At 47.6% G+C, this 72089-nt stretch overlaps 2 protein-coding genes across 2 annotated transcripts; one reads left to right on the forward strand and one right to left on the reverse strand.

The window, feature by feature from the left end:
• Positions 1-23584: 23584 nt before the first annotated feature.
• On the reverse strand, positions 23585-53721 carry DCTD (dCMP deaminase). The gene is made up of 6 exons (XM_068134145.2): positions 53531-53721; positions 53217-53328; positions 32692-32827; positions 26545-26661; positions 26359-26455; positions 23585-24078 (listed from the first exon to the last, which is right to left on the reverse strand). The coding sequence occupies exons 1-6, from the start codon at positions 53611-53613 to the stop codon at positions 23925-23927; spliced, it is 699 nt and encodes a 232-aa protein (XP_067990246.1). The 5' UTR covers positions 53614-53721; the 3' UTR covers positions 23585-23924.
• Positions 53722-69827: 16106 nt separating this feature from the next.
• SPMIP1 (sperm microtubule inner protein 1) lies at positions 69828-70390 on the forward strand. Its single transcript, XM_078766996.1, has 2 exons — positions 69828-70016; positions 70118-70390. Exons 1-2 carry the CDS (start codon positions 69828-69830, stop codon positions 70388-70390), a joined length of 462 nt encoding a protein of 153 aa, XP_078623122.1.
• The last annotated feature ends 1699 nt before the right edge of the window (positions 70391-72089 follow it).

Consider the following 72089-nt stretch of genomic DNA (forward strand, 5'->3'; position numbering starts at 1 on the left):
CTCTGTATTCCCAGTCTTTTCACCCATAGCCTACTTCCTTGTGTAAATCTCAACTCAAAAAAACAAAACAAAACAAAAAAAAACATTTCCTTCTCTGTTCTCATTCGTTTATTCATTCTTATTCGTTCGTTCGTTCTTCGACCACGTGTTTCTCCCCCATTTCCCCAGATAGTTTTCACTCATTAACCTTCAATGTTTACACTTTCCCCTCAAGTTATGTATTCCGTCATATTTTATAACACCTTTTTCTTCTTCTTCTTTAAAAGGCTGCTTTCGACTTGCTCACCAAATCAATTCATCCCCAAAAAAATATCCATCTCCTATAGTGCCTTTTTTCTACATTCCCTAAACTCTCCTGCACTCCATCCTCCATCCAGCGTCCTTAAACGTATTTTTAACTCGAAGGTCACAAGAAACTCATTTTGCAATAAATGTTCGTTTCCCATAAATCGTACACTTTCAAAAATCCAATCTCACCCCTCCCCTCCAAATCTTCCCCATAACCCCTCCCCTCCAAATCTTCCCCATCACCCCTCCCCTCCAAATCTTCCCCATCACCCATCCCTTTCAAATCTCCCCCCTTGCCCCCTCCCTCCTAAACTACCCCTCACCCCTCCCCGCCAAGACACCCCCTCGCCCCTCCCCTCCTAGACTCCTGCCTCACCCCTCCCCTCCAAATCTCCCCCATATCCCATCCCTTTCAAATCCCTCCCCTTGTCCCTTCCCTCCCAAACTCCCCCCTCACCCCTCCCCTTCAAATCTCCCCACCCTCATTGCTTCTCAATTTCCCCCCTCTCACTCCCCCTCCTCAAAGCATCCTCCCCACTTCTTCCCCCTTCAAACTCTCACCTCCATCTCCCCCAACCTTCTGCCTCGCTCTTCCCCCTCCTCAAATAACACCTCATTGTGGCTCAACCAATCACCATCAAACCTTTTGTCCGCCCCATCCTTCCCTTTCTCCGAGCTATTCTGAAATCTCTGACACACCTTCAACAGCTCTCCCTACCTCTTCCACCTCTTCCACATCTTACCCTACCCCTCCTCCCCCCTGTTCTGTATCTGATGCTCCCCCTTCCTCTTCATTAACGGTATGGACCTCAAACATCCGGGGCCTTCGTTCAAACTTAACTGATCTCTCCATACAGGTTGCTTCTGTCAAACCAGACGTGATCTGCTTAACAGAAACTTTCCTCCTTTATGATGTCTCTGATTCCATAGTATCTCTCCCGGGCTACTCCCTCCTCCGGTATGATAGACCTGAGCCTCGTCCTGGAGGCGGGGTTGCTATCTTTATCAAAAACTCTCTTCCTCACTCGCCCTGCACTGCACTCTCTCCACCTCACCCCCAGGAATACCTCTGGCTACGGCTTCCCCTTCGCTCCCACCTCTTGTTCATATGTGTGTTGTACCGTCCACCAAACAGTGATGACTCCATCTACATCTCGCTGTCTGATGATATGGACCAACTTCTATCTACTCATCCCAACTCTCTCTTCCTCATATGTGGTGATTTCAACTGTCATCATGCCAGTTGGCTGGGTGTGGGTACCTCTCTCACCAGCCATGGCTCCTCAGCAAAGGACTTCTGCGACTCACTGGGACTGACACAATCTGTCAATTTCCCGACCCGGATCTCAGTCAACGGAACATCTTCTCTTCTGGACTTGGTTATGACTAACTTCCCTGAAAATGTCTGCTGCTCTTCTTCTGCTCCGATCGGATCATCTGATCATGTCCTTGTTAAAGTGGACATCTCTCTGACCATCCTCAGGGAGCCTGCTCAGCGTCGACGAGTCTGGCATTTCACTCAGGCCAACTGGCACGGTCTTCAAGCAGCCATCAATCATCTGGACTGGTCTCCCATCTCTACCACCTCTGACATCAACTCATCCTGGGAATTCTTCCAAAGTAAATTGCTCTCTCTCATGCACAGATTTATCCCATCTCGTCTTCAGTTGTCATACCCTTCCTCCCGTCCATGGTACACGGAATCTTGTGGTGAGGCTGTTGCCCAGAAACAACTTGCCTTCGTCTCCTGGAAAGCAAATCCAACGGAAGGAAATCTCATTTCCTTTCACAAAGCCCGAAACAAGTGTGTGTCCACCCTCAGGAGAGCCAGGAAACAATATCTCTCCGTTCTCAAGACCGAACTCTCTTATCTGTCTCCCTCTTCCAAATCCTGGTGGCGTCTGGTCAAATCCGTTTCTGGTGTTTGTTCCCCCTCCATCCCCTCCCTTACCTCAAACGGCTACACAGCTGACTCCGCACGTGAAAAAGCTGAATGCCTCAACTCTGTGTTTGCCTCTAAATCTTGTGTCCCAAACCCATCCCTCTCTGTACCCACCATACCCAGTCGTACCCTGCTGCTCCTGGACTCCGTGTCCTTTCCTCCTGACAAGGTGGAAAAGTTTCTGTCAACCCTCGACTCTGATTCTGCAACTGGACCCGACGGCATCAGCCCACGGGTCCTAAAATCCTGCTCTGCTGCTCTATCTCACCCTCTCTCTGTTCTCTTCACCCTCTCTTTTGCTCAAGGTCAACTGCCATCTGCTTGGAAATCAGCCAACATCACCGCTTTGCACAAAAAAGGTGCAAAAACAGATCCTAGCAACTACAGACCAATCAGCCTTCTCCCAATTATCAGCAAAGTCATGGAATCCATCATTGCTTCGGATATGAAATCTTTCCTCTTCTCCAATGGCTTGATCTCTGATCATCAATTTGGTTTCAGACCAGGTCACTCTACTCTGGACATGCTGCTTCTGCTGTCTCAACAATGGATGGAGGTCCTCAATGCCAAACAGGAAATTAGAGCTGTCTCCCTCGACATATCACGTGCCTTCGACACGGTCTGGCACCCCGCTCTGCTCACCAAACTCTCCTCCTTTGGTATCCATGGAAATCTCCACGCATGGCTGGCGGACTTCCTCTCTAGTCGTCGTCAACGTGTGGCCCTGAATGGGTTTCTCTCATCTCCTCTTCCTGTTCAGGCTGGAGTTCCCCAAGGCAGTGTTCTGGGCCCCGTGCTTTTTCTGGTCTTCATCAATGATCTCTCTGACTCTCTCGAAAATCCTCTCTATCTCTTTGCTGATGACTCCACTCTCTGCCGCTCCATTCCTCTTCCCTCAGATCGGCAGTCTGCTGCCTCCTCACTCTCTGAAGACCTGGACAAAATCACAGACTGGTCAAACAAGTGGAACATGTCTTTCAATCCTGACAAATCTCACACTCTTACTATGTCTCTCCGAAAAGATCGACTGGACAACCCTCCCATCTACTTTCTCAACAATCCTCTCCAAGAAGTTCTGTCGCTCAAGATTTTGGGTCTCACTATCTGCCATGATCTTTCTTGGGAAAACCACATTTCCAAGCTGGCCTCCAAAGCCAGTCGCCGACTGGGCATCCTCCGTCGTGCGAAGTCCTTCCTCGGCACACCTGAGCTCCTCACCACATACAAGGCTTTCATCCGCAGCTCAATGGAATACCGTTCTCCCCTATGGGCCGGTGCTCCTGCCTCACACCTAGCTCGGCTTCACGCTGTTGAAACCAAAGCTTTCAGAATTATTGGAATCTCCCGCGATGAAGCTATCTCTGAGGGCCTTTCACTCACTCACCGCAGGCAGGTAGGTGGTCTTTCTGTCTTCTACCGACTCCTCTCCGGCCTTGCACCCCCAGCTCTCTCTGTGCTCTGTCCCCCAAATATTCCTACAGGTCGCACAAGATCTGCCAGCAACCCTCTGATGGTTAAACTGCCGAAATCTCGGCTCTCTGCTCACCTTCACTCTTTCATTCCTCTTTTCTCCCGCCTCTGGAACAAACTCCCTCACTCCCTTCAATCCCACTCCTCCCTCCAGGTCTTTAAAACAGCTGTTCACCACCATCTCTTATCTTCCCCCATCCAAAACCTTGATCTTTTCTACCCCCGCTAATTCACCCCAGATCCACCTTGTTTGAAATTCCAACTTCTTTCCTGGAAGTCCTGGCAGTGTCCATATGTTTTATACCTCTCCCACCGCCCCCTTCCCATGCCCCCCCCCAAAGCCCTCGCCCTCTCTCAGATCTCTCGATGTCTCCATGTCTCTCGGTCCCTGCTCTCAAATGTTGTGTTTGTGTCCTTCCCCCTCTCTCCCCATCTTGTCTACCGCTCCCGATGTTATATGTTTTATGTGTCGGTTTGTCTTTCTGTGTGATTAATGTTCGCTCTTTCACGAGCCTCGATCTTGTATACAAAAAAAAAAAACAAAAAAAAAAAAAAAAAATCGAATCATTTAATCTTTACATCATTATACATACCTGTACCAAGTTTTAATTTAAATCCCTTCAGCTGTTCACAAGTTATCACATTTTTACGTGACATGACATCTGACCTTTGACCTTGAGATCCCAAAATATAATCATTTAATCTTTACATCATTATATATACCTGTACCAAGTTTGAATCAAATCAATTCAGCCGTTCTCATGTTACAGACCTATTGAGGACTTTGACCTTTGACCTCTTGATCCCAAAATATAATCACTTCATCTTTACCTCATTATACATACCTGCACCAAGTTTGTCTAAGATCCCTTCAGCAGTTCTCAACTTATCGCGGTAACGAAAACCTATCACGGACGGACGGACGGACAACCTGAAAACATAATACCTTTGGCGACTTTGTCCACGGAGGCTTAATGACATAAAAGTGTTGGCATTGTTTCTTATTGACCGATTGACCGACCGATGATTGACTGAGATTAATACAATTACAAGAAGAATGTCTCCCTCTTGTGTAGCCGCCATCCATAACCGTTTGGTTTCTCTCATTAACACGATCATCAAAGATAACGAGGTTCTTTTTTGATTTATCTAAATCTTGGGGTGAAGGTATATCATCCATATTATCACTGAGAATACAAGTTATGGGTTTTGATTTATTTTTATATTTCTGTGTATCACAAAATAGTTGTATTATATCTTCAATGTTGTAATCATTTCGTTTGTTTTGAAGTTTAAATAAACCGATTATATCTTCTTTTTGAAGACCCGCATTAAAACCTTGTGAGAGTCGTTGATAATCAGGTTGAAAACTAGATTTTATGAAAATTATTAAATTATCATAATCTAAAAAGTTGGGAGTAAGGAGCATCTTTAAAAGCAAAGAGGTTTTCCCACATCCGCTTGAACCAACGCGATTAGACATCTTAATGAATTGGGAAGATTGTTATGGTTGGTAAATTTTATCTTATTTTCCCAAATGGGTAAAAAAATAATTCATTTATATATTTAGAAAAGAAGTCATCTAATTTTTTACAGGCTTTTTTAGAAACGCTATGTTTCATCTGAATGTCAGGTTTAATTTCACATTGACATTCTTGATATTCATTCCTCTTATTAATCTTGAAAAGTCATCCCTTTTTGGTGTCATTTTGAAACAGTTATGTTCCTTTATATATTTTTTATCATCATTAATTAGAAGATAATCACAATATACATTTTACAGGCTTTTGTCTCTGTGTTTAATCCCACTCTGTCACATCCAGGACAATTCTCAAATTTGTCGTAAGGGGTATCAGGGAATTCAAGAGGTTCAACATCTGGTATATCGTTTAGATTTATCATATTTATATTGTATATCTTTACTTCAAATAAAATTCATCTTCACTATAATCAGTGCTTTCATAATCATCATAATCTATAAAACTACTTTCATAACTATCATTTGAACACAAACTCTCAATATTATAAATACCTTCTGTTTCAATGGAGATATTATAATTACTTAGGAAAAAATCTTGAACGACTCTAATCAAAGATACTGCATCATAATTTCTTGAAACACCATCTGTATGTATTTATTTATTTGTGTTAACAGACTCAACTATTTTTATTTTTTAACAGTAAAGGTTATTTTAAAATGAGTTTTGACGACGATTGAATGAAAACCCATTTCTCCTGATATATTAACGTCATTCAATTATCCTATCTCAATTTCATGAAGATTATATTTATACAAATTTCCTTCAAGATTACGAACCCATTATGCCACATCTTTTAGATTATCAATATAAATACAAATTCCATCTCGATTATTCCCAACAGTTCTATCTTCTCTTTCCAATGCTTCATAAATAAGAGTTTTTCATCTTGCCATTTCAATTTGTCTCATTGCCTTCTCCAGTTTTGGATATATTGCTGGAAGGACTTTTGTTAAGATTATTTTTAATGAAGGAAAATAATAAAATGATGGTTTTGGAGAAAACAAAGCAGATTTCGCACAAAAGGAAATTGTTGTGTTAAAAATATTATTCATTATCGTTTTTATCCAATAATTATTATAATTGTCTTTCTTCAATTCTTCTTGGTTGATATCTTCTAAAGATAATGATATCTTCCATCAAGCTATTCTCTTCTGAAGAGATGGAATGAAATTCATCTTTTGTTTGTTCAAAAGTTTTAATATCTTGATCCATTTTCTCTATTTATTGAGTAATAAAAATTATGGAGGACCAATAGTTTAAATTTCATCAAGAACATTATGTTTTAAGTGGAAAAGTATCAATAAATTACCACAAAATTTTCATCAACTAAATTATATTTTAAGTGGAAAATTATCTCCAAACTAACACGAGATTTTCCTCAAGAAATTTTATTCGAAGTGAAGTTATGCTATATAAATATGGTGAACACAACGTATTGCGACGTTTCGAATCATGAATATAAATGTTATAACAAACACCTTCAAACCCACAAACACACATTGAATTTGCTTCAACTAATATCTCCATCAGAACGAGAAATAAAACATTGAGATGTCTTAAAAGAGAGTTATATAAGAAACACATCCGCAAATCCAATCAAGAAGGAGATGTGGGATACACTCCAATTACCCCTTTAATGGGGAGATTGAAAACGCTGATGAAGCATTTAAGGGACAAACAAAAATAAGATTGTTTTGCTTTAAAGAACCAGCACCAATATGAATCATTGAGGCAATTGATATGGTTAAACTGGCTATTGAAACTAATGAAAAACACATTGAGTGAAATGAAGAAATGATAAAAAAAATGCTTTCGATGGTCTGCTCTTGCTCACATACATCCTCCAAAATGGAATCCTGAAAGACTATCTTGTAGGAGTTGCGGGCAACGAGAGGTTAAAAACTTCTTGACTTGTTCAACGCTCCTTTATTTTCAAAGACTTATTTCCCGACCGGAACTCCTCTCTTTTTATATCCCCCATCACTTCCGCCCGATCCTCTTAAAGTGGCGTGGCTCCAACAACCGAGCGCCCGCCACGCCCATACCGTCAATAGTCCCACCGGTCCCGTGCTAGTGAATTACGAACACCTCGATGGGGTATCCTTCACATGCGCCCCCACAGAATTCACTCGCACTGGCAATATCCGTTGTTGGGGGGCCTTAACCACCCGGTCGAAATGACCCCTGATGACCCAAGCAGGGACTGTTAGAGGCTTGGTAGTAGGCGGGCCAACCGGGGGCTTACCCGACAGGGGACGGCCCTGCCATTGGGGTTAGGCCAACCGAGGGGGCTGGTCTCGGTCCAAGTGAGCTGGCTTGAGGTGGTCCACCGAAAGGTGGCCCGGTTTTCCACTGATGTCGACCACGAAGGACTTGTCCCCGGTCTCCAGAACATGGAAAGGCCCGTCATAAGGTGGCTGAAGCGCCTCCCGGTGTGCGTCATGGCGAACAAAGACGTACTCTGCTGTACGTAGATCCAGCGGGACGTGGGCCTGAGGCAAACTATGTTGAGATGTGGGCACTGGTGCAAACATCTTGGCACTCTCCCGGATCCGACCGCTGACGGGCGGCGGACCTTGGGCTTGTGGCGTCAGGAATGAAATCCCCGGGAACCCGCAGCGGCTGGCCATGGACAAGCTCAGTGGATGAGGACTGGAGGTCTTCCTTAGTGGCTGTCCTGAGGCCCAACATGACCCACGGGAGTCTGCCGGCCCAACTGTCACCCCCTAGGCTGGCCCTGAGAGCAGCTTTCATGGAGCGATAGAACCTCTCACACAATCAATTAGCCTGGGGATGATATGCAGTTGTGCGATGGAGCTTTACCCCAAACCCCTGGGCAACAGCACCCCAGAGCTCTGAATTGAACTGGGGCCCCCTGTCTGAAGAGATGTCCGAGGGGGCGCCAAAACGGGCAACCCAAGTGCCGATGAACGCCCGGGCCACATCGGCAGACGTCGTAGATGTAAGCGGGATGGCCTCTGGCCACCTGGTGGTCCTATCGACCATCGTGAGGACGTGGGTGAATCCCCGCGAGAGGGGAAGGGGCCCCACCAGGTCCACGTTAACATGGTCAAACCATCCCTCGGGCACTGGGAATGGCACCAACGGGGCCTAGGTATGGCGATGCACCTTCGAGCGTTGGCACTCGACGCAGGTGTTGGCCCAGTCGCGCATATCCTTCCTGAGCCCGTGCCAAAACGAACTTCGCCACCACCAACTTTTGCGATTCCTTCCTGCCCGGGTGAGAAAGACCGTGGACTGCAATGAACACCAGCCGTCTCCAGCTGGTGGGTACGATGGGGCGAGGCTGTCCCAAAGAAACGCCGCACAGTAGCATGGAGCCCCCGTGTCCCTGAACGGCACATCAGACAGTGAAGCCCCGTGACCGCCGCCCTTCAGGCCTGGACATCCGGGTCGGAGATCTGATCGGCTGCCATGCGGGCATAGTCGATGCCAAGGTGCACCGCGCCAGTTATGGACCGGGAGAGACAATCGGCGACCGTGTTATCCTTCCCAGCAACATGTTGGATGTCCGTCGTGAACTCGGAAATGAAGGAGAGATGGCGTTGTTAATGGGCAGACCACGGCTCCGAGACCTCGGCCATGGCAAAAACCAGGGGGCTTGTGGTCCACAAACGTCGTGAACGGACGGGCTTCCAACAGGTAACGGAAGTGTCGGACAGCTAGGTAGAGGCCTAGAAGCTCAGGATCGAAGGTACTGTACGTTCGTTCGTTAGGGCGGTGCTCCCGGCTAAAAAAGGCGAGCAGCTGCCAGGCCCCATTGACCCACTGCTCGTGCACGGCGCCCACAGCGTAGTCCAAAGTGTCCGTGGTAAGAGCAATCGGTGCATCGGGCGACGGATGCGCCAGCATGGCTGCGCTGGCGAGGGCCAGTTTAGTATCCGTGAAAGCCTTGGCCATCTCCTCGGTCCAGTCAATGGCGCATTTGGTAGGCTTGCCCTTGAGGGCCTCATAAAGGGGCCACATCAGCTGGGCCACACGGGGCAAGAAATGATGGTAAAAGTTCACCATTCCCAAAAACTCCTGCAGGGCCCTGACGGTGAGGGGGTGCGGAAAACCCTTCACAGCCTCTACTTTAGACGGCAGTGGAACAGCCCCCTCCCTCGTGATGAGGTGGCCAAGAAAGTCAATTGAGGTCACCCCGAACAAGCACTTGGCCGGGTTAATGATAAGTCCGTGCTGCCTGAGGCGCTCAAAGAGCGCTCAGAGGTGAAGCATGTGCTCCGTCCTGAAAGCGCTGGCGATGAGAATATCATCCAGATAGACAAACAGAAACGGCAAGTCCTGTAACACGCTGTCCATCAGGCGCTGGAAAGCCTGGGCCACGTTCTTGAGTTGTTCGTTTTTACAATAGTCTGCACTATATATTGCTTCTCTTTTATTGTTATTTTACTCCCTGCTGTCTCTGCTCGAAAAGCATCAAATAAATCAGGAAATTTATAATAATATATTTTCTTTATCGTTGTATCAACATTGTTACCCCGTGCACGTGAAGCGAAAAGCAGGGTTAATCAATTGGTTCACTTCTGTCTGTCTGTCTGTCCTTCTGTCTACAAACGTCAGTTCATGATTCAAGAACAACTTGATTTCAATTGAATGTTATATTTTGCACACAAATCAGAACATGAATCGGAAAACAAACCTGTAGTTTAGCAGGTCTTTGGCTTTCAATTAATCCCGATTGCGCATGCGCAGAGAGGAGTCCGTTTTATTACTCTGTCTACCTGTCTGGCAGTGAAAAACAATTGAAAATCATTCCAAACAGGAACATTCCTGTTTTTAAGGACGTCATAAAGGAAAAATGACAAAACAACCATTGGAATTAATCAGTGATATAGATATGCTTATGATGATAGAGAACGCTAAAAGAGACCGAATATCACAAGTTTGTTCTAAGAGATATGCCAAAGCAAACAACAAATATCTTCCTAACAATGATGCTTAAAAAGATAGTTCTTACTTGATGTATTATGATGCTAACAATTTTATGGATGGCTATGTCTCAATCTTTACTGTCTGGAAAACTCAAATGGGTAAAAGAGAAAGATTCTGAAAAAGTTATTTAAACATCATAATCTCTTCTCAAAAATAATTGGATAAAGCAGAAATTGGGTATTATTTTGAGGTTGTTTGAAATATCCAGAAGAACTCCACAACAAACATAAAGACCTGCCATATGCGCCTGAAAAAGTCTGAGAAAGGAATGGCTTTGCGGTTATCGACAATTTATTACTGCAAGGGAGATACCCGTGCTACGCACAGGTGGGAGGCCAGGAGCAAACAGGCAATGCAGATACAGCGAATGCTAAAGTATGAAACCAATAAATTCCACATTCCTGTAGCACCTTCAGTCGCACGTCAGACATGGACAGCACGTTTGTGAAGGACTTCCATGAAAAACCTACCCGTTCGCAAACAAACGGGTACGTTCATGGAGAGAAAAATCGATCGTGGGACCATGGCGAATCTGCATATGGCGATCCACGAAGTTCACGTTCAGAAAGTAGAAACCATCACGGCATGTGGTCATTCACTTGACCTCAATATCTCTTTTTTAATTCCAAACAACATATCTCCAATCACAAATTAATCACAAAATAAACTTTTAAAAACATTGTTAATGTTTCCTTCATTGGAAAAACTTCCAAATCAACAGTTAAAAGGATTTTGAGCCGATAGCTGTTCCGGCCTTGGTAAGATCGATGGAAACAACGATCTGTTAGCGTATTCACTGCCCAAATAGCTATGTGGAATTCTCTCATGTAGAGATTAAACGGCGTTTAAACTTTGGCAGTGGTCATTATTTACTTTTAATGATGTTTATATACGAATCAAAAAGAAGATAATTGGTTTTGGGTCGTCCTTTCCGCATATCTCGTGGGATTGTGAGTTGGAGAGACGGCCGTGATGGCGGGAGCGATTTGGAATTCTCTCAAGCAGGGATTCAACCCGTGTCCTTATAAAAGGTCTTTGTCCGAGGTCACCGAGTCTGATAGGGGCAGCCGTTTGTGTTTGTGCGGCACCCGGGAAAGCAACATCGTCATAATGAGAACAATGAACTCATGCTTACGCGAATGTTATGCGTGAGTCCAAACCTGAGAATGCTGGAGGCCAAAGCTGAAAATGGGAAAACTAAATAGCCTATTTTACTCCTGGAGATACCAGGATTATCCACCCAAAATATCGTTGAGATCGGTTCAGCAGTTTTTACGGTACCTTCGAACAGACAGACAGACAGACGGACGGACATTTGGTGAAAGTGAGATGAGCAGGAAACGAGCAGAAAAATTACTTACTGCATTTTATGATAAAAGGAATTATGTTTTCCATCAAAGGAATTTAAGACAATATTTATCTGCTGGGTTGAGAGTAAAAAAATTCATAGCATTTTAAAGTTTAAACAAAGTCATTGGTTAAAGACCAATATTGATTTTAATACAAAAAGGAGAACGGAAGCAAAAACAGATTTTGAGAAGGACTTTTTAAAATTGATGAATAATGCTGTATTTGGAAAAGAAAAAAAAACTATGGGTAATGTTACGAATAGACAAACATAAGACTTGCTACATCTTGGAAACATCAAACAAGCATCTAAATTAATTAATAAACCAAGTTTTCAAAGAGTGGAGGTGTTTTCAGAGAACCTTTGTGCTGTTCATGTGAATAAAGAGAGTATTGAAATAGATATACGTACTTTTAATATGGGAACATCAATTCTTGAGTTGTTAATGTATGACTACTTTTACAACACCTTAAAGAAGAAATATATGGATGGAGTTAATCTACTTTATCTGGATACAGACAGTTTTATTTTCAAAATCAATGTGGAAGATATTTATTAGAATATGTCTGAGGATGTTGATATTTATGATACAAGCAATTATAAATCAGATATCAAACTATTCTCCACAAAGAATAAAAAGGTTATTGCAAAGTTTAAAGATGAATTGGGTGGAAAGATAATGAATGAATTTGTGGGATTGAGAGCAAAGCCTTATGCTTATAAATATATTGATAATAATATTGAAAAGTGATAAAAATTTAAAGGGGGTAAAGAAAAATGTAATCAAAGAAACAATAAACTTTGAACATTATTACAGCTGTTTAACCTTTAAGAAAGAAGAGTATAGAAAATGAATACAATAAAAAGTTATAAACTTCAATTATATATAGAGGAGGTGAATAAGAAGGCATTTAGGGCTTTTGATGATGAGGTTTATTTTAGAAAATGGAATTGACAGCCTCCCTTATGGATATATAGATATTTAAAGGATAAGTTTTAATAAGGATTAATAAAAAAAAAATGGGTTGATGGGGTTTTACTGTGATATAAATGATAGAACCAAGCAATAACTAAACCAAAGAGTGCAGAAAATCACAGCCTTGGTATTAAAATGGAAACATAACGAATGTGGTAAATATCAAAAAATTATTATTGAAGAGATAACCAAAGCAAGCCTAAACAAGAAAGAGCAGTCAAAGACTGCAGACCCGTGCCAGGACGTGTTTTCAGTGTTCTTTTTAAGGCTTTTGTGTTAAAACAAACCAGGCGGCCGAACCACATGACCGATAACATCATCGTTATTTTTTCTCTTCACCAATTTATCCCTAGATGATGCTCAATAAATTTCATCTTGATCGGAAGAAGTTTCGTGCTTGTCGAATTATGACGTCATAATGGAGGCACTTATGACATCATCATTAACATATGTTATTCCACATGGAGATTTCATTTCAATGAGCCATGTCTCCATTTTTTCTATGCAGCGCTTTCGGAGATATAGAAGTGCAATTTTTTTCGGTTTTTCAAAGATGGCGGCCGAACCACGTGACCGATGACGTCGTAATTATCATTAAAAAATTAAATAGGTGGAGTTGCACCTATCGTAAAAATTTCCTGTCAATCGGACCAACGGTTGCAGAGAAAATCATATTTATTCTGTGCGGACAAACAAACAAACAGACAGACAAACAAACGCACTCAAATGCCACGCCCTCTCCTCTGGCGAGGGTAATAAAGCATGCAGGTTGAAGGGTTTAAAATATTTAATGGATGCAAGAGGTCAATGGAAAAATAATTTTCTACAATCTCAAAGTGATATGTGGCTCAGGAGGTTCTCAGAGAAGAACATTGAGAGAGGTTTATAATTTCACCTCTGCTCAGGAACGATATTTAAACCAAGAAACAAGTTTCACTTCATATTTTGTAAATATAATTGACGGTGACAGAAGCCAACAGAAAATTAAGCGATTCCCGAAAATAGAACAAAAACAAATATTCGTTGGTTCGCAGTTCGAGTCTAATGAAAATATTATAGGTGGGAATAATGTGAAACACCATCTGTAATAATCAACCCCCTCTGCTTTCCCTTTACCTTCCGTGACCCCTCCTGCCCCCCAGCCCCCCCACACCCACCCCCACAAACAAGTAGTATGAAAAGGGGGTTCAGAGATAAGATATCGAGCAGGTGAGTGAGCGATGGCGAGGGAAAACTAGTGGAACGAGCGAGAGCGTGTGGAACAAGTGTAAGCGAATGTACATGCGAGTGGTCCTGTGGAGATGTTTTGCTTCAGGACCCCCTTTTCATACTACTGCCCAGAGTAGTACCTTGAGTAACTCTAGCCTGGACAGGAAGAGGAAATCAGAGGATTCCATTTAGAGCAACACGTTGACGACGACAGGTTAGGAAGTCCGCCAGCCATAAGTGGAGATTTCCATGGATACCATAAGAGGAGACTTTGATGAGAAGAGCGGGGTGCCAGACAGTATCAATGGCATGAGATATGTCCAGGGAGACGGTCCTGATTTCCTGTCTGGCATTGAGGACCTCCATCCATCGTTTTCTCTCTCTTTCTTTCTCTCTTTCTCCAACTCTGTCGTGGCCCTCACTTTGTGAATGCGGGGGTACACCATCCTGGATGTGGGGGATCTCTGGGTCGCTCTTGCAAGATCTATCAGCTGTCTCCATGCCGTGGACTTGTTCGAGAGAACTGTCTGGCGGTATACAACAACAACATCTGACCACGAGTTTAGGAAAGTAGACAAGAATAAAGAAGCTTTTGCAGGGTTCATGCTTTATTTCCTGCAGACAGGCATCCATGCATATCAGTGACCAGGTCACACAAACACACCTATTCATTCAACATCTACAGCCTTCCTTGTCTCAGCATGCCATTTGATGTATCCAGGAAGGAACTTCATGAATGGATAGGCCAAGCGAAAGTCCAGAATTTCAAGCAGTTAAGGGGCTGCCTTCGAGTTTAGCAACATGGCTCTCAACCAGTGAAATGCATGGTCAGAGGACAATCACTTTGGAAACAGAATATTTTCACAAACGTGGGCGAAAGCTTATGGTGGACAGATGGTGGTGCAAGCATGCCTCAACTACGAAATAAACATGCCGTGACAAGTGCACAGCAACATATCACAAAATTCTAAAAGAACAGGACAGACTAACAAGTAAAACCTTTTCTCTACAGGTCCAGCACTCTTTCCCAGCCTGCTCACATTTGCATAGCTCAGGGAATACTCGAGGATGGTACGTGGACAGAGGTTGAAATACACTCCAGGACAAGCATAGGTGTACAATGAGCATGCTGGAAAACATGAAACAGGAGACATGCAGGAAGCCCGCAGAATTCTAAAATTGGCTTTTTCCACCACTTGTCGGACTTGTAACTCCTGAATTGGTGATGCAGCCCATTTTGGTCCGAAGTAACATGATGTGCTTACTGCCATGCTTAAAAGAAACGGGGTGCAAGTTACATGAGCAGGTGAGTAGACCATTGATGCCGAGTACCAACTCACATGGAGTTGTGAAACTCATTGAAAAATTGGGCGAGATCTGAGGTTATTCTCAGGTAAACAGATATGCATTTTGGGGTTAAAGCTGTAAGACCAGGCGTTGAGCTGAAGTTTTTTGGGGGTTGGGGGAGAGGGGAATGGGTGGAAGCAGCGTTATTGTGTTAAAATATTGAAATACGGGAATGTAAGGAAAGACAGAAAATGCTTCGGATGAAGCTTGCACTTAGGCCTCGGCAATGACCAGGACTTGGATGCCCATTGTGCCAAGTGAGGGGGAGGTTATGCTTGACTAGAGTCTGAAAAGCCAACTCGACTTCCTGGCCTAAAATCTGGGTGTCGAAGATCGGTTATCAGATCCTTGGGAGTCATCAAGTGGGTGGATCCTGATGAGGAGCATAGGGAGGGATACATGGATAAGAGAAATCAAGATCAGCATTACATTTCCCAGGAGGTGTATGAGGAAAGGCAAGGGGTGTGATGGTGAGATTAGTAATGAGAGTGCTATTTTATTGAAATAAAATGTAAAGGTTAAAAACCCACCCATAAGGACCTCCCAGTTTCCATTGGTTGCGGTGACCTCGTAAGCGCAACGCGTTTCTGCGTAGGTTGCTCCGCCGAGAACAAAGAGCAACAGTCGTGGACCGCTGCGGCCTTCATGCCAGCGGCCATACATTCTTCCACTGGAGGGGTCAAATAGGCGACATTTCAGAGGTCATAATAAATAAGGAAAATTGCCATAAAGTATGAATGCTCAAGAAAGATCCTCAAAGAAATTCTTAAAGGTCACGTGGGTTTGTGCGTGGGATCATTTAAATATTACTTTTACAAAATGGTGGAATTTTTCCCCCTCCACGCTTCCCTACTTCTTCTCAATGTTTTCATATACATTATTTACCTTTACTTCTTCACCCCACTGTCCGAGTTTTTCCTTTTCTAAATTTTGCAACCCCTTCTCCATTCCCTGGACCAAGCAATATCGATATCTATATTTCCTCTTGGAAGGCAAATCCAAATGAAAGCAATCTCAGTTCCTTCCACCAAGCTTAGAACAAGTGTTTGTCTACCCTCAGGAGTGCCAGGAAGCACCATCTCTCCACACTCAAGATTGAAATCTCAAACCTGTCTCCTACCTCCAAATCCTGGTGGCGTCTGGTCAAATCCGTTTCTGGTGTTTGTTCCCCCTCCATCCCCTCCCTTACCTCAAATGGCGACACAGTTGACACCGCACGTGACAAAGCCGAATGCCTCAACTCTGTGTTTGCGTCAAAATCTTGTGTCCCAAACCCATCTCTCTCTGTTCCCACCTTTCCCAGTCGAACCCAACTGCTCCTGGACTCTGTGTCCTTCTCTCCTGACAAGGTGGAGAAGTTTTTGTCAAACCTCGACTCTGATTCTGCAACTGGACCAGACGGCATCAGCCCACGGGTCCGAAAATCCTCCTCTGCCGCTCGATCTCACCCTCTCTCTGTTCTTTTCACCCTCTCTTTTGCTCAAGGTCATCTGCCAGCATCTTGGAAATCAGCAAACATTACCGCTTTACACAAAAAATGTGCAAAAACAGATCCTTGCAACTACAGACCAATCAGCCTGCTTATCAGCAAATTATCAGCAAAATCATGGAATCCATCATTGCTTCGGATATCAAATCCTTCATCTTTGGATTCAGACCAGGCCATTCTATTCTAGACATGCTGCTTCTGCTGTCTCAACAATGGATGGAGGTCCTCAATGCCAAACAGGAAATCAGAGCTGTCTCCCTTGACATATCACGTGCCTTCGATACGGTCTGGCACCCAGCTCTGCTCACCAAACTCTCCTCCTGTGGTATCCATGGAAATCTCCACTCATGGCTTGCGGACTTCCTCTCTGGTCGTAGGCAACGTGTGGCCCTGAATGGATTTCTCTCATCTCCTCTTCCTGTTCTGGTTGGAGTTCCCCAAGGCAGTGTTCTGTGCTCTGTGCTATTTCTGGTCTTCATCAATGATCTCTCTGACTCTCCGGAAAATCCTCTCCATCTCTTTGCTGATGACTCCACTCTCTGCCGCTCCATTCCTCATCCCTCAGATCGGCAGTCTGCAGCCTCCTCACTCTCTGCAGACCCGGACAAAATCACAGACTGGTCAAACAAGTGTAACATGTCTTTCAATCCTGACAAATCCCACACTCTTAGTATGCCTCTCCGAAAGGACGGACTGGAAAACCCTCCCATCTACTTTCTCAACAATCCTCTCCAAGAAGTTCTGTCGCTCAAGCTTTTGGGTCTCACTATCTGCCATGATCTTTCCTGGGATAACCACATTTCCAAGCTGGCCTCCAAAGCCAGTCGCCGACTGGGCATCCTCCGTTGTGCGAAGTCCTTCCTTGGCACACCTGAGCTCCTCACCACATACAAGGCTTTCATCGGCAGCTTGAAGGAATACTGTTCTCTCTTCTGGGCTGGTGCTCCTGCCTCACACCTAGCTTGGCTTCACACTTTTGAAACCAAAGCTTTCAGAATCATAGGAATCTCCGGCGATGAAGCTGATTGCGAGGGCCTTTCACTCACTCACCACAGGCAGGTTGGTGGTCTTTTTGTCTTCTACTGACTCCTCTCCGGCCTAGCTCCCCCAGCTCTGTCTGTGCTCTGTCCCTCAAATATTCCTTCAGGTCGCACAAGATCTGCCAGCAACCCTCTTATGGTGAAACTGCCAAAATCAAGACTCTCTGCTCACCTTCACTCCTTCATTCCTCTTTTCTCCTGCCTCTGGAATAAACTCCCCCACTCCCTTCAATCCCACTCCTCCCTCCTTGTCTTTAAAACAGCTGTTCTCCTGCCTCTGTCCTCTGCCTGAAGATCTCTTATCTTCCCCCATCCAAAACCTTGATCTTTTCTATCCCCGTTAATTCACCACAGATCCAATTTTTGACTTACCGACTTCTCTCCTGGAAGTCCTAGCAGTGTCCACGTGTTTTATACCTCCCCCCCCCCCCCCCTCTGCATGTTCTCTCCCCCCCCCCAAGCCCTCTCCCTCCCACAGATCTCCCGATGTCCCTGTTCCCCACTGTTGTACTTGTGTGCTGCCCTCTCTCTCCCCATCTTGTCTCCCGCTCCCTTTATTATATGTTTTATGTGTCCGTTTGTTTTTTTGTGATTGATGTTAGCTCTTTCATGAGCCTCGATCTTGTATACAACTTTTTTTTTTAAAATAAATAAAAAAAGATGAAAGAATTGTACACATGCGCAGTGCAGCCTATTTTACCAGTCCCTCTTGCACCATAATTGCACATTACGTGTTGACATTGCAGACATATTGGACAAACGTGATATGTACATGATGAATACCGATGATTGTTACGGATACGGGGTACGGCTCTCCCGTTAGCAAGGGGTGATTAGCCCCTTGTCCTGTTAAGCTGGCCATCTCCCCGGTCCTGGTACTTGTAACGCTTTCCCGCGGGATGGAACGGATCAGGGTTATGGGTCCAGGGTTTATCCCGAATACCTTTATCCATCCCTCCGCAGACTAGGGAGACAAGTACCGCTCGAACCCCGGTTTTAGATGGACTAGTTGCCGAGCGGTTTTAGCAACCCGAAGTTCGAGCCATTAGCAGTACTAAACCCGATCCTAAACGTTGGCCAAATCGTGCCACAGGTACTCAATGATGGAAACCTCTAAAGCGACCGAAATAGCATGAAGAAGTAGAAGACAAAGTAGGGAATAACAGGATTTATTATTATTTACACACAACTAAAGGAAGAATAGCAATCAAAGTAATATACAAGGAAATGGAAGAATCAGAAGACACAGTGCAATTATTAACTTATCTATGAACAGTCTTACTTATAACCCCAAGACAACATGAAAGACGGACAAACGGGCACACTTACACGGGGGAAATGGCCGATTGGATTGAATGCCAGTAGGACGGGGCACGGTCCAGGGAGGTCGCTTCGAGAAGGTGTCAGGGCCGGTGGCGTGATGCTGGTTTTTCTCGCATCGATTCCGCAGTCAGCAGGGCCCAAGACGACACGAGGCGGCGCAAGCTCCAGCGCAAGGGGCAGCACGTTGAGGCAGTCCGCGCACGTAACCATTCGTGTCCGCTTCTCCCCTATAAAAACCCCGCGCTTGCCCTTTTATGACGTGCTTTTTGGGATCAACCCGCGTGCATTGGATCCGCCCCTCGGTGAGCTCGCCTCAGCCTTGATTCGTGTGAGGGCTCACCGATCCCACCCCTCTTGATGAGGCGTTGGCAAAGCCACGCCTTGTTCCTCGCGCTTGGCTGACTCCTCCCCCCCGATGACGAGGTGGAGACACGCCTTTCTTCTCCGAGGTTACCTCGTGCGTAATGGAGTCAAATGCAGCAAAGTGGACGGGGGATGAAATGCAGCAAAGTGGCTAAAAGAGTCAAAATGCAGCAAAGTGGATAAACCTGGCACTTTGAAGATGCCATGTCGGAGGGATCTATCTTATTTAATTCGGTGCAACGTAATGAACTAGTGGATCACAGAACCTTCAACTACATTTACTAAGGACATAACTAATGAGGGAAATCATAGATTTGCTACGTGTGTGCGATGGCCTAACTACAGACGACCGTTGATCTTTGACACTACAATTGGAGGGTGATATTTACAGGGAATATTTACAGCATACAAAAGGGGAAAATTTACATCAAATTACACACACAATTCCCAAATCCCCAACAATATGTTTTATGTGTCCGTTTGTTTTTTTGTGATTGATGTTAGCTCTTACACGAGCCTCGATCTTGTATACAATTTTTTTTTTTTAATAAATAAAAAAAGATTAAAGAATTGTACACATGCGCTGTGCAGCCTATTTTACCAGTCCCTCTTGCACCATAATTGCACATTACGTGTTGACATTGCAGACATATTGGACAAACGTGATATGTACATGATGAATATCGATGATAATTAGAGATGATGGATGAATTGTATATGTACACCTACTTCTGCAATAGAATAGAAAACTAATATTATGTATGGCATTTAAATTTTTTACAGAAAAATGAAGGACCACGAAGAGGTCCCTTTCAAACCAAGAGACTGTAACTGCATTGAAAATACATTTATTCATTTAGCTGAATGAATCAAATTGGCACCCCTTTGTATGAACTTTTGTAGAGCATTACTTGGTTCCTCCTAAGAACACAAGGGTAGTCCAGCATGCACACAAGATTTATTTTTTTTGAATGTCCCTTCTTTTCTATACTTTGCCACGTAGCACATACCATATAAAGGGGTCCTTTTCTATGCCCCTGGCATTTTCCCCAAGAATGTAAAGCTTCATTATCTGTGTGCCAAGTTTGAACAAGATCAGTAAATACATGTCCGAGAAATGATTGAGGACGTTTTCAATATCCAGGTTTTTTTTACAACTAAAATGTGGCTGCCAGTCTACCATCTTTGATCAGATCACAAAATAAAGTGATTGCTGAACAAAATCGGACCATGCATGTCCGAGAAATTGTTGGGGACACGTTTAAGTAACAAAGTGACCGCCAGTCGGCCATCTTGGACTGATCTCAGAAAGAAAATGACGTGCATATGTAAGCAATCATTCATTCATTATCTGTGGGCCAAGATTGAACAACTTCCGTAAGTGCATGTCCAATAAATGGTTGAGGATGTGTTCAACATTGGGTTTTTTTTTTATTTGTTTTTTTTAATTTTTTTTAATTTTTTTTTTGTATACAAGATCGAGGCTCGTGAAAGAGCGAACATTAATCACACAGAAAGACAAACAGACACACAAAACAAATAACATCGGGAGCGGTAGACAAGATGGGGAGAGAGGGGGAAGGACACAAACACAACATTTGAGAGCAGGGACCGAGAGACATGGAGACATCGAGAGAACTGTGGGAGGGAGAGGGCTTTGGGGGGGAGGCATGGGAAGGGGGGGGGGGGGTGGGAGAGGTATAAAACATGGACACTGCCAAGACTTCCAGGAAAGAAGTTGGAATTTCAAACAAGGTGGATCTGGGGTGAATTGGTGGGGGTAGAAAAGATCAAGGTTTTGGATGGGGGAAGATAAGAGATGGTGGTGAACAGCTGTTTTGAAGACCTGGAGGGAGGAGTGTGATTGAAGTGAGTGTGGGAGTTTGTTCCAGAGGCGGGAGAAAAGAGGAATGAAAGAGTGAAGGTGAGCAGAGAGCCGAGATTTCGGCAGTTTAACCATCAGAGGGTGGCTGGCAGATCTTGTGCGACCTGTAGGAATATTTGGGGGACAGAGCACAGAGAGAGCTGGGGGAGCAAGGCCGGAGAGGAGTCGGTAGAAGACAGAAAGACCACCTACCTGCCTGCGGTGAGTGAGTGAAAGGCCCTCAGAGATAGCTTCATCGCGGGAGATTCCAATGATTCTGAAAGCTTTGGATTCAACAGCGTGAAGCCGAGCCAGGTGTGAGGCAGGAGCACCAGCCCATAGGGGAGAACAGTATTCCATTGAGCTGCGGATGAAAGCCTTGTATGTGGTGAGGAGCTCAGGTGTGCCTAGGAAGGACTTCGCACGACGGAGGATGCCCAGTCGGCGACTGGCTTTGGAGGCCAGCTTGGAAATGTGGTTTTCCCAAGAAAGATCATGGCAGATGGTGAGACCCAAAAGCTTGAGCGACAGAACTTCTTGGAGAGGATTGTTGAGAAAGTAGATGGGAGGGTTGTCCAGTTGATCTTTTCGGAGAGACATAGTAAGAGTGTGAGATTTGTCAGGATTGAAAGACATGTTTGACCAGTCTGTGATTTTGTCCAGGTCTTCAGAGAGTGAGGAGGCTGCAGACTGCCGATCTGAGGGAAGAGGAATGGAGCGGCAGAGAGTGGAGTCATCAGCAAAGAGATACAGAGGATTTTCCAGAGAGTCGGAGAGATCATTGATAAAGACCAGAAAAAGCACAGGGCCCAGCACCACTACCACTTTTTACCACTAAAACGGCCACCAGTCGGCCATCTTTGATCGCATCGCGAAACAAAATGATGTGCATATGTATATCATCATGTATCATCTTTGTGCCAAATATGAACAAAATTGGTCCATACATATTCAAGAAAAGGTTGGGGACACGTTTAAGTAACAAAATGGCTGCGAGTCGTGCCTATTGTACCTCACCGCTGACATGCCGGGTATGATAGAGATGAGAGATGGTGCAAGACTAATTTTCTCAAGCTCGAGTTGAAAAAAGCTTTAAAACAAATATAGCCCAAGCTAGTGTTTCTTCCTGGTAGCCTGGTGTTGGCTTAGCGGTTAGGGTGCCGGCTTGAGATCCTGGGTTTGAAACCCGGTCAATCGCTGAATTAACGCCAGGGGGGTTGACTCAGCCAGCCTGTCATCCTTCCGAGGTCGGCAAATTGAGTACCAGTTCACAGGTAATTCCCTGTGTGTTGCAAGAGGCGACTAACAGGGTTGGCATCAGGAAGGGCATCCGGCCATAAAACATTGCTTCAAAAAGGGGACCACGGTGCCCGAAAAAGGCCAACCCCTGCTCTGCGGGGAAAAATGGCCTCCAAAGGTGGTTCTCGTGTTTATTCCTGGTAAAGCTTTTCCTGGAAAATTGCAGGAAAATGATTCGGAGTTCCTGCCTCTTCCCGTTTTTTTCATTACTATGAAAGGTATGCAATGGTAAAAGCTAGTTTCATACAAAGTTACATGATCATTGGATAGAAAATGCAACCGGCGTTCAAAAAAAAAAATCAGTTTTTTGTTGCGACAGGTTGCAGGGTGTTTCACGCAGCAGGAATAAACGGCCTCGATCTCGCTTCGCTTCAATGCAGTGATCCTGTATTTAAGTAGTTTCACCAAAAGGGGATTGATAGTGTACCATATGAAACTTCAGAATCTTGGAGGGTGGGGGGAGGGCAAAGCACGGAAAGAGCAGATGGTGAAAGACCAGGAAGGAGTCGGCGAAACACAGAGACAGAGAGACCACAGACGACGTGTCTGTGAAAGCGAAGTGATAAGCCCATCGACTCGGCTTCATCGCGGGAGACTCCAATGATCTGGAAGGCCTTGGTTTCCATGGCATCAAGCTGAGCATGATGTGAGGCAGGGGCACCAGCCCAGAGAGGAGAGCAGTACTCCATCAAGCTGCAGATGAAGGCCTTGTAGGTGAATAGGGGTTAAGCATTTTTTTTTTTTTTTTTTTTTTTTTTGTATATAAGATCGAGGCTCGTGAAAGAGCGAAAGTGGTCCACTTCTGTCTACAAACATGTTTATGACAGAGGAATAACTTGATTTCAATTGAACGTTATATTTTGAACACAAATCGGAAAATGAACCTGTAGTCTATCAGTACTTTGGCTTTGAATTCGTCCCAATTATGCATGAACAGAGAGAAGTGACATAATTGTTGAAATTTAATTGTATTTGCATTTGCAGTTAATTGTATTTGCAGTCAAACAAATTAAAAAATCATTCCAAGCAGGAAACTTACTGTTTTTAAGGACATTGTGAAGGACACAAACAACAAGCACGAAGAACTCATGTAAAAAGTGTTAAATATAAGACAATGCATCAACAGCGGTAAACTTCCAGAATTTTTATTTCTACAACCTTTAAAACCTTTATTTTGTTTCAATTGAATTATACACCTGAACACTGAAGAACACAAATCGCCTTAAGCAGGCAGCCATCTGTATTTTAGGCCTTGCATAGAGGTAGCGTGGGATCCTATACTTCCGTACAATGCAAGCAGCCAGGAAAGTTTAGCATGACGTTTTCCTGATCCCATATTCTCAGAAATTAGAAACTCAGCTGATAATTAATGTTAACTGGAGATATACGCTCAGGACCAAAATCACCACAATTGAATGATTACCATGAACAGAAAAATAATAACTGATAAAAAATGAAGTTGTGTTGGATTAAACATTCTGCTCAACAATTTCTGGAGGAGCAACTGTCTCGACATCTGTCACGACAGATCCGTGAGAGGTCTTGGGGTCAGACTCCACCCCTGCAGAGCTGTTGATGGACTCAAAGTCAATGACAATGTGACGACGCTTTGGAACAAATTTCCTGCACCATGCACACAAACAGGATCGCTTGAATTGCACAGTGGGTACAAGACAACAAAACAATAGCTGACAAGAGAAACACTACATGCCCAAAAGTATGCGGACACCCCTTATAATTAGTGGATTCGGCTATTTCAGCCACACCCATTGCTGACAGGAATATCGATACATTACTAACATAATTGCCTTCGCCAATTTTCCTCGTCCACGAATGGACGCTGCTCCCACAACACATCGACACGACGCCGTAGTCCTGGATACCACTGTTCCAGGCTCCTCTGCCGATCACCCTCCGTAAATTTCGGGATTTACAGACATTGAAAGACGTGATGCCCGTAGAAAACCAACGTTTCTACGATGAACTCCCTCATACCGAGGCATAGACTTTATTCAAAAATAATGATTTTGATTTAAAATTTGCTCCAAACATTTCGTTGTTGTTTCAACTTGGTTGAAAATTAATTTACCTTCGCTTATTTTGAGACCGCTTGTGTGCTCAGCGCAATTTGTCAACTTGCCTTCGCCGATTGTGAGACTACTTTTGTGCATGAGGCAATTTGTCAAATTGCCTTCGCCGATTTCGAGACTACTTTTGTACATGAGGCAATTTGTCAAATTGCCTTCGCCGATTTCGAGACTACTTTTGTGCATAAGGCAATTTTTGCAAAAATAAAAATCGCGTTTTTGGATCGAAAATTAGTTTGATCGTCATGAAATTTTCTAGAGATGTTGGGCATAGTTAGGCATTCTAAATAGTGAAGACAAAAATTTTTGAAAACAACGATCGAAGGCAATTATGTTAGTAACGTATCGATATATAATCAAGCACACAGCCAATGCAATCTCCATAGACAAACATTGGCAGTAGAACAGTACTGAAAAGCTCAGTGACTTTCAACATGGCACGGTCATAGGATGCCACCTTTCCAACAAGTCGGTTCATCAAATTTCTGCCCTGCTAGAGCTGCCCCAGTCAACTGTAAGTGCGGTTATTGTGAAGTGGAAACGTCCAGGAGGAACAACAGCTCAGCCGCGAAGTGGTAGGCCACACAAGCTCACAGAACGGGACCACCGAGTGCTGAAGTACGTGGCGCGTAAAAATAGACCGTCCTCGCTTGCAACACTCACTGCCGAGTTCCAAACTGCCTCTGGAAGCAGCGTCAGCAAAACTGTAAGTCGGGAGCTTCATGAAATGGGTTTCCATGGCCGAGCAGCTGCACACAAGCCTAAGATCATGCACAATGCCAAGCATTGGCTGGAGTGGTGTAAAGCTCGCCGCCATTGGACTCTGGAGCAGTGGAAATGCGTTCTCTGGAGTGATGAATCATGCTTCACCATCTAACAGTCCAACGGACGAATCTGAGTTTGGCGGATGCCAGGAGAACGCCACCTGCCCAAATGCATAGTGCCAACTGTAAGGTTTGGTGGAGGAGGAATAATGGTCTAGGCTGTTTTTCATGGTTCGGGCTAGGCCCCTTAGTTCCAGTGAAGGGAAATCTTGACGCTACAGCATACAATGACATTCTAGACGATTGTGTGCTTCCAGTTTTGTGGCAACAGTTTGGGTAAGGCCCTTTCCTGTTTCAGCATGACACTGCCCCCGTGCACAAAGCGAGGTCCATACAGAAATGGTTTGTCAAGATCGGTGTGAAAGAACTTGACTGGCCTGCACAGAGCCCTGACCTCAAGCCCATCGAACACCTGTGGGATGAATTGGAACGCCGACTGCGAGCCAGGCCTAATCGCCCAACATCAGTGACAGACCTCACTAATGCTCTTGTGGCTGAATGGAAGCAAATCACCACAGCAATGTTCCAACATCTCGTGGAAAGCCTTCCCAGAAGAGTGGAGGCTGTTGTAGCAGCAAAGGGGGGACCAACTCCATACTAATGCCCATGATTTTGGAATGAGATGTGTGACGTTCGGGTGTCCACATACATTTGGTCATGCAGTGTAACTGTTAATGACAATTCACACAATGTTTCATTTCCCCCTCCCCCCACGCTAACGCCGCACCCTCCCCCGTACCTCCTCTCCTCCCCAACTTGGTTTGGAACATTTCGGCAACGCTGCCTTCTTTTAGTCAGTAATTTATTGGCAATCCCAAGTTACCCTGGATGCAATAATCCTCAATTGATGAACTTGGCCGATGTGTCTCCCTTTGCCATGAAGTCTGAAATCTGACGATAAAGTAGAATATGTTCAGATCAAATTAATAATTAACATGTTCCCCTAAAACATTACACGCAACGTGTCGTGATGCACCTCATCCGTCACGTACCTCAACTGCACACCTGCCTTGGAAAGCAATCTCCGAGAGGCCACAGATTCCGGTGAAGTAGCATACTTGTCTGACTTGTATATCACCTCATGGATACCTGTTTGAGGGTGGTAGAAGGTGAATGTTAAAAACGCAGGCAAAGGCCAAACCAGTACCAGCCTTTCTCAATATCAGCAAGCTACAAACCTGATTGGATGATAAGCTTGGCACACTCGTTGCATGGAAATAGCGCCACATAAAGCGAGCAACCTTTCAGGTCGGCACAGTTCTTGTTAAGAATGGCATTCATCTCGGCGTGACACACTGCACAAGACACGAGATGCTCAACTTAACTGTTATGATGACTTGTGACCCTCAAAACATGGAATGCTCAATCAAGTAGTTGGTACCAAATGCATTGTTCGACACGTGAAGCAAGACTGTACAGCAAATATTGGCCTGTTATGCATTCCCATTTGAGTACAGGACTCTTATTTATTTATTTTTCCATTTTTACAGGATCTAAGACTCATAGTGGAGCTGCCACACACACACACCTCACACACATGGACATACAGACGAAGAGATGAGACACAACACAGGACTGGTAGTTGAGACAAACACAGCCACTGAGGTTGGGGGAAGTGCCGTCACTTCATGGGGAAACTCTGGGTACCAGTGACGTCACAACAATGGCGCCGCTTTTCTCAATGCACTCCACGGGGCATTTCCTCAGTCAGAATTTCCTCCTCCCCATGGATACCAACCTATGGGGACTGGCTGCTCTATCCTTTTAAATGTATGACTCAGCTGTGGTGTGAACCACCGACTCTTCATGCTGCAATCCCAGGATTAAATACTATTTAAGGTTCATTTGTCCATTGTCTACAAAGGTCTATGGAATTCACATAAAAGTACAGCAAAGTCACCTAACGTGCTGGTTCCAGATGAAAATTTAACATACGTGTCATTATGGCAGGTCATAACATGAATTTCAAACCCAGATCGGCTGTGTGTTCTCTGCTTTTGCAGTTTTTGCAGTCGTAGAATTACGGATTGCAGGGATTGTCCATGGTGGTCAATAGAGATACCTTAGTCTTTCGCAAGAGTAGGCCACCCTGCGTCAACACTCGTGCCAATATGCCCGCCGGTGTCTAAAGAAATCTTACACAAACAATCGGTTATATACAGTGTATAGATTCCGTTTAACATAACAGGAGAATGCTGTCTTTCTGTCCCACCTCGAAACACGGAAACGTTCCCCGGCGAGAAGGAATTTTAAAGTAAAAGTTGCTTCAAATTAATTCAAATCATGAAAATTGTAATTTTTTTCAATCAGCCTAAATAAATTGAATTCAGGTGGTGTATAGGCAACAGAGAACTGTCTTTATATTTTCTGTTTAGAAATATATAACCTCTCATTTTTATAACCTCTGAATCCCCATTTCTTTATCTTTCTTTCCCTCTTCCTCGTACTATGTAGCCGCTGCTAACACAACTAGTTTGTTTGAGGAAATTGTCACAATAACTAAAGTAAAACTGAAAATGACAGCCTGACCAGGATTTGTTTGAGTTCCACGAAAGCATTTTTGACATGCAGACCACCATGATGTTAAGCATAGCCGAGCACTCTGTTCCGTTTGAGTGCTTGCTTGAGCACTTTTAGTCAAACAAGCCGCTTGGCAAGCGATAGCAATATGCTTGCCAACAGAACACACTAACCAATGCTTGTAATTCATTTTGAAGTCACAACACGAAGTTTTTTTTGGTCACAAAACGAGCCATCAACGTGGCATGCAACTTATTGGAATGGCTACCAGAATGACAACGATAGCCAGATGGTATTCTGAGAATACTTACTCTGTGCAGTCAACTTGGTGCGAGGCAACTCTTCTGTTTTTGAAGGGATGTTTTCTTTGATCAAATATGGCTGCCAGACCACGTGAGTGATAACATCATCAATTTACATTCTCTAATATAATTGTCGAGTAGATCACGCTCAATAAATTTAAAACTGATCGGACTAAGCGTTGGCCCTGTCAAATTATGACATCATAATTAAGGCACCAATGATGTCATGGTAAACAACACTTATTCCCCATGCAGAGTTCTTTACAATGAGCCACGTTTCAATTCTTTCCATGGAGCGGTTTCAGTAGCGGTGCAACATTTTTCGATTTTTTCCAAAATGGCACCTGTACCACGTGATCTATGACGTCATAATTATCATTTAAAAAATTATACCGGAGGCACTCCTATGGTCAAAATGTCGTGTCAATTGGACCAACAGTTGCCGAGAAAATGATTGTTTAAAATGCAGACACACACGTCACACATACAGTGCATTCAGAAAGTATTCAGACCCCTTCACTTTTTTCACATTTTGTTATGTTGCAGCCTTATGCTGAAATCGTTTAAATTCATTTTTTCCCTCATCAATCTACACTCAATACCCCATAATGACAAAGAGAAAACAGGATTTTAGAAAGTTTTGCAAATTTATTAAAAATAAAAAAACTGAAATATCACATTGACATAAGTATTGTTGCGGATTCGGGGTCGGCGCTCCCCTTGCCAAGGGGGGGGTTAATCCATGTCTTTTGAGCTGGCCGTCCCCCCGATCCTGGAAATTATAACGCTCCTTTCCGGTCGAGATTGGCCAGGGTGATTGGTCAATGGAGTCCCAAATACCTGAATGCCAATCCGACCGCAAAGCAGGGAGATAATTTCCGCTCGAACCACGGATATGATGGTAAATGCCGAGCGGTTAGCAATCCGCGGTTCAAGCCGTTATCAAGAAGACTAAACCCGATTAAAGCGGTTCCGAAATCGTGCCACAGGTACTCAATGGAGAGAAAGGATGAAGACGATCGAATAGAGGAAACCAAAGTAAAGGAAGAACAAATATGATTTATTAATTATGTACAAGAAACCCAAAGAGGAAACGAAAGGGAAAGAATATACAAGAAGAAGAAGAAGAAGCAGACACAGGGCAAGCTTACCTATACAGTCTTACTTAACCCCAGGACGAACAAACAGACTTACACGGGAGGGTAGTGGTAGGAGGAGAAGGTCCAGGCAGATGGTCGGGGAAGGAAGGTCCAGGCAGATGGTCGGCGTTGAGTTCCGGCTCCAGGTGTTAACTCGTACCGTGGCGAGAACCCGGGCAGCAGCGAGCGCGTACCGTTGGCGCGCGATCGGACGCAATTAATGGCTCGTGGCGCAGTCCGTTATGATGCAATCTGCTCGCTCGCCCAACCTCCGCGGTCTGTAATGATGATGCAATCGACAGTCCCCTGCGCAGTTCTCTCTCTCTTCTCTTCTATTGCGTGCCCTCTCTCTCTCTTCTCTTCTATTGCGTGCCCTCTCTCTCTTCTCTTCTATTGCGTGCCCTGTCTCTCTTTTCTTCTGTCTAAAGGCGCCGTGCTTGCGCTTATATCGGGCGCTTTGAAATCAAGCCGCGTATTCTCGCACTCCGCCCACCGGTGAGCTCACCTCAGCCCTGGTTGGTTAGCGAGGGCTCACCGGCTCCGCCCCTGACGGGTTGATGACAGGGTTACGCCTCGTTCTGGGCGCTCCGCCCCCTTCTTCTCTGGCTTGACCGTGTGCGTAATGGCGGACGGGGCGAGCGAACGCTGCTGGCAAGGCGCGTACCACAATTTGGAGAGAGTCAAGCCGCAAAATGAATGGAATTGAAAAGGACCTATCTTATTTAATTAATACAACGCAGATGCAACTATTGGGAACACAGCCTTACCTAAACACAGACTAAGGAAACAACTAAAGTCCTATGGTGTCCTACGTGTTGCTCGTGGACTAACTATGGGTGCGACCTTATTAAATGAGGAGAATTATTTACAAGAATTATTTACAAGTGAGGGGTTCTAAAACCGCAACAGTATTCAGACCCTTAACTCAGTACTTAGTTGAAGCACATTTGGCAGCGATGACAGCCTCGAGTCTTCTTGGGTATGACGTCTTGGGTATGACGTGACAAGCTTTGCACACCAGGATTTGGGCATTTTCTGCCATTCTTCTCTGCAGATCCTCTCAAGCTCTGTCAGGTTGGATGGGGACCGTCAGTGGACAGCCATTTTCAGGTCTCTCCAGAGATGTTCGATTGGGTTCAAGTCAGGGCTCTGGCTGGGCCACTCAAGGACCTTCACAGGGTTGTCCCTAAGCCACTCCTGCGTTGTCTTGGCTGTGTGCTTAGGGTCATTGTCCTGTTGGAAGGTGAACCTTCGGCCAGGTCTGACGTCCTGAGCGCTCTGTTTCAGGTTTTCATTCAGGATATCTCTGTACTTTGCTCCGTTCATTGTTCCCTCAACCCTGACCAGTCCCCCAGTCCCTGAGGCTGAAAAACACCCCCACAGCATGATGCTGCCACCACCATGCTTCACCGTTGGGATGTTATTGGGGAGGTGATGAGCGGTGCCTGGTTTCCTCCAGACATGACGCTTAGAATTGAGGCCAAACAGTTCAATCTTGGTTTCATCAGACCACAGAATCTTGTTTCTCAGTCTGAGAGTCCTTCAGGTGCTTTTTTGCAAACTCCAAGTGGGCTTTCATGTGTCTTTCACTGAGGAGAGGCTTCCGTCTGGCCACTCTGCCATAAAGCCCAGATCGGTGGAGTGTTGCAGTGATGGTTGTACTTCTGGAAGTTTCTCCCATCTCCACACAGGATCTCTGGAGCTCAGCCAGAGTGACCATCGGGTTCTTGGTCACCTCTATTACCAAGGCCCTTCTCCCCCGATTGCTCAGTTTGGCCGGGCGGCCAGCTCGAGGAAGAGTCTTGGTTGTTCCAAACTTCTTCCATTTAATAATTATGGAGGCCACTGTGCTCTTGGGAACCTTCAATGCAGCAGAAATTTTTTTGTAGGCTTCCCCAGATCTGTGCCTCGACACAATCCTGTCTCTGAGCTCTGCAGGCAGTTCCTTCGACCTCATGGCTTGGTTTTTGCTCTGATATGCATCGTCAGCTGTAAGACCTTATAAACACAGGTGTGTGCCTTTCCAAATCATGTCCAATCAATTGAATTTACCACAGGTGGACTCCAATCAAGGTGTAGAAACATGTCAAAGATGATCAAGAGAAATGGGAGGCACCTGAGCTAAATTTCAAGTGTCATAGCAAAGGGTATGAATACTTATGTAAATGTGATATTTCAGTTTTTTCTTTTTAATAAATTTGTAAAACTTTCTAAAATCCTGTTCTCTCTTTGTCATTATGGGGTATTGCGTGTAGATTGATGAGGGAAAAATGAAATTAAACGATTTCAGCATTAGGCTGCAACATATCAAAATGTGAAAAAAGTGAAGGGGTCTGAATACTTTCTGAATGCACTGTATGCCAGACGTACGCACCCGAATGCCTCACCCTGCTTTTCGCGCAGTGCCACCCAACATCCCTCTGACCACAGAGAGAAACTTCTTTCATATACAACACATGGCTACAGATAGCATCATTTGCTGTGGATGGCAGTCGTCGTCCCCCCCCCCCCCCCCCCACCCCCCACATGTTTGAGCAGGAATTTGGAATTTCTCCATGGTACCAGCGATAACTCACCCACCAGGACACTTTGGGATGAACTCCCAGCAACTTCTTATTCATATGCAGCACCACATGACTGTAGATAGCATAATGTGATGGGGGTACAGCTGTGCCCCTGATGCAATACCTCCTGTGGGTTAGAGATGGAATTTCGCAAGGGTGCCGGTAATAGCCTATCTCCTCTTCGCGAAATACAACGTGGGATCTTCGAGAAAAACTGATTGATAATGACTTTCAAATCAAACGGAAAACCAAATACATACTGCATTTGAGTTATTAGAAACCCGAAGAGGAAAAGAGCAAAGATGGAGTCATCAAAAGGAACGTGGATAGGATTCGGGTTTCAGCCGCTAGTCCGCTACTCCACAACCCTCAAACCCACCCAGGCGCAGCCAAGTGAGTCTTACAGAAAACGTTATGCACAAATTAATTTCTACTTAGGCAAACAGATAAAGAAAGAGAGAAATGAAGAAAAAGCAAAAATTAGAATGAATAAAGAGAAATGTGAAAAACTAGAAAAAAATATGAAAGAAACAGATTTAATAACAGAAAACAGACAGAACAGAGATCGGAAAGATCACAGATAAATATATTTCAGCAGTTACTCCCAAGGCTCAAACGCAGCAACAGGTGCAAGCTACCAGTGGTCCGTCATCGGGGAAGCACAATCCACGCAGCATCAGGATATGGTACAAGCGTAATCAAACGGAGAAACCAATACTGCATTGGAGTCATCAGAAGGAAGACAGAGTTGCCATCGTTCTACATCACATTATCTGTGATTTTCGAGACGTTTTAATTACCGTAGGGGTACTTGGTGTCGAGGCGATCAGGCGCAGAGCGCCGCCATGGCAGGTCATCGTCACTGCAGCCATTGGGCATACCGTTGTAGCCAACTCCCACGATCCTGCGCTCATTATTCACGATGCATGCACCAACCTGTGCACACATAATATCTCATGGCACAGTGGATGAATGACCACGTCCCTTTGTGGTGCAGGATTCCCATGTGGCCTGGAAGATATTCATGGTTGGAAAACACAGATAGTTACAAACTAAATCGCAAGAGATTTACACGAGTACAATCTGTCCTGTTCAATGTTCCCATCTGAACTGGTGCTGGAATCCCCGACTAAAACACAAAATTGAGACTTGCTTTTATGGAATGTTCTTGCAATTCACAGTAATTAAGTGAGGTCTCCTAATGTGCATGTACAAGTCCCCTGATGAGCCGCACCGCAGAGTGTGCATGTGTGTTTGTGTGTGTGTGCACAAAATATGTGCAATATGTCACGCGCAAGCCAGGTGTAAACAATATACCACTGTAGAACATGTCACATAAAAACATGTGTGTATCCATCACAATATGGATGTATTTACATAATGCACAAAAATAATATGTGTGTATGCAATACACAACATATAATGTCACAAAAAACAACAACATGCCAAAACAAAACCAAAAGCACAACCAAAGCCAAACATGCATATAAACCATAACCATGCATGTGTACGTGCAAATCATGACCCATGCACGTGTGCGTGTCTCAGACCCCCATTCCACTCAGCTCCGCCAAATCTCTGCCTTCCACTAGGGTCTGCCAAATGTCAGTCCTTTGTTCTACTTCAGTGGTTCCGAACCTTTTTGTACTCGCGACCCCTTTCTCAAAACCCCAAAACATACGCGACCCCCCTGCCATCAGCCGTTTCAGTTTTACAAATTTTTCTGAGAAGGAAAAGGGAAGAAAGAGAAAACAATCATTAATTCATCAATTTTTACAAATTTTATTACAATATTCCTTGCACATTATAAAATTCGGGTAATTTTAGTTAGTTAGTCAAACCAAGCTCATCATTTTTTCTCACTGCCATCCATCGTCACACAATCCATGATCGTCATCACTAACATATCATCATCTCTCCAACCTAGCTAGTGGGATGGTTGGGGTTGCATCTGAGCAGCGAGTCTTGGAATTCGTGGCGGGGTGTTTGGAAGAGCCAATCTCATGTCATCCTCGACATCCAATCTGTTCCTGGTCTTCGTTTTGATGTGGACGAGGGTAGATAATCCGGCCTCGCAGAGGTAGGTGGAGGCAAATGGAAGAAGAACACGCAAGGCCAGCATGCTGACTTTGGAATATGATTGATGCATAGCGCACCAGAATTGAGTCACCGATTTCTCCTGGAACAGGTCATGCGCCGGAGAGTCGTTCCGTAGATCCAAGAATTCATCTTGGACTTCGTCGGGGAGGCTGAATACGTCAAGTGTAGCAGAGAAAGGGTTTCTAACCAGTGCCACCTCTTCTCCTGTGAGCTCAGGGAAGTATCGCTGGAATTCCTTTTCTAGGGACTCAAGGTGTCCGGTAATCTCATCCTTCAGGAACTGATGTAGTTCACCCTCAGACTCATCCCTCACTCCGCATAGTTTTTCAAACATGGCGATGTTCCCAAGATTGACTTTCCGACGCCAGTTCTGCAGTTTGGATATGAAGGCCCGTAGATCGTCTTGAAATATGAGAACGTGCGTTTCCCTTCCCTGAAATTTCAAATTCAGCTTGTTCAGCTGGTCGAAAATGTCCGCCAAGTACGCAACCCGTTTATTCCACGTTTCATCATTGAAGTGAGCCAGAAGATCTCTCTTTTCTTGCACTTCCAGAAAGAACCTGATTTCGTCTTTCAGCTCGAAGACACGTTTCACAACATTCCCTCGTGACAACCAGCGTACAGCCGTGTAGAAGAGAAGGACCTCATGGTCAGCATCCATGTCTTTGCAGAGTTCTTTGAATAGATGAGTGTTGAGTGCCCCAGCCTTCACGTAATTCACAATTTTGATCACAGAATCGAGCACTTCCCACAGAGCGGCAGGAAGCGTCTTACTGGCGAGAGTATATCAGTGGATCATGCAGTGGATGCCCTTAGCTTGGGGAGCCAGCTCCTTCACTCTTGTCTGGAATCCTGACTTCGATCCTAGCATAGCTGGTGCTCCGTCCATACAAACCCCGCACACGTTTCCCCATTGCAGACCTTCGGTATGAAAAAAGGTAGAGACCTTTTGCATGACGTCAACAGCTTTTGTAGTGGTTTCAAGTGCACTACAGAAGAGGAATTCTTCTTTGATGTCGTCTGAATGAATGTACCTCATGAAGACAAGCAGCTGAGAACATGAACTCACATCCGTTGATTCGTCGAGTTGAAAGGAGAACAGCGGAGAATCTTTGATTTCATCCAAAACCTGCTCTTTCACATCCATAGACATATGAGAAATACGCCTCTGAAGAGTATTATTTGACAAAGATACTTGCTGCATCTTCTTCGCGCTGGCTTCCCCGAGAACGAGCTTCACCATCTTCAACATGCAGGGTTTGATAAGTGTCTCTCCAATGGTGTGAGGCTTTTTGTGTTTGGCAATTTCCAACGCAACTTCATATGACGCCTCCACTGCTGCTGCACTATGTTGCTGAAAAGACCAACTAGCATCGAGCTTTTGACGTTTGAGAAGAAGCTCATGGCGTTTGAAGAACTCCAAATCCTTCTCTGCGTGTTCCGGATGCTTCGTCTCTAGGTGACGCTTGAGTTTCGAAGGTTTCATCGACTCCGCACTCAGGACAACATGGCACAAGACGCATTGTGGTTTCTCGACGCCGTTGTTGGCGAGTACTGTGGTGAAACCAATGTTGAGGTAGTCTTCCGAGTATTTGCGCCTTTTAGCCATTGCTTCAGATCTGTAAATACAAAAACCCGGAAATAGACTATGATCATCTCATATCGGCAACACATCAAAAAGAGCGAGCGAAAACTATAGCCAACTCCACCGGCACAACATTATGTTGTGTGTTCTAGGTATCAGCGAAATGAAAGTTTTGGTAATGTTCCCTTCTCCCAAGGCTACCAAGTTCTCCCAAGGCTTCTCCACTCCCCAGCCCACCCTCCAGGTTGGGAACCCCTGTTCTACTTGGTTCCGCCAAATCTCAGGCCCCCTTCCACTCTGACTTACCAAATCTCAGGCAACCTCCCTGTGCGCGCGCATGCATGCCCTCCTCGAGAGGTTAGAGTCGGCAAAACCCATTAAGCCACGGGCGCCTCCACCTTCCCCCACCAAAGCCGCCCACGAAGCTGCTGTTTTCAGCACGTTACTGTATCTCACGGAGCACGGCTCCCTGCAGGTATAACATGACAAAGTTAAAGGGAGTCGCCAAATCCCTGGCCCTCGCTCCCAGCATGATGAAGTCGGAGAAACGCAGCAACCCGCCAAACCAGGCCGCATCTCAGACGATCCACACGACCTCTGGTTGCCCTTGCATAGCCCTCCGTTCCATCAAAGCTGCCGTGCACTCTGAAGCCGCCGCACACAGCACGAAACCTCGATCTCACCTCGCTCTCTCACATCGTCAACGGACGGAACTCTACAGGAGGAGGTCTGTCAAGGCCCAGGCCTTCCCATCAGGCTGCACAGGGCCAACAAAGTCCCATTAAACTCCAGAGCCAAGCCACCCAAATGACACCAACCACCATCTTGTCCCATCAAAGCTGCCGTCTTGAGGCCAGTCTTTACTGCCTTCGAAACCAATTTATTTGACACAGCTCCTGGTCCTCTCGTCTCAGGTGAGGGAGGTGGCACGACCGGCAAGTAATGCCGCGTCTCTCGCCGCCGCCATCTTGTGTCTGGGTGTGTGTGTACCTATATATATATATATATATATATATATATATATATATATATATATATATATATATATATATATATATATATATATATATATATATATATGTATATATATATATATATATATATATATATATATAAATACATATTGTTGCGGATATGGGACTTGGCCTCAATATCCGCTTGTAAATACTCCCCTATTTCCCCAATACTCCCCAACTATTATATCCCCAATCCCCCATTCCCTAGTCCCATTGCCTGTAAATAACACTCTGTAGAACCGACCTTCCCCTTTTTCCCCCATTAAATGTCGTGCCCAGGTCCACCGCATCTCACGTAGACAACTTTCGGACATCTTGCTAGTTATTCTTAGTCTATGTCAGTTAAGGACTCGTTTCCATTAATTCTGACTCTTCGTTGCACCAGAATGTGATTATATGGCACCAGTAGTGAGTTTAGGACCTTCCCATACCTCCTCCCATCTTCTTCCCCAAACAACAACTACAACAACAACAACAACTACAACAACTACAACAACGGCGCGGCGCGGGGGAGTGTGCGTCCTCACACCGGCTCGGTTAGCCGCCATTGACCATGCGCTCCGACGGGGTTACCACGAAGGGGCTCCTTGTCAGCCCCTCGTCAAGGGCGGAGCCGGTAACCCCCCCCCCCCCCCCGCACGCACCCAATGAGAAGCAACGGGCCGATTCCATCTGGGGCGAAGCTAACGAGCCGAGGGCGTGTCACTCCCCGCCGGATATGCGCGGCCACTTACCGGACGTGACGTCAGATGCGCCCCCGACTGAAGAAGACAAGTCGCGACCTTCCAGCGCTGAGAGCGACCTCCCCGCATCATTGGACCGGACCGGGTCGATTTGTCCTTGAGCCAAGAGTGCACCTTGAGCCATCGATACCCGCTTTCCTTGCCATCAATCCCCGTGTGAGTCAGTTTTTGTCCTGTTTATCTGTCGTCTGTCGGGGCTATTATAAGAGTGTGTCTAAGTGCCTGCCTTTCTATGCTGTCCCTCTTGTCGTTGTAATCTGACCTTCCGCCCTAATATAACCTCCTCCGGAGGTCTTGAGAACTGAACCCTTGGTGTCGTGTCATTTGAATCCCAGCCGTTGTGTCCTTTTCCTTCATTGACCTAGCATAGCGCGACTCGGACAAGGTTCGAGTATAATCGGGTAACTTGTGCGGACACGGCGGCCATTCCGCTCGGCCCACCATAACATCAAAGTCGTGTCTGTAACAATTGGTGTCAGGAGTGTCGGATTCGGACCTGGGACTAAATTTATTAGGCCCAAATTTTGGAACACCAATTGTACCACTAGGGTAACAATTGGTGTTGGGGAGGTAGAATTCGATCCGGAGCGCGTTTCCCGCTCGAAATTATAACGGCGAAATTTGAATTTGTTTTACGAAAATAAAAACCCGAATTTTGAAAGTCGCGCTATGGCAGACCAAGTCGGCTGGGTTCCGTTAGAGGAGAGTGAGGCAGGGTCGGTCCAGGACCAAATTGAGGGACGTGAGGAGAGCGAAGCAGCGAGGGTAGCAGACGCACAAAATGGCGCCTCGCTGGTCACGGCGACCGCGACCGTGGCAGCGCCCCTGGTGGATTCGAACCTTTTCCTCCTGCAAATGAGGGCCCTTATGGAACAAATGGGGAACCGGATGGATGCTCAGAGTGAGCGATTGGAGGGCCAAATGGGGGTAATGGGAAACCAAATGGGGGTAATGAGGGACGAAGCGAGGGGTACCAGTGAGGGGTTAGACAATAATTTTAAGGAGTTAGACAAGAAATTAGGGAAGTTAGACAATAATTTTAAGGAGTTAGACAAGAAATTTGGGAAGTTAGACAATAATTTTGAGGGGTTAGACAACGGGATAAAAGAGGTGAAAAATGGGTTAATGGGGGTAGAAAATAGAATGGCTGCCCAGGAGAATCAGATAGAAGGAGTGAAAAATGGGTTAGAGGGGTTAGAAAACAGGATGGAAGGCAAATTGAGGGACATGAGGGACCAAGCGGAAAGGGAAGTTAACCAAATGGGGCAGCAGATAGAGGGGGTCAGAATAGGGGTAGAAACCAAACTGGATGCTCACAGGGAGGAAATGGAGCAGATGAGGGTGGCATCTGGGCAGGAGATGCAAGTGATGGGAGAGGAGATCAGAAGAGGAGTGAGTGAGGAGGTCGGAGGAGTGCGCGAGGAGGTGAGGCACTGTAAGGAGCGCATGGAGAATGAGGTGAGAAAGGGGACTGTAAAATTGCAAGGGGGTATAGAGGAGTTGACGCTGGGAGTAGAACAACTGACAGTGGGACAAAAGGAGTTGGGGGACCAGGTAAAGAAGAACACAGCGGTAATAGAGGGTTTAAAATCGACACAGAAGGAGATGAAAAAGGACGTAGGGGTAATTAAAAAAGAGTGTCAGACGGTACATGAGGACCTGACGAGGAAAATGGACAAGGTGGTAGAGGTGATGGAGGTTAAAGAGCGGGAGGTGCGGGAGCACATAGAAAAAAATAAAGTGGAGTTAGAGGAAGAACTTAAAGGGGCGCACGAAGAGATGAAGGAGGTGAAGCAGAAATTAGAAGAAGTGGAAGAAGGGGTGAGCGAAATTAAGAAGCGACGGAGAGAGGATAAGAAAGAGATAAAGGAGGAAGTAAAAGAATTGGTCCAAAGTCTGTGTTCGGATCGTGATGATGTGCTCATTAACCGGATGAGGGATTCGCAGGTGATGGAGGAGAAGCGAAGAGGAAGAGGACCCGGTGTAAGTGGTGACCAATATGGTCGTGCGTATGATGCGCCAGGGGATTTAAGAAGCTTGGGGGTCGAGATGGACCCGGGTGTTCGTGAGAGGCCATTTGTGAAGTGTGCGACAGGTCTGGTGTGCGAAAAAGGAGGTGTGCGAGAAAGTCCGACTCTGGGGTGTGTGAGGAAAAAGTGCGTGCCAAGGAGTGAGGGTGCTGGCGAGAATGAGTCGGTCGTAGCGCGTGTGCGAGGGAGCACATGGAAGCGCGGTGTGGTGAGTGTTACAGAGGGTGTGACGGGAGAGTGTGCGCAAGAGTGTGTGCGAGAAAGGTGTGTGACGGACAGGTGCATGGGGAAAGAGTGCGCTGTCAAAAGTAAGGAAGAGTGCACGCCTGTGGTGAGTGTTACAGAGGAGGTAACGGGAGAGGGTGTGCGAGAAAGGTGTGTGACGGACAGGTGCATGGGGAAAGAGTGCGCTGTCAAGAGTAAGGGTGAGTGCGCTGTCAAGAATGGAGGTGAAAGTAGTGAGAGTGACACGGAGCGTGAGTTAGTTGTGACAGGTGAGCGAGGATGTACACCTGGGATGGAAGGATGCACACCTGGAATGGTAGAGCGTGTGTGGGAATGCACGCTGGAATTGGTAGTGAGGCACGTGGTTGGGTGTGCGAATGAGAGCACACCTGTGATTGTCACAGAGGAGGTGACCGAGGAGGGGGCGCGAAGAGGTGTGTTGGTGAGGTGTGCGAGCGACGAATGTGTGCCAAAGTGTTCGGTGGTCAGGTGTGTGACCAAGGCTGTGAGTGGAATGAGAGTACCTGGGTGTGTAAGGAAAGGTACGAGGAGCATGGAGACGGCTGGATGTAGGAGCACGAGAGGGGTAGCGTATGCGTGTAAGAACCCAGGTGAAGCATCGACGGTAACCAGGTTAGAGGTTAGGTCGACTTTTAGCCGAAGCGGGCCCTCGGTGCGTGCTGGGCCTCGCTTTGAACGGCCGCGTCCGTGCTCCACTAGGCGGAGCGGGCAGCCCGATAGAAAGGGTCGTCATGGCGACCACTTTTTGTTGAGGCAGTCCGGCAGGTCGAGATCGGGACATTGGATGGCTCCACGCCGAGATGGTGCGTGGGATCTCGGCCCGGGTAAGCCCCCGTCCCTGCACCGAGTGCCGGACGCATCCAGCCGCTGGCACCAAACAACCCGCATTCATGGCTTGGCTTTACGAAGCCAGGCTTTGGACGGGAATTGGCGCACCGAGAGGCAGTAGTGAGTAGACTGTGTGATGAGGTTAGTGTTTTGGACCCAAAATTAGAGAAAAACAAAATTTGATGATTGGCAAGGGATTGGCAGTAGTGATTGGCAGATGATGGGTAGTGATTGGCAAATTTTTAATTTGTTGAAATTTGATGTGCAAAATTGGTAGTGAGCAATGGGCCCGGTGGGTAAGGGGGGCATCCCTGCCACCCTTCCCATGTGGGGGCAAAGGAGCAATAGATTATGGGGTGTATGGCGGTGAAAACTAGCCCGGGTGGGTTAGGTTATATTGTTAGGGCCCTAGAAGATGACATTAGGTAACGTTAAGTTTAGTTAGTGACTGATACCTGTAGTGGGGACGCAGGTAGATTAGTGTGGATTATAATGACGAGGGAGCGCAATAGTTAAAGGGACGACTGGGAAGCGCAAGTTTCAGAAGGGAGTAGTTAGCTGAGATGATGCCATGTGTGTGAGAATGGAACAGGTGTGATTGCACAGGTGTGCAACTGGACAGGTGTGTGGAGCAGTGTGTGAGTAGTGAGTGTTGTGGATCAGCGCGAATGCGCTTGGGGAGAGAAGGGTGCAGGTGGCACCAAGTATGAGAGCACAGGTGTGCAAGTACAGGTGTGTGGAATATATGGAGCAGAGAATGAGTGGTGTGGAGAGAGTTGGAGTAAGTGGTACGGAGTGGTGTGCATGGTGCGAAGGTGTGGATGGGGGAAGAGTGGACCCCTTTCACGAGTACCCGGGGCGGGTAGTGTAAGTGTTAGGTAGAGGGGATATAGGTAAATTGTGGTTGGATATTGGCATTTGTGGTGCGGTTGCAGAATGGTATTGTGGATGGGTGCATTAGTGTCGTGGAAATGGCTGGGCGTGTAGCCTGTTAGTGCGTGTAGTTGGTTGGGCACTCCACCACTGTGAGGATGTCGGCCATGTGAGGCCGCAGGTGGGCTCTGGGAGCCGGTAGTTGTGAGTGGGTGCCTGAGGATCCCGGGTGTGGATCGGGCAGCCCAGTGCCAGAGAGGGCACCGAGTGGGGAGAGCGCCAGAGGGCCGTCCCCAGGTAGTTAGGTTAGGGTAAGGAGCAGGTAAGCTCGGAGGCAACTGCAGTGGTGGGGGTGTGCAGGTGGGTAGACCCGCTGGGAGAGGTACACGTCGCGGCCCAGAAATTGTGCGAGGGCACCGGGAGATGAATCGGGGGAGTGAGACCCCAAATTGAAAAGCACCACAGTTTGGTCAATGGGAATTGGTTTTTAGAACCCATAGTGGAAGAGGGCCAATGGTTTGGCCGGAGAAAGACCCCGGGTAGTGTAAAGTTGTTAAAGTCATTTAGGAAATAGTTAGGATTGATGAACCTGCCGCACCATACGCAGCCACTTACCTGTGGTGATGATGAGGACTCCACACCTGTGTTTTCTTTGTTCTGTGTGCAGGAAATGAGAATTGCTGTGTGGATTGGTGAGACGCATCACGACGTGGATGAGACATTGGGGTGATTCCATCTCTCCCTCCCTAGGAGGGACTGATGATGAATTGGTAATGGCAAATTTTGATGTTGAGTTGGAGATGGCAAATTGTGATGAGAGTTGAAAATGGCAAATTTGATTGGTTAGGAGGGAGAGAAGACGAATTTGGTTTATGGGAGGAACGGGGAAGACAGTAGGGATGTTTGTTGATTTGTAAAATAGATGTTTATGGGTAGTGTTGTGTTTTGTGGATACAGTAAGGGGTAAGGGAGGGGCCATGTAGGTTACCTGGTGGGGGGGGGGGGCGTACGGTAGGAACGTACCTGTCTCACCTGGTTCCCATGTGCCCCCAGTGTGCATTACCTTATATTGCGTGCACTTTTGCGCCCTTACCACCTTACTCACTTGTCTGCTTCTTTTGTCTCCCACCTCCGAGGATCTGGCTTTGGGGCAGAGAGAGAGGAGAGAGAGGTGCTGGATCCGCAGTTGTGGGCCTGCACTTTCGCTGCTTGCTGCCTGGATCGATACACCATATGGACCGCAATGTTTGTGGCCACCCACAATGGACCGCAGTTCTTTTGCGGCCAAGCACCACCCATGGATGGACCTATGGGTCAACGTGGCACCTATGCCATACAAGGTGAACCACTAACAGTTGGCCCCCTGATGGCCACAATAGAGAAATGGACGCGGTTGGCGCCTTTCTTTATTTTTTTGAAAGAGGCAAGAACACCAAGTGCACCACACGAAGGCAAGACCAGCGGCAGAACATCGGCCGGCTGCGACACCACCGGTGATTTATAGACACTTTATTGGTGCACCGGATGGTGCTGACTGTGTGATGGGGTGGTGCTTTTGGTGCTGGGAAGGGGTGCTCTGCACATTATTAAAGGCCGTAGGCCACAGAGCACTCGTGGGTTGGTGTATCGATGCTGGCATGCGTGCTCTCTCTATGCATAACATCTGCATGTGTTCCTCCAAAAACAGGTCCTGGATCGTAGTGTAAATATCAGCGTAGTCTTGTAAATAATGCTCCCTACCGGCTGTATGTTTAGTTTGCGAATTCTTTCCGGATTCGGTTATCCTGTGGGTGTGTTTCTGTGAGGAGAAGGGTGCAACGTCGCAGGGGGACATATTTACTCATTTGTGAATATCTGTAAAACTGTCGCACTCAGGGTAGAGTTAATAGTAGAGGGAACTACATCTGAGTGCCACACTAAAATAGGTAAAAATTTATCGGGTCGGGACGCCCCGAGGGTAGAGAAGGGTGCAATGTTGCGGATATGGGACTTGGCCTCAATATCCGCTTGTAAATACTCCCCTATTTCCCCAATACTCCCCAACTATCCCCAATCCCCCATTCCCTAGTCCCATTGCCTGTAAATAACACTCTGTAGAACCGACCTTCCCCTTTTTCCCCCATTAAATGTCGTGCCCAGGTCCACCGCATCTCACGTAGACGTTAAGGACTCGTTTCCATTAATTCTGACTCTTCGTTGCACCAGAATGTGATTATATGGCACCAGTAGTGAGTTTAGGACCTTCCCATACCTCCTCCCATCTTCTTCCCCAAACAACAACTACAACAACAACAACAACAACAACAACAACTACAACAACAACTACAACAACTACAACAACGGCGCGGCGCGGGGGAGTGTGCGTCCTCACACCGGCTCGGTTAGCCGCCATTGACCATGCGCTCCGACGGGGTTACCACGAAGGGGCTCCTTGTCAGCCCCTCGTCAAGGGCGGAGCCGGTAACCCCCCCCGCACGCACCCAATGAGAAGCAACGGGCCGATTCCATCTGGGGCGGAGCTAACGAGCCGAGGGCGTGTCACTCCCCGCCGGATATACGCGGCCACTTACCGGACGTGACGTCAGATGCGCCCCCGACTGAAGAAGACAAGTCGCGACCTTCCAGCGCTGAGAGCGACCTCCCCGCATCATTGGACCGGACCGGGTCGATTTGTCCTTGAGCCAAGAGTGCACCTTGAGCCATCGATACCCGCTTTCCTTGCCATCAATCCCCGTGTGAGTCAGTTTTTGTCCTGTTTATCTGTCGTCTGTCGGGGCTATTATAAGAGTGTGTCTAAGTGCCTGCCTTTCTATGCTGTCCCTCTTGTCGTTGTAATCTGACCTTCCGCCCTAATATAACCTCCTCCGGAGGTCTTGAGAACTGAACCCTTGGTGTCGTGTCATTTGAATCCCAGCTGTTGTGTCCTTTTCCTTCATTGACCTAGCATAGCGCGACTCGGACAAGGTTCGAGTATAATCGGGTAACTTGTGCGGACACGGCGGCCATTCCGCTCGGCCCACCATAACATCAAAGTCGTGTCTGTAACAATTGGTGTCAGGAGTGTCGGATTCGGACCTGGGACTAAATTTATTAGGCCCAAATTTTGGAACACCAATTGTACCACTAGGGTAACAATTGGTGTTGGGGAGGTAGAATTCGATCCGGAGCGCGTTTCCCGCTCGAAATTATAACGGCGAAATTTGAATTTGTTTTACGAAAATAAAAACCCGAATTTTGAAAGTCGCGCTATGGCAGACCAAGTCGGCTGGGTTCCGTTAGAGGAGAGTGAGGCAGGGTCGGTCCAGGACCAAATTGAGGGACGTGAGGAGAGCGAAGCAGCGAGGGTAGCAGACGCACAAAATGGCGCCTCGCTGGTCACGGCGACCGCGACCGTGGCAGCGCCCCTGGTGGATTCGAACCTTTTCCTCCTGCAAATGAGGGCCCTTATGGAACAAATGGGGAACCGGATGGATGCTCAGAGTGAGCGATTGGAGGGCCAAATGGGGGTAATGGGAAACCAAATGGGGGTAATGAGGGACGAAGCGAGGGGTACCAGTGAGGGGTTAGACAATAATTTTAAGGAGTTAGACAAGAAATTAGGGAAGTTAGACAATAATTTTAAGGAGTTAGACAAGAAATTTGGGAAGTTAGACAATAATTTTGAGGGGTTAGACAACGGGATAAAAGAGGTGAAAAATGGGTTAATGGGGGTAGAAAATAGAATGGCTGCCCAGGAGAATCAGATAGAAGGAGTGAAAAATGGGTTAGAGGGGTTAGAAAACAGGATGGAAGGCAAATTGAGGGACATGAGGGACCAAGCGGAAAGGGAAGTTAACCAAATGGGGCAGCAGATAGAGGGGGTCAGAATAGGGGTAGAAACCAAACTGGATGCTCACAGGGAGGAAATGGAGCAGATGAGGGTGGCATCTGGGCAGGAGATGCAAGTGATGGGAGAGGAGATCAGAAGAGGAGTGAGTGAGGAGGTCGGAGGAGTGCGCGAGGAGGTGAGGCACTGTAAGGAGCGCATGGAGAAGGAGGTGAGAAAGGGGACTGTAAAATTGCAAGGGGGTATAGAGGAGTTGACGCTGGGAGTAGAACAACTGACAGTGGGACAAAAGGAGTTGGGGGACCAGGTAAAGAAGAACACAGCGGTAATAGAGGGTTTAAAATCGACACAGAAGGAGATGAAAAAGGACGTAGGGGTAATTAAAAAAGAGTGTCAGACGGTACATGAGGACCTGACGAGGAAAATGGACAAGGTGGTAGAGGTGATGGAGGTTAAAGAGCGGGAGGTGCGGGAGCACATAGAAAAAAATAAAGTGGAGTTAGAGGAAGAACTTAAAGGGGCGCACGAAGAGATGAAGGAGGTGAAGCAGAAATTAGAAGAAGTGGAAGAAGGGGTGAGCGAAATTAAGAAGCGACGGAGAGAGGATAAGAAAGAGATAAAGGAGGAAGTAAAAGAATTGGTCCAAAGTCTGTGTTCGGATCGTGATGATGTGCTCATTAACCGGATGAGGGATTCGCAGGTGATGGAGGAGAAGCGAAGAGGAAGAGGACCCGGTGTAAGTGGTGACCAATATGGTCGTGCGTATGATGCGCCAGGGGATTTAAGAAGCTTGGGGGTCGAGATGGACCCGGGTGTTCGTGAGAGGCCATTTGTGAAGTGTGCGACAGGTCTGGTGTGCGAAAAAGGAGGTGTGCGAGAAAGTCCGACTCTGGGGTGTGTGAGGAAAAAGTGCGTGCCAAGGAGTGAGGGTGCTGGCGAGAATGAGTCGGTCGTAGCGCGTGTGCGAGGGAGCACATGGAAGCGCGGTGTGGTGAGTGTTACAGAGGGTGTGACGGGAGAGTGTGCGCAAGAGTGTGTGCGAGAAAGGTGTGTGACGGACAGGTGCATGGGGAAAGAGTGCGCTGTCAAAAGTAAGGAAGAGTGCACGCCTGTGGTGAGTGTTACAGAGGAGGTAACGGGAGAGGGTGTGCGAGAAAGGTGTGTGACGGACAGGTGCATGGGGAAAGAGTGCGCTGTCAAGAGTAAGGGTGAGTGCGCTGTCAAGAATGGAGGTGAAAGTAGTGAGAGTGACACGGAGCGTGAGTTAGTTGTGACAGGTGAGCGAGGATGTACACCTGGGATGGAAGGATGCACACCTGGAATGGTAGAGCGTGTGTGGGAATGCACGCTGGAATTGGTAGTGAGGCACGTGGTTGGGTGTGCGAATGAGAGCACACCTGTGATTGTCACAGAGGAGGTGACCGAGGAGGGGGCGCGAAGAGGTGTGTTGGTGAGGTGTACGAGCGACGAATGTGTGCCAAAGTGTTCGGTGGTCAGGTGTGTGACCAAGGCTGTGAGTGGAATGAGAGTACCTGGGTGTGTAAGGAAAGGTACGAGGAGCATGGAGACGGCTGGATGTAGGAGCACGAGAGGGGTAGCGTATGCGTGTAAGAACCCAGGTGAAGCATCGACGGTAACCAGGTTAGAGGTTAGGTCGACTTTTAGCCGAAGCGGGCCCTCGGTGCGTGCTGGGCCTCGCTTTGAACGGCCGCGTCCGTGCTCCACTAGGCGGAGCGGGCAGCCCGATAGAAAGGGTCGTCATGGCGACCACTTTTTGTTGAGGCAGTCCGGCAGGTCGAGATCGGGACATTGGATGGCTCCACGCCGAGATGGTGCGTGGGATCTCGGCCCGGGTAAGCCCCCGTCCCTGCACCGAGTGCCGGACGCATCCAGCCGCTGGCACCAAACAACCCGCATTCATGGCTTGGCTTTACGAAGCCAGGCTTTGGACGGGAATTGGCGCACCGAGAGGCAGTAGTGAGTAGACTGTGTGATGAGGTTAGTGTTTTGGACCCAAAATTAGAGAAAAACAAAATTTGATGATTGGCAAGGGATTGGCAGTAGTGATTGGCAGATGATGGGTAGTGATTGGCAAATTTTTAATTTGTTGAAATTTGATGTGCAAAATTGGTAGTGAGCAATGGGCCCGGTGGGTAAGGGGGGCATCCCTGCCACCCTTCCCATGTGGGGGCAAAGGAGCAATAGATTATGGGGTGTATGGCGGTGAAAACTAGCCCGGGTGGGTTAGGTTATATTGTTAGGGCCCTAGAAGATGACATTAGGTAACGTTAAGTTTAGTTAGTGACTGATACCTGTAGTGGGGACGCAGGTAGATTAGTGTGGATTATAATGACGAGGGAGCGCAATAGTTAAAGGGACGACTGGGAAGCGCAAGTTTCAGAAGGGAGTAGTTAGCTGAGATGATGCCATGTGTGTGAGAATGGAACAGGTGTGATTGCACAGGTGTGCAACTGGACAGGTGTGTGGAGCAGTGTGTGAGTAGTGAGTGTTGTGGATCAGCGCGAATGCGCTTGGGGAGAGAAGGGTGCAGGTGGCACCAAGTATGAGAGCACAGGTGTGCAAGTACAGGTGTGTGGAATATATGGAGCAGAGAATGAGTGGTGTGGAGAGAGTTGGAGTAAGTGGTACGGAGTGGTGTGCATGGTGCGAAGGTGTGGATGGGGGAAGAGTGGACCCCTTTCACGAGTACCCGGGGCGGGTAGTGTAAGTGTTAGGTAGAGGGGATATAGGTAAATTGTGGTTGGATATTGGCATTTGTGGTGCGGTTGCAGAATGGTATTGTGGATGGGTGCATTAGTGTCGTGGAAATGGCTGGGCGTGTAGCCTGTTAGTGCGTGTAGTTGGTTGGGCACTCCACCACTGTGAGGATGTCGGCCAGGTGAGGCCGCAGGTGGGCTCTGGGAGCCGGTAGTTGTGAGTGGGTGCCTGAGGATCCCGGGTGTGGATCGGGCAGCCCAGTGCCAGAGAGGGCACCGAGTGGGGAGAGCGCCAGAGGGCCGTCCCCAGGTAGTTAGGTTAGGGTAAGGAGCAGGTAAGCTCGGAGGCAACTGCAGTGGTGGGGGTGTGCAGGTGGGTAGACCCGCTGGGAGAGGTACACGTCGCGGCCCAGAAATTGTGCGAGGGCACCGGGAGATGAATCGGGGGAGTGAGACCCCAAATTGAAAAGCACCACAGTTTGGTCAATGGGAATTGGTTTTTAGAACCCATAGTGGAAGAGGGCCAATGGTTTGGCCGGAGAAAGACCCCGGGTAGTGTAAAGTTGTTAAAGTCATTTAGGAAATAGTTAGGATTGATGAACCTGCCGCACCATACGCAGCCACTTACCTGTGGTGATGATGAGGACTCCACACCTGTGTTTTCTTTGTTCTGTGTGCAGGAAATGAGAATTGCTGTGTGGATTGGTGAGACGCATCACGACGTGGATGAGACATTGGGGTGATTCCATCTCTCCCTCCCTAGGAGGGACTGATGATGAATTGGTAATGGCAAATTTTGATGTTGAGTTGGAGATGGCAAATTGTGATGAGAGTTGAAAATGGCAAATTTGATTGGTTAGGAGGGAGAGAAGACGAATTTGGTTTATGGGAGGAACGGGGAAGACAGTAGGGATGTTTGTTGATTTGTAAAATAGATGTTTATGGGTAGTGTTGTGTTTTGTGGATACAGTAAGGGGTAAGGGAGGGGCCATGTAGGTTACCTGGTGGGGGGGGGGGGGGGCGTACGGTAGGAACGTACCTGTCTCACCTGGTTCCCATGTGCCCCCAGTGTGCATTACCTTATATTGCGTGCACTTTTGCGCCCTTACCACCTTACTCACTTGTCTGCTTCTTTTGTCTCCCACCTCCGAGGATCTGGCTTTGGGGCAGAGAGAGAGGAGAGAGAGGTGCTGGATCCGCAGTTGTGGGCCTGCACTTTCGCTGCTTGCTGCCTGGATCGATACACCATATGGACCGCAATGTTTGTGGCCACCCACAATGGACCGCAGTTCTTTTGCGGCCAAGCACCACCCATGGATGGACCTATGGGTCAACGTGGCACCTATGCCATACAAGGTGAACCACTAACAGTTGGCCCCCTGATGGCCACAATAGAGAAATGGACGCGGTTGGCGCCTTTCTTTATTTTTTTGAAAGAGGCAAGAACACCAAGTGCACCACACGAAGGCAAGACCAGCGGCAGAACATCGGCCGGCTGCGACACCACCGGTGATTTATAGACACTTTATTGGTGCACCGGATGGTGCTGACTGTGTGATGGGGTGGTGCTTTTGGTGCTGGGAAGGGGTGCTCTGCACATTATTAAAGGCCGTAGGCCACAGAGCACTCGTGGGTTGGTGTATCGATGCTGGCATGCGTGCTCTCTCTATGCATAACATCTGCATGTGTTCCTCCAAAAACAGGTCCTGGATCGTAGTGTAAATATCAGCGTAGTCTTGTAAATAATGCTCCCTACCGGCTGTATGTTTAGTTTGCGAATTCTTTCCGGATTCGGTTATCCTGTGGGTGTGTTTCTGTGAGGAGAAGGGTGCAACGTCGCAGGGGGACATATTTACTCATTTGTGAATATCTGTAAAACTGTCGCACTCAGGGTAGAGTTAATAGTAGAGGGAACTACATCTGAGTGCCACACTAAAATAGGTAAAAATTTATCGGGTCGCGACGCCCCGAGGGTAGAGAAGGGTGCAATGTTGCGGATATGGGACTTGGCCTCAATATCCGCTTGTAAATACTCCCCTATTTCCCCAATACTCCCCAACTATCCCCAATCCCCCATTCCCTAGTCCCATTGCCTGTAAATAACACTCTGTAGAACCGACCTTCCCCTTTTTCCCCCATTAAATGTCGTGCCCAGGTCCACCGCATCTCACGTAGACGTTAAGGACTCGTTTCCATTAATTCTGACTCTTCGTTGCACCAGAATGTGATTATATGGCACCAGTAGTGAGTTTAGGACCTTCCCATACCTCCTCCCATCTTCTTCCCCAAACAACAACTACAACAACAACAACAACAACAACAACAACTACAACAACAACTACAACAACTACAACAACGGCGCGGCGCGGGGGAGTGTGCGTCCTCACACCGGCTCGGTTAGCCGCCATTGACCATGCGCTCCGACGGGGTTACCACGAAGGGGCTCCTTGTCAGCCCCTCGTCAAGGGCGGAGCCGGTAACCCCCCCCGCACGCACCCAATGAGAAGCAACGGGCCGATTCCATCTGGGGCGGAGCTAACGAGCCGAGGGCGTGTCACTCCCCGCCGGATATACGCGGCCACTTACCGGACGTGACGTCAGATGCGCCCCCGACTGAAGAAGACAAGTCGCGACCTTCCAGCGCTGAGAGCGACCTCCCCGCATCATTGGACCGGACCGGGTCGATTTGTCCTTGAGCCAAGAGTGCACCTTGAGCCATCGATACCCGCTTTCCTTGCCATCAATCCCCGTGTGAGTCAGTTTTTGTCCTGTTTATCTGTCGTCTGTCGGGGCTATTATAAGAGTGTGTCTAAGTGCCTGCCTTTCTATGCTGTCCCTCTTGTCGTTGTAATCTGACCTTCCGCCCTAATATAACCTCCTCCGGAGGTCTTGAGAACTGAACCCTTGGTGTCGTGTCATTTGAATCCCAGCCGTTGTGTCCTTTTCCTTCATTGACCTAGCATAGCGCGACTCGGACAAGGTTCGAGTATAATCGGGTAACTTGTGCGGACACGGCGGCCATTCCGCTCGGCCCACCATAACATCAAAGTCGTGTCTGTAACAATATATATACACATATATATATATATATGTATATGTATACATATACATATATTCATGTGTGTGCACATTATTTTTTTTATTTTTTTTGTATACAACATCGAGGATGGTGAAAGAGCTAACATTAATCACACAAAAAGTCAAACCGACACATAAAACACAAAATAAGGGGAGCGGTAGACAAGATGGGGAGAGAGGGGGAAGGACACAAACACAACATTTGAGAGCAGGGACATCGAGAGAACTGTGGGAGGGAGAGGGGCTTGGGGGGATGTGGGAGAGGTATAAAACACATGAACACTGCAAGGACTTCCAGGAAAGAAGTTGGAATTTCAAAAAAGTGGATCTGGGGTGAATTAGCGGGGGTAGAAAAGATCAAGGTTTTGGATGGGGGAAGGTAAGAGATGGTGGTTAACAGCTGTTTTAAAGACCTGGAGGGAGGAGTGGGATTGAAGAGAGTGATGGAGTTTGTTCCAGAGGCGGGAGAAAAGAGGAATGAAGGAGTGAAGGTGAGCAGAGAGTCTTGATTTTGGCAGTTTAACCATAAGAGGGTTGCAGGCAGATCTTGTGCGACCTGTAGGAATATTTGGGGGACAGAGCCCAGAGAGAGCTGGAGGAGCAAGGCCGGAGAGGAGTCGGTAGAAGACAGAAAGACCACCAACCTGCCTGCGGTGAGTGAGTGAAAGGCCCTCGGAGTTAGCTTCATCGCAGGAGATTCCATGTGTGTGTGTGTGTGTGTGTGTGTAAGTGTGCGTGCGTGAATGTTGCTGGTGTTGAATGCTATCTACACACGTGGGGGGAGGGGAGAGGTTTCAGATGGAAGGAAGACCTACCCGGTCTCAAGGTATCCAACTTTGTTAGCGTGTGTATAATATGTGTGTATTTAATACGTATAATCATGATTCATATGCATGTACAATAACAATCACAATGGTGCATGTGTATGTGTAAATCACGTTCATGTATGTGTATGTGAGTGTGTACGCGCCACCACCACCAGCCGCCATCTCAACTCACGAGTCTCCAAGACTGAACGGAGCCTTCCCCAGCCATAAAGCATCCATCTTGACCCCAGTAAGGAACCACGACTCATGGGACTCATGGACAAAGCCGTCTTCTTATCCATACACCTGTTCCCCCTCAGTCTCCGGTGGCGACGATGTAAATCCACACGACCTCCTGTGTGGCCTCCAGGCTACGACTGGTCTGGGTCTCTTCTTTCTCCATATCATCCTTCCTTGATGGGATGGAGTTGGCAAAACCCAACAAGCCGCAAGGCAAGGCCATGGCGCCAGGCTGTGGCCGAAACGCATATCAACCGGCGCAACTCTGGGCGCTCCCCACACGGCCCTCTTCTCCACCAAAGCTGCCGCCCCCGACTCGGTTCTCGGTGCGATTGGAGAGTTAGGGTAAAGTAAGACTGATGCAATAGGGTAGTGTATTTGGTGAGTTAAGGTTCAGTGTGTTTGGTGAGTTAAGGTTCAGTGCGATTGGTGAGTTAGGGTACAATGCGATTGGTGAGTTAGGGTGCAGTGCAATTCGTGAGTTAGCATGCATTGCATTTGGTAAGTTAGCATACAGTGTGATTGGTGAGTTAGGGTACAGCATGTTTGGTGAGTTGGGTACAGTGTGAGTAGTATGTTGTGGGACAGTGCGTTTGGCGAGTTAAGGTTCAGTGTGATTGGAGAGTTAGCGCACAGTGACATTTGGTGTGTTATGGCAGTGTGATTGGTGAATTAGGGTGCAGTGCGATTGGTGAGTTAGGGTGCCGTGCGATTGGCGAGTCAGGGTGCAGTGCCATTGGTGTGGTGGGGTACAGTGCATTTGGTGTATTATGGTACAGTGTGATTGGTGAGTTAGTGTACAGTGTGATTGGTGAGTTTGGGTACAGCATGTTTTGTGCGTTAGGGTACAGTGTGATCTGCATGCTGGGGTACAGTGTGATTGGTGTTGGGGTACAGTGTGATTGGTGCATTATGGTAGTGTTTAGTGAGTTAGGGTAGTGCATTTGGTGAGTTAGCGTACAGTGCGACTGGTGAGTTGGGGTACAGCATGTTTGGTGAGTTGGGTACAGTGTGATTAATGTGTTGGGGTACAGTGTGATTGGAGAGTTAGCGTACAGTGACATTTGGTGTGTTATGGCAGTGCGATTGGTGAGTTAGGATACAGTGTGATTGGTGAGTTGGTGTGTGGGGTGTTGGAAGTCGTCGGTGCATTGAGCAGTGTGTGGTGCGTTACAGTACAGGCATGCATGTATATTGTATGCAGACTTCATTAAAAGCCGCACATCCCTGTCTGTACCTGTGAGCTCGGATCCTTACTACGTTGCGCAGACAGAAAGGCCACACCCATAAAGTACTCCTGCCATTGCAAGCAATCCGTCCGTTTTCCTCCATCACCGGCAGTGTCGGTCCTGAAGGTGCAAAGCACAATCAGGTAATGAAGACGGGCACCGATGGCGTTTAGCAAGCAAGGTCGATATAAAAATGTTAAAATCGATCAGAATATCGAAAACCCGCGCAATCATCACAAGTGAAGGATCCAACAAAACTCATGGATGGACGGGATGAAATATTCGACTTCGTCATAATTTGAGGCCTAAATCATCGACTCACTCGTTTGTTCGTGCAGTTGGTAAAGCGTCGATCCCTTGTTCTTGTTCCTCTGACGTTTTCTCATTTTCCCTCAAATTATTCATTTTTGAATCATAAAAATCACTTATTACCGGATTGCAGAACTGAACGATACGTTAACGCTTGCCGCGAAATATGCAAATATGTTTCGCTCTCTTGCGCTGATTGGTTGCAGGGAACGCTTGTGGCCAATCGCTATCGCGTTGACAATTATTTCTGCACTCGGCAGTTGTTACGGATTGGCCTCGGATCAATCAAAAGTCAGTTCGATCAAAATCACAACTTTTGCACATTTTGAGAAAGAGCATCAAAGCAGTGGAATATTCCAATAAGTCATCAATGGCGTTAAATTTACAAACGAAATATACACCGCCCAATAAGTATCCGTGCTGAAATTTATTTATCACTTAATTGTAACGATTACTTTATTATCACATAATAAATTTAAATAAGTACTGTTACACACACACACACACACACACACACACACACACACACACACACACACACACACACACACACACACACACACACACACACACACACACAATTTTATAACAGTATTATTTCATTCTAAAAATTAGATAAAACAAGCAACGGTACCCACCCAACGGACGGGGCTTCAATTGGGAGGCCCAAATGAAAGGCAAATGGCAAAATGGCAAAATGAAAGGGCAAAATATCAGATATTTAAGGCTTTTTATTTTATTTTAAACGATTTATATAAACATCCGTTAAATCACATCACACGCAAATCATCAAAATCTAAACAGTATTTGTAGAATTTCAATAAAAGCCACATTACTGCTCATATCGGTAAATATTATTCCATTGAAGGAGCTGGGGCTCCCACGTCGATCGGAAGAATGGACGCGACAAAAAGCTGGAATTCATCCGAGTTGCTTTAATCAAACCAAACACTCAGGCACTCTGAAAAGCCCGTTTATCGGGCAGCAATATATGTATACTAGCGGGGTCACCCGTGGGAATCCCACGGGCATGGATGTGTGTGACATTTCGACATATTGAGTTATATGCTGCACATTCATTTTTACAAAATGGTTACTGGCAAGTCATCAGATCCAGAAATGGTGTGAATTTAGTTATTTCACATAATATGTGACCCCTCACTCCTCTCCACCTGACACTCTCCTGTCTCCACCTGACACTCTCCTGTCTCCACCTGACACTCTCCTCTCTCCACCTAGCACTCCTCTCCTCTCCAAACCCTCACATCCCTCTCCTTTCCAATCCCTCACCTCTCCAATCCCTCACACTCCTCTCCTCTCCAATCCTTCACACGCCTCTCCAATCGCGCCTCACACTCCTCTCCAATCGCGCCTCACACTCCTCTCCAATCGCGCCTCACACTCCTCTCCAATCGTGCCTCACACTCCTCTCCAATCGTGCCTCACACTCCCCTCCAATCACTCCTCTCCAATCGTGCCTCACACTCCTCTCCAATCACGCCTCACACTCCTCTCCAATCGTGCCTCACACTCCTCTCCAATCGCGCCTCACACTCCTCTCCAATCGCGCCTCACTCGCCTCTCCAATCGGCTTTCCCCGTCTCGTTTCTCTCCTTTTTCTCCCGTCTCGTTCTTTTTCTTGCTCCAAATCGGCCCGTCGGAATCGGAAATCGGCCCGTCTCGCCCGTCGGCCCGTCGGAATCGGAAATCGGCCCGTCTTGCTTTTGTGCTTGTGCGTAAATAAATTGTGTTCATGACACCATTTCTGGTGTTGGGCTAGCGGCTAGGGTGCCGGCTTAGGATCCTGGGTTCGAATCTCGGTCGATCGCCGAATTAATGCCAGGGGGGTTGACTCAGCCTGTCATCCTTCCGAGGTCGGCTAATTGAGTACCAGTTCACTGGTAATTCCCTGTTTGTCGTTGAAGGCGGCAAAAAGGGTTGGCGTCAGGAAGGGCATCCGGCCGTAAAACATTGCTTCAAAAAGGGGACAAAAAAACAACAACTACCACGGTCCCCGAAAAGGCCAACCCCCGCTTTGCGGGGAAAAATGGCCTCTAAACGGTGGTTTTTACACCATTTCTGGATCTGATGACTTGCCAGTAACCATTTTGTAAAAATGAATGTGCAGCATCTAACTCAATATGTCGAAATGTCACACACATCCATGCCCGTGGGATTCCCACGGGTGACCCCGCAAGTTTGCATTGACGTTCGTCGATGGACTCGTTCGCCCGTCTCATTCGTTTTCTTGCTGCATCCTGTTCAAGTCTGCGTTCCTCATCGATCGTCTCAATCATTTTGGAAATAGAAGTTTCCACGCAGCGCATGAATTGTCACGATCCTCAAGAGGAATTTGTCTCGTAATCATCAAATGATAAATGGCAAGTAAATTATATTGTGGAAAATTAAAGATTTCAAATAAACCTATTTAAAGTGTATTCGCACATAACTAATTTTAAAAAACGAAGAAATATCTCTCGGTAATTTCCTGAAACATATTTTACTTCCGGCTAATAATGTTGAATTAAATAAAAACGAAGAAATATATGTCGGCATCATTGTTGACGTTTTTGTGACGACTGTCATCAAACGAAAAAGTAATATATCTTAACGGAAAAGCAAAAGCGAATTTTTAATATATATCGACACGTTGCCGTCGGTGTCATGTTGGGCGGTGTATGATACACCATGACGCGATTTTTAAAAATATATCTCTGCATTTTCCCGCGTGTGTGGAATGTTCTCAATTATTGCTGACACCGAGTCCAAAACCATCGATAAAAATGAAATCATATGGTGAGTTAGATTGGAGATAAAGGCGTGAGAGAGACTCAATGGCCTTGAAGTTGAAGTTACAGGCGTTTGAGAATTCATTTCGTTCTATAAACGGCAACTTTCATTGGATTTCCTTCCCGTTTTTTTTCAACCGAGTCGAAAACTATGTTAGCGACTGTGAAAAATGAAATGATATATCGAATTTTTAATATGTATCGACACGTTGCCGTCGGTGTCATGTTAGGCGGTGTATGATACACCATGACGCGATTTTAAAAAATATATCTGCATTTTCCCGCGTGTGTGGAATGTTCTCAATTATTGCTGACACCGACTCTAAAACCATCGATAAAAATGAAATCATATGGTGAGTTAGATTGGAGATAAAGGCGTGAGAGAGACTCAATGGCCTTGAAGTTACAGGCATTTGAGAATTCATTTCGTTCTATAAACGGCAACTTTCATCGGATTTTCTTCTCGTTTTTTTTCAACCGAGTCTAAAACTATGTTAGCGACTGTGAAAAATGAAATGATATATCGAATTTAAAATAGATATCGACACATTGCCGTCGGTGTCATGTTGGGCGGTGTATGATACACCATGACGCGATTTTAAAAAATATATCTCTGCATTTTCCCGCGTGTGTGGAATGTTTGTGGAAAATTAAAGATTTCAAATAAACCTATTTAAAGTGTATGCGCACATAACTAATAAAAAAAACGAAGAAATATCTCTCGGTAATTTCCTGAAACATATTTTACTTCCGGCTAATATGTTGAATGAAATAAAAACGAAGAAATATATGTCGGCATCATTGTTGACGTTTTTGTGACGACTATCATCAAACGAAATAGTAATATATCATAACGGAAAAGCAAAAGCGAATTTTTAATATATATCGACACATTGCCGGCGGTGTCATGTTGGGCGGTGTATGATACACCATGACGCGATTTTAAAAAATATATCTCTGCATTTTCCCGCGTGTGTGGATTGTTCTCAATTATTGCTGACACCGAGTCTAAAAGTAAAACCATCGATAAAAATGAAATCATATGGTGAGTTAGATTGGAGATAAAGGCGTGAGAGAGACTCAATGGCCTTGAAGTTACAGGCCTTTGAGAATTCATTGAGAATCTATAAACGGCAACTTTCATCGGATTTTCTTCCCGTTTTTTTTCAACCGAGTCTAAAACTATGTTAGCGACTGTGAAAAATGAAATGATTTATCGAATTTGATTTGAAATAAAACTGGGGGAGAGCAAGACACCACGGGCCTACAAAACAGGACTCAAAGCTATGCGAGTTAATAAAATGGTGGATATTTGTTTATAGCCACTCCCAGAATGGGTGGAGCTATGGGTGGAGCTACTCTGCAAACCGAGTAAGCCACACCCCGGACAGACACCCAACAGATAGACAGACAGACAGACAGAATCATCTACGGCTATTATAATATAGACTAGCGGGGTCACCCGTGGGAATCCCACGGGCATGGATGTGTGTGACATTTCGACATATTGAGTTATATGCTGCACATTCATTTTTACAAAATGGTTACTGGCAAGTCATCAGATCCAGAAATGGTGTGAATTTAGTTATTTCACATAATATGTGACCCCTCACTCCTCTCCACCTGACACTCTCCTGTCTCCACCTGACACTCTCCTGTCTCCACCTGACACTCTCCTCTCTCCACCTAGCACTCCTCTCCTCTCCAAACCCTCACATCCCTCTCCTTTCCAATCCCTCACCTCTCCAATCCCTCACACTCCTCTCCTCTCCAATCCTTCACACGCCTCTCCAATCGCGCCTCACACTCCTCTCCAATCGCGCCTCACACTCCTCTCCAATCGCGCCTCACACTCCTCTCCAATCGTGCCTCACACTCCTCTCCAATCGTGCCTCACACTCCCCTCCAATCACTCCTCTCCAATCGTGCCTCACACTCCTCTCCAATCACGCCTCACACTCCTCTCCAATCGTGCCTCACACTCCTCTCCAATCGCGCCTCACACTCCTCTCCAATCGCGCCTCACTCGCCTCTCCAATCGGCTTTCCCCGTCTCGTTTCTCTCCTTTTTCTCCCGTCTCGTTCTTTTTCTTGCTCCAAATCGGCCCGTCGGAATCGGAAATCGGCCCGTCTCGCCCGTCGGCCCGTCGGAATCGGAAATCGGCCCGTCTTGCTTTTGTGCTTGTGCGTAAATAAATTGTGTTCATGACACCATTTCTGGTGTTGGGCTAGCGGCTAGGGTGCCGGCTTAGGATCCTGGGTTCGAATCTCGGTCGATCGCCGAATTAATGCCAGGGGGGTTGACTCAGCCTGTCATCCTTCCGAGGTCGGCTAATTGAGTACCAGTTCACTGGTAATTCCCTGTTTGTCGTTGAAGGCGGCAAAAAGGGTTGGCGTCAGGAAGGGCATCCGGCCGTAAAACATTGCTTCAAAAAGGGGACAAAAAAACAACAACTACCACGGTCCCCGAAAAGGCCAACCCCCGCTTTGCGGGGAAAAATGGCCTCTAAACGGTGGTTTTTACACCATTTCTGGATCTGATGACTTGCCAGTAACCATTTTGTAAAAATGAATGTGCAGCATCTAACTCAATATGTCGAAATGTCACACACATCCATGCCCGTGGGATTCCCACGGGTGACCCCGCAAGTTTGCATTGACGTTCGTCGATGGACTCGTTCGCCCGTCTCATTCGTTTTCTTGCTGCATCCTGTTCAAGTCTGCGTTCCTCATCGATCGTCTCAATCATTTTGGAAATAGAAGTTTCCACGCAGCGCATGAATTGTCACGATCCTCAAGAGGAATTTGTCTCGTAATCATCAAATGATAAATGGCAAGTAAATTATATTGTGGAAAATTAAAGATTTCAAATAAACCTATTTAAAGTGTATTCGCACATAACTAATTTTAAAAAACGAAGAAATATCTCTCGGTAATTTCCTGAAACATATTTTACTTCCGGCTAATAATGTTGAATTAAATAAAAACGAAGAAATATATGTCGGCATCATTGTTGACGTTTTTGTGACGACTGTCATCAAACGAAAAAGTAATATATCTTAACGGAAAAGCAAAAGCGAATTTTTAATATATATCGACACGTTGCCGTCGGTGTCATGTTGGGCGGTGTATGATACACCATGACGCGATTTTTAAAAATATATCTCTGCATTTTCCCGCGTGTGTGGAATGTTCTCAATTATTGCTGACACCGAGTCCAAAACCATCGATAAAAATGAAATCATATGGTGAGTTAGATTGGAGATAAAGGCGTGAGAGAGACTCAATGGCCTTGAAGTTGAAGTTACAGGCGTTTGAGAATTCATTTCGTTCTATAAACGGCAACTTTCATTGGATTTCCTTCCCGTTTTTTTTCAACCGAGTCGAAAACTATGTTAGCGACTGTGAAAAATGAAATGATATATCGAATTTTTAATATGTATCGACACGTTGCCGTCGGTGTCATGTTAGGCGGTGTATGATACACCATGACGCGATTTTAAAAAATATATCTGCATTTTCCCGCGTGTGTGGAATGTTCTCAATTATTGCTGACACCGACTCTAAAACCATCGATAAAAATGAAATCATATGGTGAGTTAGATTGGAGATAAAGGCGTGAGAGAGACTCAATGGCCTTGAAGTTACAGGCATTTGAGAATTCATTTCGTTCTATAAACGGCAACTTTCATCGGATTTTCTTCTCGTTTTTTTTCAACCGAGTCTAAAACTATGTTAGCGACTGTGAAAAATGAAATGATATATCGAATTTAAAATAGATATCGACACATTGCCGTCGGTGTCATGTTGGGCGGTGTATGATACACCATGACGCGATTTTAAAAAATATATCTCTGCATTTTCCCGCGTGTGTGGAATGTTTGTGGAAAATTAAAGATTTCAAATAAACCTATTTAAAGTGTATGCGCACATAACTAATAAAAAAAACGAAGAAATATCTCTCGGTAATTTCCTGAAACATATTTTACTTCCGGCTAATATGTTGAATGAAATAAAAACGAAGAAATATATGTCGGCATCATTGTTGACGTTTTTGTGACGACTATCATCAAACGAAATAGTAATATATCATAACGGAAAAGCAAAAGCGAATTTTTAATATATATCGACACATTGCCGGCGGTGTCATGTTGGGCGGTGTATGATACACCATGACGCGATTTTAAAAAATATATCTCTGCATTTTCCCGCGTGTGTGGATTGTTCTCAATTATTGCTGACACCGAGTCTAAAAGTAAAACCATCGATAAAAATGAAATCATATGGTGAGTTAGATTGGAGATAAAGGCGTGAGAGAGACTCAATGGCCTTGAAGTTACAGGCCTTTGAGAATTCATTGAGAATCTATAAACGGCAACTTTCATCGGATTTTCTTCCCGTTTTTTTTCAACCGAGTCTAAAACTATGTTAGCGACTGTGAAAAATGAAATGATTTATCGAATTTGATTTGAAATAAAACTGGGGGAGAGCAAGACACCACGGGCCTACAAAACAGGACTCAAAGCTATGCGAGTTAATAAAATGGTGGATATTTGTTTATAGCCACTCCCAGAATGGGTGGAGCTATGGGTGGAGCTACTCTGCAAACCGAGTAAGCCACACCCCGGACAGACACCCAACAGATAGACAGACAGACAGACAGAATCATCTACGGCTATTATAATATAGACTAGCGGGGTCACCCGTGGGAATCCCACGGGCATGGATGTGTGTGACATTTCGACATATTGAGTTATATGCTGCACATTCATTTTTACAAAATGGTTACTGGCAAGTCATCAGATCCAGAAATGGTGTGAATTTAGTTATTTCACATAATATGTGACCCCTCACTCCTCTCCACCTGACACTCTCCTGTCTCCACCTGACACTCTCCTGTCTCCACCTGACACTCTCCTCTCTCCACCTAGCACTCCTCTCCTCTCCAAACCCTCACATCCCTCTCCTTTCCAATCCCTCACCTCTCCAATCCCTCACACTCCTCTCCTCTCCAATCCTTCACACGCCTCTCCAATCGCGCCTCACACTCCTCTCCAATCGCGCCTCACACTCCTCTCCAATCGCGCCTCACACTCCTCTCCAATCGTGCCTCACACTCCTCTCCAATCGTGCCTCACACTCCCCTCCAATCACTCCTCTCCAATCGTGCCTCACACTCCTCTCCAATCACGCCTCACACTCCTCTCCAATCGTGCCTCACACTCCTCTCCAATCGCGCCTCACACTCCTCTCCAATCGCGCCTCACTCGCCTCTCCAATCGGCTTTCCCCGTCTCGTTTCTCTCCTTTTTCTCCCGTCTCGTTCTTTTTCTTGCTCCAAATCGGCCCGTCGGAATCGGAAATCGGCCCGTCTCGCCCGTCGGCCCGTCGGAATCGGAAATCGGCCCGTCTTGCTTTTGTGCTTGTGCGTAAATAAATTGTGTTCATGACACCATTTCTGGTGTTGGGCTAGCGGCTAGGGTGCCGGCTTAGGATCCTGGGTTCGAATCTCGGTCGATCGCCGAATTAATGCCAGGGGGGTTGACTCAGCCTGTCATCCTTCCGAGGTCGGCTAATTGAGTACCAGTTCACTGGTAATTCCCTGTTTGTCGTTGAAGGCGGCAAAAAGGGTTGGCGTCAGGAAGGGCATCCCCGGCCGTAAAACATTGCTTCAAAAAGGGGACAAAAAAACAACAACTACCACGGTCCCCGAAAAGGCCAACCCCCGCTTTGCGGGGAAAAATGGGCCCTCTAAACGGTGGTTTTTACACCATTTCTGGATCTGATGACTTGCCAGTAACCATTTTGTAAAAATGAATGTGCAGCATCTAACTCAATATGTCGAAATGTCACACACATCCATGCCCGTGGGATTCCCACGGGTGACCCCGCAAGTTTGCATTGACGTTCGTCGATGGACTCGTTCGCCCGTCTCATTCGTTTTCTTGCTGCATCCTGTTCAAGTCTGCGTTCCTCATCGATCGTCTCAATCATTTGGAAATAGAAGTTTCCACGCAGCGCATGAATTGTCACGATCCTCAAGAGGAATTTGTCTCGTAATCATCAAATGATAAATGGCAAGTAAATTATATTGTGGAAAATTAAAGATTTCAAATAAACCTATTTAAAGTGTATTCGCACATAACTAATTTTAAAAAACGAAGAAATATCTCTCGGTAATTTCCTGAAACATATTTTACTTCCGGCTAATAATGTTGAATTAAATAAAAACGAAGAAATATATGTCGGCATCATTGTTGACGTTTTTGTGACGACTGTCATCAAACGAAAAAGTAATATATCTTAACGGAAAAGCAAAAGCGAATTTTTAATATATATCGACACGTTGCCGTCGGTGTCATGTTGGGCGGTGTATGATACACCATGACGCGATTTTTAAAAATATATCTCTGCATTTTCCCGCGTGTGTGGAATGTTCTCAATTATTGCTGACACCGAGTCCAAAACCATCGATAAAAATGAAATCATATGGTGAGTTAGATTGGAGATAAAGGCGTGAGAGAGACTCAATGGCCTTGAAGTTGAAGTTACAGGCGTTTGAGAATTCATTTCGTTCTATAAACGGCAACTTTCATTGGATTTCCTTCCCGTTTTTTTTCAACCGAGTCGAAAACTATGTTAGCGACTGTGAAAAATGAAATGATATATCGAATTTTTAATATGTATCGACACGTTGCCGTCGGTGTCATGTTAGGCGGTGTATGATACACCATGACGCGATTTTAAAAAATATATCTGCATTTTCCCGCGTGTGTGGAATGTTCTCAATTATTGCTGACACCGACTCTAAAACCATCGATAAAAATGAAATCATATGGTGAGTTAGATTGGAGATAAAGGCGTGAGAGAGACTCAATGGCCTTGAAGTTACAGGCATTTGAGAATTCATTTCGTTCTATAAACGGCAACTTTCATCGGATTTTCTTCTCGTTTTTTTTCAACCGAGTCTAAAACTATGTTAGCGACTGTGAAAAATGAAATGATATATCGAATTTAAAATAGATATCGACACATTGCCGTCGGTGTCATGTTGGGCGGTGTATGATACACCATGACGCGATTTTAAAAAATATATCTCTGCATTTTCCCGCGTGTGTGGAATGTTTGTGGAAAATTAAAGATTTCAAATAAACCTATTTAAAGTGTATGCGCACATAACTAATAAAAAAAACGAAGAAATATCTCTCGGTAATTTCCTGAAACATATTTTACTTCCGGCTAATATGTTGAATGAAATAAAAACGAAGAAATATATGTCGGCATCATTGTTGACGTTTTTGTGACGACTATCATCAAACGAAATAGTAATATATCATAACGGAAAAGCAAAAGCGAATTTTTAATATATATCGACACATTGCCGGCGGTGTCATGTTGGGCGGTGTATGATACACCATGACGCGATTTTAAAAAATATATCTCTGCATTTTCCCGCGTGTGTGGATTGTTCTCAATTATTGCTGACACCGAGTCTAAAAGTAAAACCATCGATAAAAATGAAATCATATGGTGAGTTAGATTGGAGATAAAGGCGTGAGAGAGACTCAATGGCCTTGAAGTTACAGGCCTTTGAGAATTCATTGAGAATCTATAAACGGCAACTTTCATCGGATTTTCTTCCCGTTTTTTTTCAACCGAGTCTAAAACTATGTTAGCGACTGTGAAAAATGAAATGATTTATCGAATTTGATTTGAAATAAAACTGGGGGAGAGCAAGACACCACGGGCCTACAAAACAGGACTCAAAGCTATGCGAGTTAATAAAATGGTGGATATTTGTTTATAGCCACTCCCAGAATGGGTGGAGCTATGGGTGGAGCTACTCTGCAAACCGAGTAAGCCACACCCCGGACAGACACCCAACAGATAGACAGACAGACAGACAGAATCATCTACGGCTATTATAATATAGATACATATTATCCCGGAGCGTTTGCCCAGGAAAGGCGAGAGGGGGCGTGGCCCAGCGTCCTGGCTGCGGCCTGGCAAGTTGAGGGCGAGCCTGCCCGGGCGTCCTGGACGAGCCCGGCATGGTGATCGCTCCGCGTCCTTGATAGGTGCAAGGCGATTGTGAAAACCCAGCGGTAGCCGCTACACACGTCCCCCCAGAATCGACTTGCACCGGCAGGGTCAATTTGAGGGGGGTCCTGATGACCCGGCCGAAGCGACCCCTGGCGGGTCGTGGGAGGGGGTCCGGTGTGGTGGTGGGCGGTCGAGTGGGGGGCACCGTGGATGGGGGGCGGCCTCGCCGCGGCGGAAGGGCCACCCGTGGTGGGTGGTCGACGTCCACGTGCTCCGGCTTGAGGCGGTCCACCGCAATCCGGTCCGACCTGCCGCCGATGTCGATGACGAACGACTTGTCGTCCCGTCGCAGCACCCGGAAGGGCCCGTCGTACGGCGGCCGGAGTGGCCCCCGATGTGCGTCGTGACGCACAAAAACATACTCCGCTGTGCGAAGTGCTGGGGGGACGTAGGACTGGGGGTCACCGTGGTGGGATGTTGGCACGGGGGCAAACCGTCGGGCGGCCTCCTGGAGGTCCGAGCGCTGGTGAGCTGCGGACCAGGGACTGGTAGCGTCGGGCACGAATTCGCCCGGGACGCGTAGCGCCTGGCCATAGACAAGCTCGGCGGTGGATGCCTGGAGGTCCTCCTTGGGGGCCGTGCGGAGGCCCAAAAGGACCCACGGCAGCCGGTCGGCCCAACCGCCGTCTTGAAGGCCGGCCATGAGCGCGGCCTTCATGGAGCGGTGGAATCGCTCGCACAACCCGTTTGCTTGGGGGTGGTAGGCCGTAGTACGGTGGAGCTTGACCCCCAGGATGCGGGCGACCGCGCCCCACAGCTCGGAGGTGAACTGTGGTCCGCGGTCTGACGAGATGTCCGCCGGTGCGCCGAAGCGGGCGACCCAGGTGGCGATGAAAGCCTGCGCCACGTCGGCGGTGGTGGTGGAGACGAGGGGAACAGCCTCCGGCCACCTGGTGGTCCTGTCCACCATGGTGAGCAGGTGTGTGAACCCCCGTGACGGGGGGAGGGGCCCACCAGATCCACGTTGACGTGGTCGAAACGTCGTTCGGGCACGGTGAAAGGTGCCAGCGGGGCCTGGGTGTGTCGGTGGACCTTGGCCCGTTGGCAGGCCGTGCAGGTGCTGGTCCAATCGCAGACGTCCCGACGAAGGCCGTGCCAGACGAATCGCGCCGACACCAGCTTCTGGGAAGATTTCCGGCCCGGGTGGGAAAGGCCGTGGAGGGAGGCGAAGATGCGGCGTTGCCAGGTGACGGGCACGATGGGGTGAGGCTGGCCTTGGGAGACGTCGCAGAGCAGGACAGTGTCCGCGAAGGGGATGTCGGCCAGGCGGAGGCCCGTGTCCGCCGCCCGGAGGGCTTGCACCGTGGTGTCGGTGGTTTGGTCCGCCGCCATAAGCTCAAAGTCCACGCCCAGGTGGACCGCGTTCGCGCTGGCCCGGGAAAGACAGTCGGCCACGGCGTTGTTTTTGCCGGCGACGTGCCGGATGTCCGTGGTAAACTCCGACACGGCGGAGAGGTGGCGCTGTTGGCGGGCCGACCACGGCTCCGTGACCTTGGCCATGGCGTAAACCAACGGCTTGTGGTCGACGAACGCCGTGAAAGGTCGGCCCTCCAGGAGGTGGCGGAAATGGCGGACGGCCAGGTGTAGACCGAGGAGCTCCCGGTCAAACGTGCTGTATTTGAGCTCGTTCGGCCGGAGCTGCCGGCTGAAAAAAGCGAGTGGCTGCCAAACCCCGTTCACCCATTGCTCATGTACGGCACCCACCGCGTAGTCGGAGGCATCCGTGGTGAGGGCGATGGGAGCGTTGAGCACCGGGTGAGCGAGCAGTGTTGCGTCGGCGAGGGCCCGCTTTGAGCTTTGGAAGGCCGCATCCATTGCTGCAGACCAGGCGATGTCGTGCTTGGCCGGCTTGCCCCGGAGAGCTTCGTAGAGGGGCCGCATGAGTTGAGCAGCGCGGGGCACGAAGCGGTGATAAAAATTCACCATTCCCAGGAATTCCTGCAGGGCCTTTATGGTGCGGGGACGCGGGAACGTGGTGATGGCCTCGACCTTGGTTGGCAGCGGCACGGCCCCGTTCTTGGTGATGTGGTGGCCCAAAAAATCAACGGCCGTCGTGTCGAAGTGGCATTTGGCCGGGTTGACGATGAGGCCGTGCTCGCTGAGGCGCCCGAACAGTGTTCGGAGGTGGAGGAGGTGCTCAGCCCGGGACGTGCTGGCGACGAGGATGTCGTCCAGGTAAACGAAAAGGAACGGCAGGTCACGCAGCACGCCATCCATCAAGCGCTGGAACGCCTGAGCCGCGTTCTTGAGACCAAACGGCATCCGCAAGAATTCGAATAAGCCGAACGGCGTGATGACTGCCGTTTTAGGGACGTCGGCCGCCCTGACAGGTACCTGGTGATATCCCCGTATGAGATCAATTTTCGAAAAAATGACCCGTCCCGCCAGACGGGCGGAGAAGTCTTGGATATGCGGGATCGGGTACCTGTCGGGGGTGGTAGCATCATTGAGACGGCGGTAGTCGCCACACGGGCGCCATCCACCCCCCGGCTTTGGCACGATGTGCAGTGGCGAGGCCCACGCACTATCGGAGCGCCGCACGATGCCGAGGTGCTCCAACGCGTCGAATTCGGCCTTCGCCACGGCGAGCTTGGCTGGGTCGAGGCGGCGGGCCCTGGCGTAGACCGGCGGGCCCGTGGTTGGTATGTGGTGCTCGATCCCATGCCGTACTGCGATGGCCGAAAACGTCGGCCGCGTGAGGGCCGGGAACTCCGTGAGCAGGCGAGCAAACTTGTTCGCCGCCGGGACGGCGCATGCCAGCTCGGTCGGCGCGGAGCTGCTCAATGTGCATACCAGGGAGCTGAAGGTTTCGGCGTTGATTAAACGACGCCGTTGGACGTCCACCAGCAGTCCGTGTGCGCAGAGGAAGTCGGCGCCTAGCAGAGCCATGGGCACGTTTGCGGTTACAAACGTCCAAGCAAAGCGTTGGCCGCCGAAGCAGAGGGTGACGTTGCGCGGGCCGAAGGTGCAGATGGTCGATCCGTTGGCCGCAACCAAGGAGGGGCCGCAAACCGCGGATTGCCTGTCCTGGTCAGAGGCGGGTATGACGCTCAGTTGGGCGCCGGTGTCGCACAGGAAGCGCCGTCCGGACGCTTTATCCGTGATGAACAGTAAATTGCCCGTGTGGCCGGCGCTCATGGCTGGTAATGAACGCCGGCCCAGCCGTTTCCCGGCCCGCCGAAGGTGCACGGGGGTCGGCATGTCCGGGCCTTCTGTCCGAACCTGGCATGATAGTAACACCACGCTTGGTCAGGTGGAGGCCCCGGTCGTCGTGCTGGAGGTGGTCGGCTCGGTGTAGCGGCCGCCAATTGCGTCGGCAGTTCGGTCGTCGACCGTGCCGGGTGCTCGGGCGCCATGGGTGTTGCATCGGATGGCGGTGGGTCCCATGTCGCCACTGCGATGCGCTGTCCTGCGGCGGAGATCTTGTCGGCTTCTCTGGCAAGGGCCCGGGGATCTGTGATCGTCGTGCTTGCCAGGGCGAGGCGTACCGGGTTAGGCAGCTGACGGAGGAACAGCTCCCGGAACAGGAATGCCGGAGAGTGCTCGCCGAGCAGTGAAAGCATGTAGTCCATTCGCTCGGAAGGGCGCGTGTCGCCGAGCTCGGGCCGGTCGAGCAGGCGCCGTGCGCGTTCCGCCGATGGGAGGGCGAAAGCGTCGAGGAGAAGCTTCTTAATCGCGCCGTATTTGTCAGCGGCTGGCGGGCTCTCGAGGAGGCTCAGGGCGCGGGCCGCGGTGGCCGAACCGAGCGCTGCTACCACATGGTGGAAGCGGGTGTCGTCGGCCGTGATGCCTCGCAGGGCGAACAGGGAATCTGCCTGTGCGAACCAAACCGCCGCGTGAGCCTCCCAGAAGGTAGGCAGTTTAAGGGCGACTGCCGTGTCCATGTCGGTAGGTCACCAATGAAGGAGCTGGGGCTCCCACGTCGATCGGAAGCATGGACGCGACAAAAAGCTGGAATTCATCCGAGTTGCTTTAATCAAACCAAACACTCAGGCACTCTGAAAAGCCCGTTTATCGGGCAGCAATATATATACATATTATCCCGGAGCGTTTGCCCAGGAAAGGCGAGAGGGGGCGTGGCCCAGTGTCCTGGCTGCGGCCTGGCAAGTTGAGGGCGAGCCTGCCCGGGCATGCCCGGGCATGCCCGGGCGTCCCGACCGAGGCCTGGCAAGTTGAGCGCGGGCCTGCCCGGGCGTCCTGGACGAGCCCGGCATGGTGATCGCTCCGCGTCCTTGATAGGTGCAAGGCGATTGTGAAAACCCAGCGGTAGCCGCTACACCATCGTGTTTGGAAAAACGGAAAATTGGAAAATTGGGGGATAAAATGGAAAAACAATATTGTGTGGTGCTGCGCACACACGACTCGATTGCCAGAGAGGTAGGCCACAACGCGTTGGTATAACAAAGTCTTTATTCAAAGCTCGTACTTCAGCACTGGGCGTGGGCGGGCTCGAGCTTAGAGCCCGCATATATGTGCCGAGGCCACGCCTAGTCCCCGGGCGTGGCCGATCGGTCGAAGGGCGGGGCATGTGCTTTCGCTCCCCGCCTGGACGCTCGCGCCACCCACTGGTGCGCGGAATTATTGCCCCTTGTGCCCGCCACAATAGCCTATTTTACTCCAGGGGGTCCAAGGATTACCCACCCAAAATTCTGTTGCGATCGGTTCAGCCGTTTTTGCGGTACCTGGGATCAGACAGACAGACAGACGGACATTTGGTGAATTATAGTAAGATGACAAAGTACAGAGTGGCCTGAAAGTCCCTTTACCCTTCCCCAGTGAGACATTCCTAACCTCTCTATATACAGGTTTAATTGTGCGGTAATTAATCCTTACTAAAATTCACGCACCGTTGTTTGTGGGTTTGTTTGTCGCGCTACTCCTACAGTCCTGGCCCGATTACATCTATTTCTGTATACGGGCTGTTTTTATCTTTGCTGGTTGTCTTGGGGAAGGGGGGAAGGGGGGTTAGGGGGCGGGCCGCCTATTCTCTATCTAAATGTGTATCGTGTAGCTCTGCCTCCAGGTGCGAGAAGGTATTACAAGTCCACACCCTTACACAGCATTCCTGTCTCCACGTGTTCCAGATCAGTGAGGTATTTTGAATTGTAAGCAGCAGCTATGTTTTTGCTTCCTGGACGCATCCTGGGTTGTTTTTTTTTCTCCGGGAGGTTTTCGTTCCCTATACACCGCCCAAATAAAGATAACGTCAGAAGAATGTGTTGCATTCCAAGTACAGATAGATCGCCCGTAGGGCGGGAACTCTGCTCGTGTTCAATAACTACCCCAATGAAAGCTTTCAAAACAAATCGATTTAATTACCTGGGAATGGCCAAATTAAATATTTCGTCCGCCTTTCAATGTTGTCTGCCGTTGTCAAGGATACGATTCAACGGACGTGAACTCGGACGGACGTGTGAATCATGGAACGTGAACTTGGAATGACCTCGGCGCGCCTGAAATTCCTTCGGGAGAACATGGAACGGGAGACTCTGGCGAGACTCAGGTGGAGGGAACGTTTCCTGTCGACAGTCGTCCAGGAGGAGCAGGAGGGGTCCGTCGAGGACCTGGAACCCGAGAGACCGTCCATCGCTTTGGTTCATCACGTGCCGGTACTTTGGACATGGAGCAAACCGGTAGTTTTCCTTGGACATTGACGTGGACATTCAATCTGAAAGGTCCCACCCCTTTAACCCGTCTCCGAACTCCGTAGGATCCGCCAGGTGGACGGCGCTATCTGGGGCACCTCAGTGACGTCACTGCACGGAAAGCTCCTGCAAAAGTTCCGGAGGAAGAGCCGAAACCCAAGATAGAGATCCCGCCCGAAATGCGCCCGATCACGCCAGAAACACAGATGCTGCTCTTCAGGAAAGGCGTCCATGGGCGCGAGAACTACCTGAAGAAGCGCCTGGAAAAGTCCCCCGAGCAAAAGTTTGATTTTCCAATGCTCTCGTCCTGGGAATACGGCTGGAAGCAGGGTGGGTAGGGTTAGGGTAGTGGGGGGGGGGGGGGGAACTATGTTGGGTACATTGAATGGATGACATGGGGGGGGCGAGAGAGGGGAGGGGCGGGAACTATGTTGGGTACATAGAATGGATGACATGGGGGGGGGGGCGAGAGAGGGGGGTGGGGGGTGGGAACTATGTTGGGTACATTGAATGGACTAGGGCATGCCCGTACTATATATATGCCCGTACTATATATCTATCTAAAATTATATCCCCCCCCTCTATTTACATGAAATGGTTTGGTTCATTCGCAACGCCAAAGCGAACGGCGAACGGCTTGCGAGTACAGTGACAATCCCCCCCCTCTATTTACATGAATGGTTTGGTCCATTCGCAACGACCACAGAACCCCCCCTCTATTTACATGCAATGGTTTGGTCCAAAGCGAACGGCTTCCGGAGTTTGGTAAAGCAATCGCCATCGCGTGCACAAACGCGCAGGAAAGCGAATGAATCGCAAATTCGTTTTTATTAGTTTTAAAACTTTATTAAAACATAGTTTAACGCCAACATAGTTTGCAAACGTGAAATAAATGAATGCGCTCTCAAATGTGCCATCCGAGGCAGAGTGTGTCCGCCACGTTCGGCACACGCGATCGTTCGCTGCTCTCTGATTGGTTGAATCGTTTTTTGGACATAGCTCGGTAAGTAATTGTCCGATTAATATGAAACCTTGAAAAGGCACATCCTCGGGTCCCCAGCAATATACCTGGCAAGTTTCAAGTATATCGGACCGGTAGTTGTCGAGAAACAGCGGTCACAGACAAACAAACAAACGTACAGACGTACAGACAGACAGACAGAGATTACTGGAATTATAGATAGATGACATGGGGGGGGGGCGAGAGAGGGGAGGGGCGGGAACTATGTTGGGTACATTGAATGGATGACATGGGGGGGGGGGCGAGAGAGGGGAGGGGCGGGAACTATGTTGGGTACATTGAATGGATGACATGGGGGGGGGGGGGGGCGAGAGAGGGGAGGGGCGGGAACTATGTTGGGTACATTGAATGGATGACATGGGGGGGGCGAGAGAGGGGAGGGGCGGGGAACTATGTTGGGTACATTGAATGGATGACATGGGGGGCGGGGCGAGAGAGGAGGGGGGTGGGTGGGAACTATGTTGGGTACATTGAATGGATGACATGGGGGGGGGGCGAGAGAGGGGAGGGCCGGGAACTATGTTGGGTACATTGAATGGACTAGGGCATGCCCGTACTATATCTATATCTAAAATTATATCCCCCCCTCTATTTACATGAAATGGTTTGGTCCATTCGCAACGCCAAAGCGAACGGCGAACGCTTTACATGAAATGGTTTGGTGCATGAAATGTTTTGGTCCATTCGCAACGCCAAAGCGAACGGCGAACGGCTTGCGAGTACAGTGACAATCCCCCCGGGGTTTTTATTAGTTTTAAAACATAGTTTAACGCCAACATAGCGCCAACATAGTTTGCAAACGTGAAATAAATGAATACGCTCTCAAATGTGCCATCCGAGGCAGAGTGTGTCCGCCACGTTCGGCACACGCGATAGCTCGCTGCTCTCTGATTGGTTGAATCGTTTTTTGGACATAGCTCGGTAAGTAATTGTCCGATTAATATGAAACCTTGAAAAGGCACATCCTCGGGTCCCCAGCAATATACCTGGCAAGTTTAAAGTATATCGGACCCGTG

Source organism: Myxine glutinosa, chromosome 13 (assembly GCF_964187855.1).
Source record: "Myxine glutinosa chromosome 13, kmMyxGlut1.1, whole genome shotgun sequence".
NCBI classification, from domain to species: Eukaryota; Metazoa; Chordata; class Myxini; order Myxiniformes; family Myxinidae; genus Myxine; species Myxine glutinosa.

Bases quoted from the DNA above. Each gene is read 5' to 3' on its own strand.
- DCTD (XM_068134145.2), bottom strand. From the start codon at position 53,613: ATGAATAATTTGAGGGAAAATGAGAAAACGTCAGAGGAACAAGAACAA. The intron at 53,329-53,530 runs GTGAGTCGATGA...TTGCACCTTCAG, and splicing joins CCAACTGCACGAACAAACGA to GACCGACACTGCCGGTGATG. The intron at 26,456-26,544 runs GTTTGTAGCTTG...ACCCTCAAACAG, and splicing joins CAAGCTTATCATCCAATCAG to GTATCCATGAGGTGATATAC.
- SPMIP1 (XM_078766996.1), top strand. From the start codon at position 69,828: ATGGAACGTGAACTTGGAATGACCTCGGCGCGCCTGAAATTCCTTCGG. The intron at 70,017-70,117 runs GTACTTTGGACA...CGAACTCCGTAG, and splicing joins CTTTGGTTCATCACGTGCCG to GATCCGCCAGGTGGACGGCG.